The 72,089-nt window shown below is 40.7% G+C and overlaps 1 protein-coding gene across 1 annotated transcript; it reads right to left on the bottom strand.

The window, feature by feature from the left end:
* Positions 1-31,936: 31,936 nt before the first annotated feature.
* Positions 31,937-61,601, bottom strand: LPL (lipoprotein lipase). Its single transcript, XM_010363486.1, has 10 exons — positions 60,854-61,601; positions 50,951-51,111; positions 47,424-47,603; positions 45,995-46,106; positions 45,094-45,327; positions 43,240-43,482; positions 39,669-39,789; positions 37,940-38,122; positions 36,923-37,027; positions 31,937-33,890 (listed from the first exon to the last, which is right to left on the bottom strand). Coding segments are annotated over exons 1-10 (1,428 nt in total). The 5' UTR covers positions 60,942-61,601; the 3' UTR covers positions 31,937-33,889.
* Between the last annotated feature and the right edge of the window lie 10,488 nt (positions 61,602-72,089).

Raw genomic sequence — 72,089 nt, 5'->3', positions numbered from 1 at the left:
ATGTTTTTGCAATGGCTGGTACCGGTTGTTCCTTTCCATGTTTAGGGCTTCCTTCAGGGTCTCTTGTAAGGCAGGCCTGGTGGTGACAAAATCTCTAAGCATTTGCTTATCTGTAAAGGATTTTATTTCTCCTTCACTGATGAAACTTAGTTTGGCTGGATATGAAATTCTGGGTTTAAAATTCTTTTCTTTAAGAACGTTGAATATTGGCCCCCACTCTCTTCTGGCTTGTAGAGTTTCTGCCGAGAGATCTGCTGTTAGTCTGATGGGCTTCCCTTTGTGGGTAACCCGACCTTTCTCTCTGGCTGCCCTTAAGATTTTTTCCTTCATTTCAACTTTGGTGAATCTGGCAATTATGTGTCTTGGAGTTGCTCTTCTGGAGGAGTATCTTTGTGGCGTTCTCTGTATTTCCTGAATTTGAATGTTGGCCTGCCCTACTAGGTTGGGGAAGTTCTCCTGGATGATTTCCTGAAGAGTGTTTTCCAACTTGGTTCCATTTTCCCCCTCACTTTCAGGCACCCCAATCAGGCGTAGATTTGGTCTTTTTACGTAATCCCATACTTCTTGCAGGCTTTGCTCATTTCTTTTTCTTCTTTTTTCTTTTGGTTTCTCTTCTCGCTTCATTTCATTCATCTGATCCTCAATCGCTGATACTCTTTCTTCCAGTTGATCGAGTCGGTTACTGAAGCTTGTGCATTTGTCACGTATTTCTCGTGTCATGGTTTTCATCTCTGTCATTTCGTTTATGATCTTCTCTGCATTAATTAGTCTAGCTGTCAATTCTTCCACTCTTTTTTCAAGATTTTTAGTTTCTTTGCGCTGGGTACGTAATTCCTCCTTTAGCTCTGATAAGTTTGATGGACTGAAGCCTTCTTCTCTCCTCTCGTCCAAGTCATTCTCTGACCAGCTTTGATCCGTTGCTGGCGATGGGCTGCGCTCCTTTGCAGGGGGAGATGCTGCTCTTATTTTTTGAATTTCCAGCTTTTCTGCCCTGCTTCTTCCCCATCTTTGTGGTTTTATCTGTCTCTGGTCTTTGATGGTGGTGACGTACTGATGGGGTTTTGGTATAGGTGTCCTTCCTGTTTGATAGTTTTCCTTCTGACAGTCAGAAGGACTGTCTGTTGGTCTGTTGGAGATTGCTTGAGGTCCACTCCAGACCCTGTTTGCCTGGGTATCAGCAGCAGAGGTTGCCGAAGATAGAATATTGCTGAACAGCGAGTGTACCTGTCTGATTCTTCCTTTGGAAGTTTCCTCTCAGGGGTGTACTCCACCCTGTGAGGTGTGGGGTGTCAGACTGCCCCTAGTGGGGGATTTCTCCCAGCTAGGCTACTCAGGGGTCAGGGACACACCTGAGCAGGCAGTCTGTCCGTTCTCAGATCTCAACCTCCGCGTTGGGAGATCCACGGCTCTCCCCAAAGCTGTCAGACAGAGTCGTTCGCGTCTGCACCGGCTCCTGCTACTTCCCCTGTTGGTCTTCAGCTGTGCGCTGTCCCCAGAGGTGGAGACTACAGAGACAGGCAGGCTTCCTTGAGCTGCTGTGAGCTCCACCCAGTTCGAGCTTCCCAGAGGCTTTGTTTACCTACTTAAGCCTCAGGAATGGCAGGCGCCCCTCCCCCAGCCTCGCTGCTGCCTCGCGGATAGATCGCGGCAGACTGCTGTGTTAGCAGTGAGGGAGGCTTCGTGGGCGTGGGACCCTCCCGGCCAGGTGTGGGATATATTCTGGTGTGCCTGTATGCTTACAGCGCAGTATTGGGGTGGGAGTTACCCGATTTTCCAGGTGTTGTGTGTCTCAGTTCCCCTGGCTAGGAAAACGGATTCCCTTCCCCCTTGCGCTTCCAGGTGAGGCGATGCCTCGCCCTGCTTCAGCTCTCGCTGGTCAGGCTGCAGCAGCTGACCAGCACCGATTGTCCGGCACTCCCTAGTGAGATGACCCCAGTACCTCAGTTGAAAATGCAGAAATCACCGGTCTTCTGTGTCGCTCGCGCTGGGAGTTGGAGACTGGAGCTGTTCCTGTTCGGCCATCTTGCTCCGCCCTCCGTTACCCTCATTTTATAGATGCGGTCGGGGAGATATAGAAACTTATGTATGGTCATATAAGCATTGAATGGAAGAGCCAACACTTCAGCTCATCACTTCTAATGATTCTGCACTTGGCTCTTTCTCTATGCCTTCCTCACCCTGAGGGTTGGAATGCTGTGGAGGCTCTGAAAGGAACAAGGAAATACACAGCAGAAATTCAGAATACACCCAGGTCAGAAGGAGAAATCTAGAGACTCATACCTCTCAGTGATGTCAGCAGCAGATGCAGAGAGGAGAGAGGAGTGAGTGTCTGGGGTTGAGGTCAGTACTTCTCTGCAGGAAATAGGGTGAGGCAAGAGGGGCCCAGGGCACAGTATTTAAAGAAGCACTGTCAGGAACAGATGCATGCGCTAGCACCCAGCCCAGCACAAACCTAGACGCATAGCATATGCTCAAGAAATGCTTTTCTAGTTAAACTGATTTGACACCTGGACAGTGTTCCATATTGTCTCTGCCTGGCTTCTGTAGATCATACATTTATCAAGTATGGGTGACACTTGCACTTGCAAATTAGCTAAGAAGATGAACATTTTTAAAACTATATTGAGTCGTTATCATATAATTAATATAATGTATATCAAGTATGAAATATATATCCACTAATTATATATAATAGCTATAATAATATAAAGGCAAGTCAGCACTTTTTGATAGAGGAGAGGTAAAATCAGCATTTTTCAAAATGGGCTGGTGGTGTGGGCATATTAGAATCTCTGGGGAGACCCTTTCAAGTTCAGTGTGCTTGTCTTCTCTGTCCGTCCATGCCAAGGTTATAAAATGCCCCTCTAAGCATACATGGCTCTCTTTGGTAAGAATTGGAGGTACCACGTACCGTAGAGGGTGATGGGAGTTTGGCAACAACTTTAGATATACACAGCTGGAACTGGAGAGGGTGCTGCCTTTGAGGACCACCGTGGGAGAGAAAGCAGAAGATGATGAGGGAAGGGCTTTACAGAAGTCTATGGAACTGAGTCTTACAGGGCATGTAGGATTTCCTCAGCCAAGGCGAGAGTTTGTGGAAGTACGATGAACCGAAGGCTCTATCCTTTGTCCAGTTGGTTGCCAATAATTAAATTCAGAATACTGTCAGTCAAAACAAGAGTTTTTCTGACTCTGCTATAGGCCAAGTTGTTTTCCAGCCTTCTATTATTATACCAGGTGGCTTATTACTATTAATCTATTAATAATTATGACAATAAGAATGTTACCAGTTCAGCAAATGAGCTAGGTTCCTTGCTAGGTAATTTACTGCATTATCTCAAACTCTTGTAATAATTGGATGAGGCAATTAGCATTACATCTCTTTAGATGGCTTAGAATTTCCAGATTACTGGCGGCCACACACACTATTCTCTCTATATTTTTGGACTTGGCTTTTTGACATTCTGCCCACCTGTTCATGTTCACTGTAGCCATAAACAGTGTCTATACTGGGTTGATAACATCCATCCTTGACATATGTTCTGTCCACACAAGCCAGATGGAGACAACATGGAGCATGGTCCATGTTGACCAGGTGCAAGATCACTTTCATTCAACAAGCATTTATGAAGCTCCTCATGGATGAACTTCTAGATCTGTGCTCAATTAGGTGCTAACAGAAACACAGAAGTAAATGAGGCTCAGTGCAGAGCCTCTGGGGCTCACAAGATGGTAGGGTGGAGACACACAACTTAGCACAATGTGAGAAAGATAGTGATAGATGCTAACAGAGAAATAATTTAAATGCACTGTAAGATATGCCTTAGATACTTCTAAAAATAATCATTCTTGAAGCCAATTAGAGACACCATGTTTATAGAGCATTTGGCTGCTGTTTGCTTTGTGCCTTTGAAAACATATACATACCTTTAAAATTAGTGTCAATTCACAGTTAACTCTCAAGATTCACAAAAGCACAGTTCTTTAGTTCTAAGATCGTTCTATAGGCAAAAACACTTTTAGCAAATATTTCTTAAAACAGAGACCAAAGGGAGAACCAAATGCTATCCAATAATGGTCTGCCTGACACGGAGTAGAGAATGTCAATCTAGGCAGTTAGTGGTCCCTGGAAGACTTGGACAAAGTGGAATCAGAGACACCAAGCCAAGTAGAAGGTTGCAGTGCTGTGTTTGGTCTCCCTTACTTTAAGATTCTTTTCATTCCTGGCCTGGGTCCTAACTCTGTCCCAGCTGTGTGCTTTGACATCCCAGAAGGTCTTCATGCCTAGCCATGACCTCTCCACCCCCATTTCTCTCTATCACTGAGAACACCCAGCCAGGATGACTCCACTTGTTCAAGAAGTTCAGAAATAGTATTTTGTTGATCTATATCTACAAGCCAAATCACCTGGAAAGTCAAGGACTTGCAGTGGTTTGACCTCTGGTGTTCTCACCTACCCTCCATAGCAAGGCGAGGCAGCCTCCATGTCCTGCTTTAGCTGAGGCTGTTTGGAATGAGTGTAACTTTTCCCTAAGGAGTCTATAGGCCAAGAAGCCAACCAAAGCACCCTCACTCACTGGGACCCTGCAGACATTCCTAAGGCTACAGCCATCTCACACATAAAATTAGAGTTCCTGGCTAGGTGCAGTGGTTCACGCCTGTAACCTCAGCACTTTGGGAAGGCCAAGGCAGGCAGATCACCTGAGGTCAGGAGTTTGAGACCAGCCTGGCCAATGTGGCGAAACCCCATCTGTACTAAAAATACAAAATTAGCCGGGCATGGTGGCATGCACCTGTAATCCCAGCTACGGGAAGCTGAGGCAGGAGAATCACTTGAACCCAGGAGGCAGAGGTTGCAGTGAGCTGAGATCATGCCACTGTACTCCAGCCTGGGTGACAGAGTAAGACTTTGTCTCAAAAAAAGAAAAGACAAAAAAGAACTAGTAATGTACTTGTTTGATTAAGCTACTGCTATTCTAGTTTTCTTTATCTTTTGCTGAGTAGCAAAATTTCTTTGAACTTATTGATGTAAAATGACAGCCATTTTATTGTACCTAAAATTCTGTGGGCCAAGAATTGAGACAGGCCTTGCAGAGCAGTTCTCCTGTGTCTTATGGAGTCAACAGAGGACATTTAGACAAATAGGCTGATCTGGAGGGTTCAGGCAATAAGCAACAACCAAATATCCTTCAGAAACCATCATTTCTGTTTTTATATCTCTTGATATAAAGAATCCTTCCCAGGAGAGCTGCTCCAGGCATTACTTTATTGGTCAGAGTAGGATAGGTTTGGGCTGAGTCATCACCTCTCATCTGGTCTTCTTGTCACCGGAGTTCTTGTCAATGCTGAGGGCAAAAACAATACGGATAATTTTAGAACTGGTTTTTATGGGTTTTGTTGGTGGTGGCGGCGGCTTTCTTTTGAGACAGATGTCACTCTGTTGCCCAGGCTGGAGTGCAGTGGCACGATCTTGGCCCACTTGCTCCTGAGTTCAAGGGAACACTTTAGTTCAAGTTTCTCAGCCTCCCAGGTGGATGGGATTACAGGTGAGCACCACCATGCCTGGCTAATTAGAACTGTGCTGTATGTATGTTAAAGATAGTCTAGTTCAGTGGTTTTCTATGGAGAACTAGATGTTCTGGAAGCATCTGAGAGACATCAAGGGAAACTTCCTCTTCTCCTCTTTCTCTCATATTCCAAAGCAATAATTTTGTTTCTTACACTATTTCTAAATGTATGATTTTATTTGAAGAAAAGTTCTGCAAACTGAAATAATTTGAAAAATACTTACACCTATCTTCCCATTTTACAGATGAGAAAAGTGAGACCCAGTCAATTTAAATGATTTGTTCAAGACCACATGGTCAGTGAAGTAGCTAGATGGGAATCTGTGTCTTCTTGATCTTGGTGTCTACTGTGTGGGCTCCCCTATCTGATTTTTATAACCTACGAAGTAGGTCCTACATCTATTAGATGTGAAAAATGGAATCCAGAGAAGTTAAGTAAGTAGCCCAAACTCTTAGAGATAATAAATGGTGAAGCCGGATTTTAGAATGCCAGGCAGATGCATTATCTGTTATACCAGTGAGTTGTAATTTTTTTTGTTAATCATACTATTTGAGGATCTGATGAGTGCTATGAACCACTTTCCAGAAAAGTAAACTTTATGCCAAGTGTTAGGTGTAATTTAGTAGACATTCTATAAGTCATCCATGAGGAAAAACCTTCTAGGAAGGGGCTTGCAGACCCTGGATTAGGACCAGTGTTGTGCTGGTAAATGTTTAACAGTCTACTCTCCTTGTGTAATTCTGCCATGAATATTGGTTGATATTTTCATTTACTTTAACAAGTAAGATGAAACTGAAATCATGAAGATGAATGTCAGAATTTCACTTGTTTCTCAAATGATGAGTGATTTTTTTTTGCCAAATCAGATAACAGTTTTTAAATATTGAAAGAACATTTCTCAATTATTACGATATTTACAAGGTAATGTCAGAACTCACAGATTGCTTTTATGCTTAATCTGCATTACTAACACTTCTCTGTCACATTCTTAAGTCTAGATAATCCACAAAACAATAAATAAAGCCCTGATTTGTAATATTGGTTGATTTCTTTGGTGCTGATGCTCCCATGATGGCAGATTTCAGGCCACCAGCATGATGTTGTTGAGTACAGAGTTGGGAAGAGATACACAGTAGCACACTATTGTAGAGAATATAGATGTAAAAACATTGATATAAATCATCATAATTAGGAATTGAGTTCTGTGTATTACTTTTGTTTTCAATACCATTTATTTAATTTTAAGTTAATATAATTTGATTTTTAGATGGCTATGTAGGGAAGTTCAAACCTCTCCAAAGGTTCGAGTCTAAGTCTGTTGAAATGAATTGACAATAGACAAATTCACAGGAAAGAAAGGTATACAGATTCATTTAACATACATAAACACAGAAACCACTCACAAAATATGAGACTCAAAGAAAGGTTAAATGGTTGATGTTTAAATACACTCTTTATAGGGGAGAAGGAAGTAGGGGACTGTAAGCAATTTTAGAAGGGTAGTAAATGATTTTAGGAGAGATAAATGAACCCAAGAGACAGAAATTAGATTGTAAATGATTCTGTTTATGAACTAAATGGGACCTGAGAAGTAGGTCCCATTTGTAGGTGGATAATGGGAACTTCAGAGAATGGTCTCATCTTGTACTTTCGGAGAGACAGGATTGAGAGACAATTTTCTCTGGTCCCATTGAGTTTCGAGACAATTTTCTCTGGTCCCATTGAGTTTCGAGACAATTTTCTCTGGTCCCATTGAGTTTCGAGGGGGAGATCAGAGACCTTGAGACTGCTTCTTTAGTTCACCGTGTCAAAGTGCTACATTTTGGGGTATCATTTTCTGAGCCCCAAGAGTTGCCTTTAACAACTGGCTTACAAGATTTCTAAAAATTTAACAATGGACTCTTTCAAGCCTGGTATAAGCCAGCTCCAGCACACAACTGGTGAGGAGCCACCAGGCTGTCCCACCTTGCCTCCCTATGCACAATGCTCCTTGTGACCTCCTCAGGTTCCCCAGGTCTCAGAAGCCTTCTGCAGTTCTCAAGCCAAGTTCCTTCTGTTTCTTCACGAAGTTCACCTAATGGAAAAGAGGGGCAAGATTGCTGAGTCACCTTTTCCTACCTGTGATGCCAATGGATGCCTTGATTCTGTCCTTTCCCTGCTTCCTTCTGGGTTGCACTCTCACTTTGATCATTATTTGCCCCACTGAGTTTTCAGCAAGTATAACTCATGCTTCCTCCATAGGCCTGCTTCCCAGGGGCAGATAGAGAATGCTGCCTCTGGGTGGATCTGGACTTGATATAATTCGGGGACGTATTTTTAAAAGATTATGAAATACAAATGCAGAATGAGATACAGGGCTTTGGAAATGCCTATGCCTAAAATTTCATTGGTTTCATGGCAAATCTCTCTGCAGCTCTCAGGTTTTCCTGAAATGGATGGATAGTTGGGAGGGGTGTGTGTGTGTGTGTGTGTACATACACGTGTACATTCATACCAGAATAAAGGGAAATAGAAATGGGGCGTGTGGGAACCAGGGTGCTTTTTGGTAGGGCAGGGGCCAGGATAATTTAACATTCATCTGGAGTCCCCTGGTTAATTTACTGTATGGCCCTGAGCAAGTTATTTTACATCTGGAAGCCTCATTTTTCTTATCTATAAAGTGAAGGGAATGTACTGGGGCCTTGTTGATTTTAAATACAATTTTTTTTCTTTTTGAGACCCTCTGTTGCCCTAGGTGGGGTGCAGTGGCATGATCTCCACTCACTGCAACCTCTGCCTCCTGGGCTCAAGCGATTCTGTCACTTCAGCCTCTTGAGTAGCTGGAACCACAGGTACATGCCACCACACCTGGCTAATTTTTTGTATTTTTGGTAGAGATGGTGTTTCACTATGTTGCCCACGCTGGTCTTGAGCTCCTGAGCTCAGGCGATCCACCTACCTCAGCCTCTTGCAGTATAGGGATTACAGGTGTAAGCCACCGCACCAGGCTTAAACATGATTTTTAGAGATGATTTATTTTAAATTGTTAAGGTTTCATGTGTGTCAGGGGGTAGGAAGTAAATATTTCAATGTAAATATTTGTTGCGTGAATGAGTGTAGGATCCACTCAAGCTTATCACAATCAAGGGAAGTACACAGGTAAGCAAACCCCTGCCTCCTATTTCACTTGTTACTGGAGAGACTGAGGGACATGGAGGGAGAATTTTGTAAGAATGATTGAGACGCATGTGCAATTTATATAATATTTAAATGCAAGGGATGCTCCCCACTTTGTCGTCTGGCAACAGCCCTCCTTGAGCTAAAGAGATTCCTCCACTAATTCCTCAGCAGCAGCAGCAGCAGCCTCATTAAGATCCCTGATTTTTCTCCAGCAAAGGAGGTGCATCCTTCCAATAGTAATTCCCTAAACTTGTGTTCTGTCTGCCTTTACTAGACCTTTCTCTCCAAGATCAAATAAGCTTCTCCCTACCACCTCCACCCTCTTTACTAAGTTAAAGAAGCATTCACAGATTTCCCCACCTTGCCTTCCTTGGCTGCTGTGTGTCCCCGGCCTCCTGATCTTACTGTGACAGTTTTCTCTAAGGTCTTTCAATTGCTGTCAAATTACCCAGCCTGCCCCTTCCTTACCTGGACCTGCACCCTCAGCCATGACCCCATTGACTTCACCCACAGCCTGTCCCTCCTAAGGAGGCCCAAGAGTGAGTCTAGATTCCACACATCACCTTGGACTAGTTCCTTTTCTATGTCTTGATTTCCTAATTGTTCAAATAAGGACTATAAGGGGCCTAATTCACAGGTGTGCTGTGAAGATTTTAAAAGTTAATGTGCACAAGTTTATGCACATAACGTTAATTTGCATAAAGTGCTTAGCACAACACCAGCAGACAGTAAAGGCTCAGTAGATATGAGATATTATTATACGACTCTGTGCAAACTATAAAGGCAAGTTTTGCAGGCAATATAAACACTTGTGTTCCAGCTGCACAGGTGACAAAATTTACAAAGGTTGAAATTTTAGGTAAAATCAATTATTTTGCGCTTTATACAAACCCTATCTCCCTTCCAAGACAGATGTTGTTTGAATTTATATGTATTTCTATAACACTTTGTGATCGCACTCATCCTTGCTTCTCACTAAATATTAAATGTGATATAACCTAACTGAGGAAAGCAAGGATGAAATTTACATGTTCTGAAGACTCTATCCACCTTGCCTATCTGGAGACAGACTAGCTTATTTTAATATGTAAAATTCATGCAACCGATTGTTTTCTAAAATAATCGGTAGAATTCAGTTGAATCCAGTCAACTACAAACATGCATTTTACAAAGCAATTATTATTATATTTTTAAACAAAGCCTCCTTTGGGCCAATTTTGTACTTTAACAAAAGGCTTGTGTGCCTTTCTACAAATTGTCTTTTTCAGAAGAGTGGATGCTAAAGGGCCTACATGGGTCTATTAGCTCCACACTCTGATTTTCAATAAGGACCAGGGATAGTAATAGTGACAAGAATGATAATAGCCACCAGATACTGAGCACTTATCATACTAAGAATTTTACCAGCAAATTCCTATTTAATTCTGACAACTGTCCTGAGTATTAGATACTATTAGCTTTATTTTATGAAGGCAGAACTAGGGCACAGAGAATTACTTAATGAGGATGTAGCAGAGCCAGGACCTGCTACTGTACCTGTTTGTCGCCAAGTCTGAGTAGTTAATGACTGTACCATAAAGCCCTCTCAAACTCATGCTTTAAGGAGAAAAAAGGGCACCGTTTAGTGCTTTATGCTATTAATTTTCACTCATATTTTATGATTTTCTTAGGACTAGGAACTCAGTAAGGATTAATGTGGAGTATGGTAGGGAAAATACCAAACCAAGAAGCAGGAGATGTCAGATGTGTACACTTGGGCAAGTCACCTGATCTGTTCAGATGACAGTTTTCTGTCTATAACATGAGCAGTGTTAAAGAAGAATATTCTTGACACTGGTTAAAATGGTAAGGCACACTTTATTTAGGACCATCACCATTGGTATAAGGCCTACTAAATGGAGTTTTGCAGTAATCAGGAGAAATTGGGCTCAACTTCAAATACAACATGAACAAGTGGAAATTTATAGCCAATTTTTAGCAGTGGATGGAAAATTACGAGAGGAAACACCAGAGTTCAAGGTGATTCTGGCTAAATCTGACTAACAGGATTCTTATTGAAGGCAGGCCAGGTGAATCGGATGTTACCTGGGGGATGGCGGAGGACAAGGAACCCAATCAGATATCAAAGGTGATGACATACGGAGGGCCGTGCCTAAACTGACTTAGCAGAATTCTTGCTATAATTGGGCTCTTGAGAACATACCCAAGGACATGGACTAATTGAAGAAGAGCTCAGAGGAGCCTGTCTAGAGTTTGGTCAAAGAGAGAATCTTTGTCAGGAGGTCAGTGACTCTAAGATGCACAACAGCCTTACCATTCACTTCTCACATGCGTCAGCATGTTGGTGTGAGAAGACTGTGTAAGGGACTGGTGTTGAGGTGTCTCAGATTTTGTGTCCACTGTGTGGAATGTATCACAATTTGTTTATCCATTCATGAGGTAATAGGCCATCTTCATTTTTTTCCAGTTTTTGCAATTTTAAATAAAGCTACTGTAGTAGGCAGAATAATACCTGCCCCATCCCCATTTTTGTTGTTTTTTGTTTTTGAGAGTTTTTTGTTTTTGTTTTTGTTTCTGTTGGTCAGGCTGGAATGCAATGGCACGATTTCAGCTCACTGCAACGTCCGCTTCCCGGGCTCAAGCAATTCTCCTGCCTCAGCCTCCCAAGTAGCCGGGATTGCAGGTGCCCACCACCAGTCCCAGCTAATTTTTGTATTTTTAGTAGAGACTGGGTTTCACCATGTTGGTCAGGCTGGTCTTGAACTCCCAACCTCAGGTGATTCCTCCTTCCTTGGCCTCCCAAAGTGCTGGGATTACAGGCGTGAGCCACTGCGCCTGGCCCTACCCCTTTGTCTCCTACACACAGTGCGTCTGAATCATAATCTCCAGAAACTGTGAATATGTTAATGTCAAAAAGGACGTTGTGGGTGTGATTAAACTAAGAATTTTGAGATAAAGAAATTAGCTTGGTTTATCCAGGTTGGCGCAGTGTAATCACAAAGGTTCTTATAAGGGAAGGAGGGCAGTAGGAAAAGCAGAGCTCTGTGTGTGTGTCTGTCTGTCTGTTTGAGAGACAGACAGATTTGAAGATGCTACATGGATGGCTTTGAAAATGAAGGAGGCTACAATCCAGGAATGAAGTCAGAATCAGCAAGAAAGTGAATTCTCCCCTAGAGCCTCCAGAAAGAACAAAACCCAAAATACTTTGATTTAGCCTGAGAGTTATTTTGAACTTCTAACCTCAGAACTGTAAGATAATACATTTGTCTTGCTTTAAACCATTAAGGTTGTAGTAATTTGTCATAGTGGTAACAGGAAACTAATACAGCTACTCTAAACATTTACTGTAGGTTTTTGTGTTGATATTTTGCATTTCTCTTGGGTAAAATTCCTAAGAGTGAAAATCGGGGTCCTAGATAGTTGTAAGTTTACAAGATAGTTGTAAGTTTAACTTTACAAAACTGTTTTACAAAGTGGCTGTACTGTCTGGCATCCCCACCAACGATGTCTGGGAGTCCTAGTTGCTCTAAATCTTTGCTAACAATAAAATTGGTCTTTTTATTTTAACCTTTCTAATATTACAAATGATGTTGAGCATCTTTTTGTGTGGTTCTTTCCCAACAACACTTTGGTGAATTGTCCAAATATTTGTTCATTTTTAAACAGTTTCCCATCCTCACCACCATCACTTGCCTTCAGCAACCACTGATCTACTTTCTGTTTCTGTAGATTTCTCTATTCTGGACTTCCATACAAAGGGAATGATAATATGTGTCTTTTGTGGCTGGTTTCCTTCCCTTAGCGTAATATTTTCCAGGTCTGTCTGTGTTGTGGTGAGTGATAGCACGTATCAGTACTTGGTTGCTTTTAATGGCTGAATAGTGTTCCATGGTATGATTATGTCCCATTTTGTTTATTCATTCATAGGTTGATGAATATTTGGGTTGTTTCACCTTTTGTGCGTTATAAATAAATCTGCTATAAATGTCTATGTATGCATTTTTTGTGGACATATGTTTTAATTTCTCCTGGTTATGTACCCAGAGTGGAATTACTGGGTCTTATGGTAACTGCATATTTAATTGTTCGACCAGCTGCCAGACTTCTTTGAAAGCGACTGAAGCATTTTACTTTTCTGTCAGCAATGTTTGAGGATTCTGATACATACTTACAAACATTCTAATTATCTGACTTTATTATTCTAGTCATTCTAGTGAATGTGCAGTGTTATTGTGGTTTTGATTTACATTTCTCTGATGACTAATGAGATCAAGTATCTGTTCATATGTTGGCCATTTATACATCTTTGAAGAAATGTATATTCAGATCTTTTGCCCATTTTTAAGTTGGGTTATTTGTCTTTTTATTATTGCCTTGTAAGAATGGAGTTGAGTCTTACCTTACATTATGTGTAAAAATTAGCTAGTAGATAAATTGAACTTCATTCAATATAATTGGGTTGTCTTTCCACTTTCTTAATGGCATCTTTGAGCACAAAAGTTTTTAATTTTTATGAAATACAATTTATCTACTTTTTTCTTGCATTGCTGTGCTTTGAAAAAGTTTATGTCTTGGAATCCTTTGCTAAATCCAAAGGTATATTAATTTACCCCTATGTTTTCTTCTGAGAATTTTATAGTTTTAGTATTTTGAGTTAATTTCTGGATATGTAAGGAAAGGTAAGGAAAGGTTCCAACTTCATTCTTTTGCATGTAGCTATTCAGTTGTCTCAGCTTCATGAGTTGAAAAACGATTCTTCCCCTCCTACCCTCGCCTCCGCTGCCACTGAATGGTTTTGGAACCCTCATTGAATCAGTTGACCGTAGATGTATTAGTTCATTTGGGGACTTTTAACTGTATTCCATTAATCTGTACATTTTTATGCTTGTCTCAACATGACGCTGTCTGGATTACCATTGCCTTGTAGTAAATTTTGAAATCAGGAGATGTAAGCCCTCCTACTTTATTCCTCTTTTCCAAGATTGTTTTGGTTATTCTGGGACCCTTGCATGTGAATTTTAGAATCAGCTTGTCAATTTCTACAAAGAAGACACCTGGGATTCTGATAGGGATTGCACTGTACATCAATCTGAGGAGTACTGCTATCTAAACACTGTTAAGTTTTCTAATCCATAAATTTGAGAAGCTATTGTATTTATTCACAGCTTCTTTAATATCTTTCAATAACATTTTGTAGTTTTCAGTGTATAACTTTTGCATTTATATTAAATTTATTATTTTATTGATGTGATTGCAAATATTTGACTTTATTTTCAGATTGTCCATTACAATTTATTCTTTGTGTAGAAATATAACCAGTTTTGTGCTTTGGTTTTAATGCATCTTCAAGCATGAAAGTCTTTAATTTTGTTGAAATCCAGTTTAACTAATTTTAAAAATAATTACTTATCTCTTGACTTCTTTCAGGTCTATTCAGATTCTCTATTTCTTCTTAAGTTTCAGTAGTTTGTGTCTTTCTAGGAATTTGTCCATCTCATCTAAGTTATCTAATTTGTTGATATATAATTATCATCATATTCTTTGCAATTCCTTTTATTTCTGTAGCATTGGTAGTAATGTTCCCTCTTGCATTCTGGTTCTAGTAATCTGAGTCTCCTTTCTTTTTTTTCTTGGTTGGCCTAACTAATGCTTTGTCAGTTATGTTGATCTTTTAAAAAAACAGCTTTTGGTTTCATTTGTTTTCTCTATTGTTTTTCTATTCTCTGTTTCATTAATTTCTACTCTAATTTTTTAGGATTTCTGTCCTTTTGCTAGCTATAGATTTAGTGTACCCTTTTCCCAGTGTCTTAGCCTAAAAGAATGTTGTTAATTTGAGATCTTTCCTCTTACTTTATATAGGAATTTACAACTAGGAATTTTCCTTAAAGAATTGCTGTAGCTGCATCTCATAAATTTGGGTATGTTGTGTTTTCATTCATCTCCAATTATTTTCTGATTTCCCTGTTGATTTCTTCTTTGATCCATTGGTTATTTAGGAATATACTGTTGAATTTCTACATATTTATGAGTTTCCCTAATTTTTTCTACTATTGATTTTTAATTGTATTCCATTGTGGTTGGAGAACATATTTTATATTTATATTTTATATTATTTCTATCCTTTAAATTTGTGAAGCATTTTATAGCCTAGCATATGACCTACCCTGGACAGTGGTCCATGTGCACTTGAGAAAATGGTGTATTGTGTTGTTACTGGGTGAAGTGTACTATAGATATCTGTTAGATCTACTTGGTTTATTCTTCCAGGCTTCTGTTACCTTGTTGCTCTCTTGTCTACTTTTTCTATACATTGTTTAAAATGTGATATTGAGATCTCCTACAATTATTGTTGAATTGTTTTCATTTCTGTCCATTTTTGCTTCATGTATTTGGTGCTTTGTTATCAGTTGCACATAAATTTATAATTGTTATATTTTCCTGGCAGATTTACAATCTTATTATTAGAAAATGTTCCTCTTAGTCTCCAGTAACATTTTCTTTTGCTTTAAAGTCCATTTTGTCTGATATTAGAATAATACATCAGTCTTCTTGTGGTATTTGTTTGCGTGATATATCTTTTTCTGTTATTTGCAATCTGTATGCTTAGTTGTCCATTTTAATTATAGTTTATTTTTTGAAATCTTTTAAGGATTGGGTTATGTAATATTGAGTTTTAAGGGTTCTTTAATAGTTTTGAATATAAGACCTTGATCATTTTTTTTTTTTTTTTTGCAAATATTTTACTCAGTCTGATTGACCTTTTATCTTCTTAACACTATGTTTGGAAGAGCAAATGTTTTGAATTTTTTTATTTTATTTTATTTTATTTTTATTTTTTATTATACTTTAAGTTCTAGGGTACATGTGCATAACGTGCAGGTTTGTTACATATATATATTTGTGCCATGTTGGTGTGCTGCACCCATCAACTCGTCAGCACCCATCAATTCATCATTTATATCATGTATAACTCCCCAATGCAATCCCTCCCCCCTCCCCCCTCCCCATGATAGGCCCCAGTGTGTGATGTTCCCCTTCCTGAGTCCAAGTGATCTCATTGTTCAGTTCCCACCTATGAGTGAGAACACGCGGTGTTTGGTTTTCTGTTCTTGTGATAGTTTGCTAAGAATGATGGTTTCCAGCTGCATCCATGTCCCTACAAAGGACTCAAACTCATCCCTTTTTATGGCTGCATAGTATTCCATGGTGTATATGTGCCACATTTTCTTAATCCAGTCTGTCACAGATGGACATTTGGGTTGATTCCAAGTCTTTGCTATTGTGAATAGTGCTGCAATAAACATACGTGTGCATGTATCTTTGTAGTAGAATAATTTATAATCCTTTGGGTATATACCCAGTAGTGGGATGGCTGGGTCATATGGTACATCTAGTTCTAGATCCTTGAGGAATTGCCATACTGTTTTCCATAATGGTTGAACTAGTTTACAATCCCACCAACAGTGTAAAAGTGTTCCTATTTCTCCACATCCTCTCCAACAACTGTTGTTTCCTGATTTTTTAATGATTGCCATTCTAACTGGTGTGAGATGGTATCTCATTGTGGTTTTGATTTGCATTTCTCTGATGGCGAGTGATGATGAGCATTTTTTCATGTGTCTGTTGGCTGTATGAATGTTTTCTTTTGAGAAATGTCTGTTCATATCCTTTGCCCACTTTTTGATGGGGTTGTTTGTTTTTTTCTTGTATATTTATTTGAGTTCTTTGTAGATTCTGGATATTAGCCCTTTGTCAGATGAGTAGATTGCAAAAATTTTCTCCCATTCTGTAGCTTGCCTGTTCACTCTGATGGTAGTTTCTTTTGCTGTGCAGAAGCTCTTTAGTTTAATGAGATCCCATTTGTCAATTTTGGCTTTTGCTGCCGTTGCTTTTGGTGTTTTACACATGAAGTCCTTGCCCATGCCTATGTCCTGAATGGCACTACCTAGATTTTCTTCTAGGGTTTTTATGGTATTAGGTCTAACATTTAAGTCTCTAATCCATATTGAATTAATCTTCGTATAAGGAGTAAGGAAAGGATCCAGTTTCAGCTTTCTACTTATGGCTAGCCAATTTTCCCAGCACCATTTATTAAATAGGGAATCCTTTCCCCATTTCTTGTTTCTCTCAGGTTTGTCAAAGATCAGATGGCTGTAGATGTGTGGTATTATTTCTGAGGACTCTGTTCTGTTCCATTGGTCTATAGCTCTGTTTTGGTACCAGTACCATGCTGTTTTGGTTACTGTAGGCTTGTAGCATAGTTTGAAGTCAGGTAGCATGACGCCTCCAGCTTTGTCCTTTTGACTTAGGATTGTCTTGGCAATGCGGGCTCTTTTTTGGTTCCATATGAACTTTAAAGCAGTTTTTTCCAATTCTGTGAAGAAACTCATTGGTATCTTGATGGGGATGGCATTGAATCTATAAATAACCTTGGGCAGTATGGCCATTTTCACGATATTGATTCTTCCTATCCATGAGCATGGTATGTTCTTCCATTTGTTTGTGTCCTCTTTGATTTCACTGAGCAGTGGTTTGTAGTTCTCCTTGAAGAGGTCCTTGACATCCCTTGTAAGTTGGATTCCTAGGTATTTTATTCTCTTTGAAGCAATTGTGAATGGAAGTTCATTCCTGACTTGGCTCTCTGCTTGTCTGTTACTGGTGTATAAGAATGCTTGTGATTTTTGCACATTAATTTTGTATCCTGAGACTTTGCTGAAGTTGCTTATCAGCTTAAGGAGATTTTGGGCTGAGACGATGGGGTTTTCTAAATATACAATCATGTCATCTGCAAACAGGGACAATTTGACTTCTTCTTTTCCTAACTGGATACCCTTGATTTCTTTCTCTTGCCTGATTGCCCTAGCCAGAACTTCCAACACTATGTTGAATAGGAGTGGTGAGAGAGGGCATCCCTGTCTTGTGCCAGTTTTCAAAGGGAATTTTTCCAGTTTTTGCCCATTCAGTATGATATTAGCTGTGGGTTTGTCATAAATAGCTCTTATTATTTTGAGGTACGTTCCATCAATACCGAATTTATTGAGCGTTTTTAGCATGAAGGGCTGTTGAATTTTGTCGAAAGCCTTTTCTGCATCTATTGAGATAATCATGTGGTTCTTGACTTTGGTTCTGTTTATATGCTGGATTATGTTTATTGATTTGCGAATGTTGAACCAGCCTTGCATCCCAGGGATAAAGCCCACTTGATCATGGTGGATAAGCTTTTTGATGTGCTGCTGAATCCGGTTTGCCAGTATTTTATTGAGGATTTTTGCATCTATGTTCATCAGGGATATTGGTCTAAAATTTTCTTTTTTTGTTGTGTCTCTGCCAGGCTTTGGTATCAGGATGATGTTGGCCTCATAAAATGAGTTAGGGAGGATTCCCTCTTTTTCTATTGATTGGAATAGTTTCAGAAGGAATGGTACCAGCTCCTCCTTGTACCTCTGGTAGAATTCAGCTGTGAATCCATCTGGTCCTGGACTTTTTTTGGTGGGTAGGCTATTAATTGTTGCCTCAATTTCAGAGCCTGCTATTGGTCTATTCAGGGATTCAAGTTCTTCCTGGTTTAGTCTTGGGAGAGTGTAAGTGTCCAGGAAATTATCCATTTCTTCTAGATTTTCTAGTTGATTTGCGTAGAGGTGTTTATAGTATTCTCTGATGGTAGTTTGTATTTCTGTGGGGTTGGTGGTGATATCCCCTTTATCATTTTTTATTGCGTCTATTTGATTCCTCTCTCTTTTCTTCTGTATTAGTCCTTGCTAGCAGTCTGTCAATTTTGTTGATCTTTTCAAAAAACCAACTCCTGGATTCATTGATTTTTTGGAGGGTTTTTTGTGTCTCTATCTCCTTCAGTTCTGCTCTGATCTTAGTTATTTCTTGCCTTCTGCTAGCTTTTGAATGTGTTTGCTCTTGCCTCTCTAGTTCTTTTAATTGTGATGTTAGAGTGTCAATTTTAGATCTTTCCTGCTTTCTCTTGTGGGCATTTAGTGCTATAAATTTCCCTCTACACACTGCTTTAAATGTGTCCCAGAGATTCTGGTATGTTGTATCTTTGTTCTCATTGGTTTCAAAGAACGTCTTTATTTCTGCCTTCATTTCATTATGTACCCAGTAGTCATTCAGGAGCAGGTTGTTCAGTTTCCATGTAGTTGAGCGGTTTTGATTGAGTTTCTTAGTCCTGAGTTCTAGGTTGATTGCACTGTGGTCTGAGAGACAGTTTGTTATAATTTCTGTTCTTTTACATTTGCTGAGGAGTGCTTTACTTCCAATTATGTGGTCAATTTTGGAATAAGTGCAATGTGGTGCTGAGAAGAATGTATATTCTGTTGATTTGGGGTGGAGAGTTCTATAGATGTCTATTAGGTCTGCTTGGTGCAGAGATGAGTTCAATTCCTGGATATCCTTGTTAACTTTCTGTCTCGTTGATCTGTCTAATGTTGACAGTGGAGTGTTGAAGTCTCCCATTATTATTGTACGGGAGTCTAAGTCCCTTTGTAAGTCTCTAAGGACTTGCTTTATGAATCTGGGTGCTCCTGTATTGGTTGCATACATATTTAGGATAGTTAGCTCTTCCTGTTGAATTGATCCCTTTACCATTATGTAATGGCCTTCTTTGTCTCTTTTGATCTTTGATGGTTTAAAGTCTGTTTTATCAGAGACTAGGATTGCAACCCCTGCTTTTTTTTGTTCTCCATTTGCTTGGTAGATCTTCCTCCATCCCTTTATTTTGAGCCTGTGTATGTCTCTGCATGTGAGATGGGTCTCCTGAATACAGCAGACTGATGGGTCTTGACTCTTTATCCAGTTTGCCAGTTTGTGTCTTTTAATTGGAGCATTTAGTCCATTAACATTTAAGGTTAATATTGTTATGTGTGAACTTGATCCTGCCATTATGATATTAACTGGTTATTTTGCTCGTTAGTTGATGCAGTTTCTTCCTAGCCTCGATGGTCTTTACATTTTGGCATGTTTTCGCAATGGCTGGTACCGGTTGTTCCTTTCCATGTTTAGGGCTTCCTTCAGGGTCTCTTGTAAGGCAGGCCTGGTGGTGACAAAATCTCTAAGCATTTGCTTATCTGTAAGGGATTTTATTTCTCCTTCACTTATGAAACTTAGTTTGGCTGGATATGAAGTTCTGGGTTTAAAATTCTTTTCTTTAAGAACATTGAATATTGGCCCCCACTCTCTTCTGGCTTGTAGAGTTTCTGCCGAGAGATCTGCTGTTAGTCTGATGGGCTTCCCTTTGTGGGTAACCCGACCTTTCTCTCTGGCTGCCCTTAAGATTTTTTCCTTCATTTCAACTTTGGTGAATCTGGCAATTATGTGTCTTGGAGTTGCTCTTCTCGAGGAGTATCTTTGTGGCATTCTCTGTATTTCCTGAATTTGAATGTTGGCCTGCCCTACTAGGTTGGGGAAGTTCTCCTGGATGATATCCTGAAGAGTGTTTTCCAACTTGGTTCCATTTTCCCCCTCACTTTCAGGCACCCCAATCAGACGTAGATTTGGTCTTTTTACCTAATCCCATACTTCTTGCAGGCTTTGTTCATTTGTTTTTCTTCTTTTTTCTTTTGGTTTCTCTTCTCGCTTCATTTCATTCATTTGATCCTCAATCGCTGATACTCTTTCTTCCAGTTGATCGAGTCGGTTACTGAAGCTTGTGCATTTGTCACGTATTTCTCGTGTCATGGTTTTCATCTCTGTCATTTCGTTTATGACCTTCTCTGCATTAATTAGTCTAGCTGTCAATTCTTCCACTCTTTTTTCAAGATTTTTAGTTTCTTTGTGCTGGGTACATAATTCCTCCTTTAGCTCTGAGAAGTTTGATGGACTGAAGCCTTCTTCTCTCATCTCGTCAAAGTCATTCTCTGACCAGCTTTGATCCATTGCTGGCAATGGGCTGCGCTCCTTTGCAGGGGGAGATGCGCTCTTATTTTTTGAATTTCCAGCTTTTCTGCCCTGCTTTTTCCCCATCTTTGTGGTTTTATCTGTCTCTGGTCTTTGATGATGGTGACGTACTGATGGGGTTTTGGTATAGGTGTCCTTCCTGTTTGATAGTTTTCCTTCTGACAGTCAGGACCCTCAGCTATCGGTCTGTTGGAGATTGCTTGAGGTCCACTCCAGACCCTGTTTGCCTGGGTATCAGCAGCAGAGGTTGCAGAAGATAGAATATTGCTGAACAGCGAGTGTACCTGTCTGATTCTTACTTTGGAAGCTTCCTCTCAGGGGTGTACTCCACCCTGTGAGGTGTGGGGTGTCAGACTGCCCCTAGTGGGGGATGTCTCCCAGTGAGGCTACTCAGGGGTCAGTGACCCACTTGAGCAGGCAGTCTGTCCTTTCTCAGATCTCAACCTCCGTGTTGGGAGATCCACTGCTCTCTTCAAACCTGTCAGACAGAGTCGTTTGCGTCTGCTCAGGCCTCTGCTGCTTCCCCTGTTGTTTTTTTAGCTGAGCCCTGCCCCCAGAGGTGGAGTCTATAGAGACAGGCAGGTTTCCTTGAGCTGCTGTGAGCTCCACCCAGTTCGAGCTTCCCAGCAGCTTTGTTTACCTACTTAAGCCTCAGCAATGGCGGGTGCCCCTCCCCCAGCCTCGCTGCTGCCTTGGGGTTAGATGGCAGCAGACTGCTGTGTTAACAATGAGGGAGGCTCCCTGGGCGTGGGACCCTCCCGGCCAGGTGAGGGATATATTCTTCTGGTGTGCCCCTTTGCTTAAATCGCACGTTTGTTGTATTGGGGTGGGAGTTACCCAATTTTCCAGGTGTTGTGTGTCTCAGTTCCCCTGGCTAGTAAAAGGGATACCCTTCCCCCTTGCGCTTCCCAGGTGAGGCGATGCCTCGCCCTGCTTCAGCTCTCGCTGGTCAGGCTGCAGCAGCTGACCAGCACCGATCGTCCGGCACTCCCTAGTGAGATGACCCCAATACCTCAGTTGAAAATGCAGAAATCACCGGTCTTCTGTGTCGCTTGCGCTGGGAGTTGGAGACTGGAGCTGTTCCTATTCGGCCATCTTGCTCCGCCCCCCTGTTTTGAATTTTGATTAGGTATTTGTTATCAGTATTTTCTTTTATGGTTTGTGCCTTTGATATCTCACTTAAGGCTATGATTAACCCAATGTCACAAAGATTCTCTTCTGTTTTCTTTAAGAGGTTTTATAGTTTTAGGTTTTATATTTAGGCTCAATTCTAGTAATTTTGTATGTATGTTGCAAGCTATAAATAGATGTGGCTGGGTTTTGTTGTTTTTGTTTGTTTGTTTGTTTTTACATAGATATATCCAGTTATTCTAGCACCATTTGTTGAAAAGACTATCAATTGTTCATTGAATCACATGAGCAACTTTGTAGATCATTTTTGTTTATTCCATCACATTGTTTACATAGATGATCATGTATGGAAATAAAGACAGTTATACCTCTTCCTTTCCAATATGGATGCCTTTTATTTTTTTAGCTTGTCTTGTTGCACCAAATGGAACCTCCAGTATAATATTGAATAGGACTGGTAAGGCAACTATCTTAGCTTTTTTCCTGATCTTAGGAAAATAATTTAATCTTTTACCATTAAATATAGTTTCAGATGTAGATATTTTGTGGCTGGCCTTCATCAGGTTGAGGACATATACTTCTATTACCAATTTTCTGAGAGTTGTTGTTTTTTTTTTTTTTTTAACATGAATGAATATCAAATTTTGACAAATCCATCTTTATCTTCATTTTTTATGGTTGCAAAATAATCCTAATTGACAGGTGTATGTGTTGTTCACTACTTTGCTATTACAAACAAAATTGTAATGATTGACACTATGTTAAGATCCTTTTGCAAGTATGTATCTTCAGGGTAAATTCCCAAGAGCAGAACCATTAGAAAAGGATACGTATTTATAATTTTGAAAGGTATTACCAATTGTCTTCTACAAGGATTGCGCCAATATACATTTCTATCAGCAATGTAAGAGTTCTTATTTTTCTTTAGAGTTGCCAACAAGGTGTATTTTTAAACTTTGGGATTTTCTCAGTCTAAACTGGTAAAAAGTGGCATTTTCATGTATTATTAAATTCTATCTCTTACTATGCATGGCAAAGACTACCTTTCATATGTTTAAGGACCACTTTAGGTTTACTTTTGTGTTTCCATCTTTTGCTCTTTTTTCCTTTGTGTGTGTGTGTGTGATTTCTTATTAATTTTTAGAAACTTACTATTATTATTTTTTGAGACAGAGTTTTCACTCTTGTTGCCTAGGCTGGAGTGCAGTGCGTGATCTCGACTCACCACAACCTTCGCCTCCCGGGTTCCAAGCGATTCTCTTCCCTCAGTCTCCCGAGTAGCTAGGATTACAGGCGTTCACCACCACGCCCAGCTAATTTTGTGTTTTTAGTAGAGATGGGGTTTCTTCTAGTTGGTCAGGCTGATCTCGAGCTCTCGACTTCAGGTGATCTACCCGCCTTGGCCTCCCAAAGTGCTGGGATTACAGGCGTAAGCCACCGTGTCCAGCCGAAACTTACTTTTTATATATCAATTTTGGGGGGATCAATTTGTTATCTTTTGACTGTGCTTATATTTCAGCTTATCTTAAATGGGTTACATTTTCTTTCCATTAGTTTTTCTGCTGAGCTTTTAGGCATGTGACTTAGGAGAAAATGTGGGAAACACTATAGTTATGTCTATTATTTTGACAAATCACTTTTTGGAAAGATACCCACATGTGGTGAGCCTTATAAAAATAGTGTGCTGATTTCTGCTACTTTTTTCCATAGAAATTATGCAATATAACTTGAACATTTGTGAATAAGAGGTACCACCTTCACTCCCTACACCCTACGCTTTAAAGAAGCAGTAAACATCAAGGAGCAGCGTGATGCTATTTGTTGTACATGAAGTTAAAGTGTGTCCTTGGACTTGAGGTCACCTTGAAATAATGAGTGGCCTGGTCTCAGAAGGTTCCATACCTTTGAAGGGACACTTATCATTGTCATCTTAGCCAAATCACATGTGGTAGCAGAGGAATCTTAGGGCCTCATTTAACAACCCAGTCTCACTTCTGACCTGGGGATGTCTAAAAGCCTGGGTTTCTAGCCCTTACATGGTTATCAAAATGCTGAGTTCACAGTGTTACTCAGGCACATCAACGAGCTCTTTATTTAACTAGCACTGTCATTGCCCTCAGTGTGTGACACAAACTCACATGATATTGGCCCATACAATGGAAAAATAAGGTTGGTTTTTACTTTAAAATCAATATTGTTATTAAAATGATAGCATATCAAGACATCAGTATCTTCCTTCCTTCTTTCTAACTTCTGTTTTCTGTTGCTTTTTTTAAAAACCCCAACTCACCCACTCTTTCCTAAGGATCTATTTTGGTCAATATCTCAGTTCCTTTTTGTCTCCTGGTTGTTTTCTCCTTCTTAGGACATATAGGAAAATTTCTTTCTAGAACAAACTGTGTTCATTTTTGTTACATTCTTGAGAAACTCACTTTAATGAATCAAAGAAGGTAGTTTTAGAGCATCCTACATGTTCTGTTCCCAGGAAGAATGAGTGTACTGGTCAATTTCGATTACACCCTCTGCTTGTAGAACCTACAAAAGTGGAGACATGGAGAGAAAAATGAAAAGTTTCATTCATTTGTGCTGCTTGTTGGAGCTTAAAAGTACCTATTCATGATAGTCTTTATTCACTTATTCAATTATGTATAATTTGTTGAACAAAACAAATTATCATTAAATACACTTATTTTTATACTTTGAATTTTTAAAAGAAAAATAGATGGATGATATAATCATTATTGTCAAAGGAACTGAGGCGGCAAGAGAAACAGTGATGCAAATCAATTTCTGGGCAACAGAATGCTGGGGGAAACGTAGGGCCAAAATAATATTGCAATAGCATTTTTCTAGCTTCTTCATCCCCGTTCTTTATATCCAGGTATCTTCAGCATCTTTAAATCATTCCTAACAAACTTGGATGAGAAACAGAGCAGTGAGTAAAGTCAGGGTTAGCACGTACAGTATATTGCCTGTGCATGAATTACCAAAATTTGCCCACTCTGGGCAGATGAATTACAAAAAGACAAGTGTATGAAGACCCTTGTCACTCCTAACTTTTCTATACTCTCCCATAAGTCTGCTCAAACAAGGCACAGGCTGCATGACACTAGCACCTTACAAAAGTTGCCTGCACATCATAGGTACCTGATAAAAATTTGCATTGACCTTACATTTTCCTACCTTTGTCCATCTAGCTGTTAATAATATCACTTGTCACAACCCACCACAAATGAGTTGCTGAGGCACCGGGGGTGTCAAGGTTCCCTAACCCCACTGAAGTCAGTGCAGTTTACAAAAGCCACCACAGACCCCAGCACATTAGAAGCTTGCTGGGAAAATGTTGGGCCACCGTGCCCCATACTATGGATGCCAAATCTAACAATTCACAGATTATCATAGCTGCTTCTCCCCAAACCTCAGGCATCCCCCCATAGGCAGGGCTGCCAGACAACAGAAACAGACACACGGTGGAACTCAAAGTTGCCTCTCCTGTCTATCCTGGGTCTCCATTCGTGATTCTCTTTTATGTGTTTTGCTTCTCTTTTCTCTTAGGAAAAAATTTTCCTGGCAATAGATTTATGGTGCACCATCTCCAAGTGCCCCAGATATGTTCAAACAGGCTTAAAACTCAAAGGGGGAAAAAATAAAAAACTCCAACTTTGAAGTCACACATTGGTTTAAAAGCCAACTCACCCAGTTACTAGCTTTGATATCTAAATTAATTCATTTCCCTGCACCTCAGTTTATTCATCAATAAAGAGAAGATAAAAATACCTATTTTAGGAAGCTATTGTGAGAATAAAACAAATGTTAACCAAGCATTTCACACAGTGCCTGGCACATAGTTGATACAGAAAAGCAGGTAGTGACTATTTTTAGTAACACAACATCAGAGCAAGTACATGCAACACTTGCGCTGACAGATAGATCCTGGTGGTAACAGAGCAATGGAAGAAAAAACGGTTGCAGAAGGGAGCTCAGAAGAGTGAATGTAGTCATTAAAGGTACTTAGAAAATAGGGTGGTCATTTTAGACAGGGAGGGCCATTTGAGCAAAAATACAGGAGACTGCAGGAAAAAAATAACCTTTTTTAGGGAAAGAGTAAGAGGCCAGGTTGTCTGGGGAAGAGCTTTATGTTAGATGCATGAAGAATACCTGGGATGAGTTGGAGAAGTCTGGGGAGTACAGTGATTTATTGTCTCTACCGACCTACTCTCCTTAACTTGCAACTTGGACCATTTGATCACCATTAAGGGAATTGAGGAATCCCTAATTTTGACTTAGCATGGCATGACTCAGGAGATGGTCTTGGGGTTGCATCCTCAGGCTATCCCATTGTGGTGGTGTCAGCTTGGACTTTGCGCATAACCCTTCCCCATTTGTAATGGAGCAGTGATGCCAACCTCCTAGAATTACTATGAGGATTAGAAAAGATGTATTTGAGGGCCTGGATCACATAGCCTTTGGATCTAAGGGGCAGCTCTTGTGCCAATTCTTAGTGTCTCATCCATGATGTGATTTCTGCTGCCACACCCGTGCCATCTGGAAACACAAAGATTAACGGAAATTTAATCATCCTCAGCTTATGCAGCCAAATTTTGTAAATCTTATTATTGATTCTTATCTCCTTTAGAGCTTTCTCCAGTTGTGTGCTAAGAAGGAATTTCATTTTCATTATGAAACCTTTGTGTTTCATGTTTGGCTCTGGAGGCATTGTCTTTGGCTTAGCGATGTCTTGATTAAAAGACCCTGAAGTGATTGGAGCCCTGTCAGAGGAACGGATGGAGTCAGAGAAATGCCTTGATTCCAGATGCCTTCTCTTAATCTCACATCAGCAGATTTCCATTGTAGGTCCAGAGCCTGTTACAAGAGGATGAAGGATCTGAGACCTGATAAAGGAATGAGGTCCCTATACTGGAACTCTAGCGCAGGCTTTCTGAGTGAAGTCTGTTCAAAGCCCACATTTACTGAACGATCAGTCATCGTGAGGAACTGATCTGTGACCAGAGAACAGAGTTGCCAGTGTAATTCGATGGAGAGAGGATATTTTTTTCAACAAATTGCTGGAACAGTTTGACTAAGTAAAAAAGAAATTATTGCCACAGCTACCACAACAAACACAAAAAACACTTCTATCCATAGATAGTACCATATACAAAAATTAACTAGAAATGGGCTAAATGTAAAACAGGGTAACAACAGTGTGCATACAAACACACACATGCATTTGCAAACAGTAATTAATAGTTTTTTTTTGTTAAGCAGGATGAAAAATAGAGATGAAGTATCGGGTAGAGGAATGGGATGCTACAATCTACTCTAGAAGGTTCACCTGACTCATTATTAATAGACTAATGGGAAGCAAGGGCAGTAGCAGAGAAACAAGGGAGACTATTGAAATAATCCAGTGAAACCTGATGGCGTAACATTAACAATGGTAAAGTGTAGTCAGATTCTGGATATATTTTGAAACAAAGCTGATATAATATATATTTTTTTGAGACAGGGTCTTTCTCTGTCACCCAGGCTAGAGTGCACTGTTCTAATATAGTTCTCTGCAGCCTCAACCTCCTGGGCTCAGGCTATCCTCAAACCTCAGTCTCCTGAAAATACAAGTATGAATCACTATGCCAAGCTAAGTTTTTTTTCTTGTTTTTTTTTTTAAGTAGAGATGACGTCTTGCCATGTTGCCTGGGGTGGTCTCAAACTCCTGAGCTCAAGCGACCCTCCTGCCCAGGCCTCCCAAAGTGCTGGGATTACAGGCATGAGCCATGACACCAAGCCAGTTTTGTTGACTGATTGATTATGTATTGTGGAAGAAAGAACTCAAGTATAGATTCCAAGATTTCCTCCTGGGCAACTGGAAGAAAGAAATTATTTTAACTAGGAGGAGAAAACTGGTGGATAACAATGTTTTATAACATGATGGGTTCAAAAAACCTATTAGAAAGCCAAGTGGAGATATTTGATAGACAACTGGATCTATAAAAAGTCTGAAATTTAGAAGCAATGTACAAGATGGAGATGTAAATTTTGGATTTGTCAGCAGCTATGTGGTGTTTAAAGCCATGGAACTAAGTATCACCTTTTGAATAGATACAAATGAAGTTGAGACAGCCGAAGAATGAGCACTGAAGCACTCAACACATTAAGGGTTAGGAAGATGAGCAGGAATCAACAAAAAGTGAGAAGGAGTAGCTAACGAGAGAAAGAGGGTAGCAAATAGTGGAGTCCTAAGAGACCAGTGAAAAATCGTTTCAAGAGAAAAGCAACCTGGCTCAAATTACACAGGGAAGTCAAGTAAGAGGACAAAGGAGAGTCAACCATTGGGTTTACTGCCATGGTATTCATCAGTAAGCTTAGCAAGAATAAGTTTGGTAGATTGAAAGTGGCTTGATCACACTTTGTTCGAGGATTGTGAGGGGAAGTAGAAACCATTAGTAGAGATTAAGCAGTTGCTATAAAGAAGAACATGAGGCTGGGTGCGGTGGCTCGTACCTGTAATCCCAGCACTTTGGGAGGCTGAGATGGACGGATCACTTGAGGTCAGGAGTTCGAGACCAGCCTGGCCAACCTGGCAAAACCCCATCTCTACTAAATACACACAAAAAAATTCGCTGGATGTGGTGGCACTGTGCCTGCAATCCCAGCTACTCAGGAGGCTGAGGCAGGAGAATTGCTTGAATCGGGGAGGTGGAGGTTGCAGTGAGCTGAGATCGTGTTACTGCACTCCAGCCTGGGCAACAGAGTAAGACTCTGTCTCAAAAAAAAAAAAAAAAAAAAAAAAAAAAAAAAAAAAAAAAGGAAGGTGTGGAGGTGGAAGTGGGTTCAGGCAAGTTTTAATTTGTTTTTAAGTGGAAAATATGCATTTTTGTTTGCTGTTAGAATGATCCATCAGAGAGGTGAAAACTGAGAAGCAAGAGAGAACAGGAACAACTCCAGAACAATGTCTTTGAGTAGGAGAAAAGGACTTCCTTCTCCTGCAAGTTCTGTTTGTGCAAGAATTGGTCAGAGATAGGAAGAGGGAAAATGCCTCTTATATCAGAAGGGAAAACAGAGTGGAGCAGGGAAATGGATAGATTTAAGAATGAAGCACATAGAGCGTTTTGGTTGCCCCTGTATTCTCAGTAAACAAGGCGATCAGCTGAGTGTGGAGACAGGTGAGAAATTATTGGACGTGTGAGATTAAATCATTCTCTGGGAGAGTGAGGCCTGTTTGGACTAGGGAAATGTAGGAGGACTGCTGGACAGCTGTAAGGGAACCATGGAGTGAGGCGGTAATGTAAGGGGCAGCAGGGCTGTGTGTGCATGGGTGTGTTACCTCACATTCTCCTGCTCTGATGCAGTTATGGAGTAAGTGGTGATCTGGATTTATTCAGGTTTATGTTTTGCCCCGTAGAGCTCAGGTGAGGGTGAGAGAAGCACAGCTCTTTAGAGTTTTGGCATTGGAATAATAATAACCTTGGGCCTTGAAATCTAAGCTGAGTAAGGATCAAATGAGGCTAAGAAAGGAAATGAGGGATGGATAGATCAATGCACTGGAGGTCCTGGGGCAGTTGAGGAGTTGTTGGACTGAGAGCACTAGATTGATTAAAGTAGAAAGATAGCATGGTAGCCAAAGAAGGGAGAAGTTGAAATTGAGTTTATGAGTTATTAGTAATGGCATGATATAGTATAGCACATGACAGAATGTTTCTATGTAAAGGTCGATTTAGAAGACAAGGCCATGGGAGAGGAGGAGGTAAAGGCAGTGAGAAGCCAGAATATTGGATGCATCATCCAGATGTTTTAATTATCTATTGTTGCAAAACAAACTCCTCAAAACTTAGTTAAAACAACAAGTTATTGTTATCTCTCATAGTACTGTGAGTTGGCTGGGCTTGGCTGGGCAGGGCGTCTCTCATGTTGTTGCATCCAGATGCCAGCTCAAGCTGCACCCTTCTGAACACTCAACTGGCCGGAGGTCCAAGATGCCTCACTCACGTGACTGACAGTAGAGACTGGTTGTTTGTTGGGAGCTGAGAGAACTAACATGTGCTCTTTTTATGAAGCTTCAAGTTCCCACATCATGAATGCTGAGTTCCAAAGGGACGTTTCTCAAGAGTGAGTGCCCCAAGGAGCCAAAAGCAGAAAATGCCAAGCCAGTTAAGGGCTGCACCCCACACTTGGCCCAGGGTCTTTTTAGTTATATTCTACTAGTGGAAGCAATCTTAGGGCCCACACAAGTTCAAAGGAGTGGGGAGACTAGAAAAGTGGGGTGACTAGATTCCAACTCTTAATAGGGATGTCAAGGTAACATTGCAGGGAAACATGCAGAATGGGAGGTAGTGTTGTGGCTGCCATTGGAAAATAAAATCTGTCACCTCAGAGATACTGAAATCAGTAAGAATAATGACAGAACTAGTGTAGAAGGGAGAGAGAGTGAACCAGGTTCTAAAATAATGATTAGGTAAAAAATGCAGAGCTCCACAGATGTCTGTAACTAGGAAGAAGAGATGGCAATAAGCTTGTTGACATGAGCAAGACAAGGGCTTAAGGGAGGAGGATGGGACAACGGTGGGCATGTCTTAGGAAAAGTTGCTTTCACCCCATCCCTATTTTAGCTAGTTCTCAATTTGGTACAGTGTATGAGGCCCACCTCCAGAGTTGAGTCCCACCTCCTACTCCATCTTGAGAATACCTCTTTCCTTTAGCCCTCTCAAATGTGGGTATTTTCTTTCCTCCTGTGTTACTTGGCCTGGGAACGAGGTGGGTAGCCTTTTTGTTCCTCTTTGCAACTTTTACACCGTTGTCCCCTTCTCTTCCCCTAAGCCCATGATTCCATTTTGCATCTGGTTTCTTTCATATAGCAAAAGGTTTTCAAGGTTCATCATGTTGTATCATATATCTGCCGCTTGTTCTTTTTACTTCCGAATAATATTTCATTATATGAATTTGCCACATTTTCCTTGTCTCTTTCACAAGTTCATGGACATTTGGGTTGTCCGCTTTGGGACTAATCTGATTAATGCTGCTATGAACCTTTGTGTGCAAATCTTTGTGGCTCTGTTTTCATTTCTCTTGGGTATATACCTAGGAGTGGAATTGCTAGGTCATATGGGTCAAACTCTGCGCTTAATTTTGGAAATACCACCAAATTGTTCTCCAGAGTGGCTGTGCCATTTTACGTTCCCATCAGCCACTTACACAGGTTCACACTTCTCCACATCCTCAGCGACACCTGCAATCGTCTTTCTTGTTGATCAACAGACATTGATGGGCAGTGGCCAAGTGTGAACTGGAGAGCCCCCTCCTGTCAGGGGAGACCCAAACTCCAGAAGATCCAATACCTTACTGACAATAAAAGTTTGGGTCACAGCTGGGCACGGTGGCTCATGCCTGTAATTCCAGCACTTTGGGAGGCTGAGGAGGGTGGATCACTTGAGGCCAGGAATTCAAGACCAGCCTGGGCAACATGGTGAAACCCCATCTCTACAAAAAATACAAATATTAGCTGAGTGCAGTGGCATGTGATTGTAGTACCATCTACTTGGGAGGCTGAGGCAGGAGAATCACTTCAGCCTGGGAGGTGGAGGTTGCAGTGAGCCATGATCACACCGTTGCACTCTAGCCTGGAAGTTTGGGTCAGTGGCCATTGAAGTAATTGTTTTCTGGACTAAATTCTTCCTGACTGTACTAAGAAGTAATCCCTACTTAGCTGCATAAATGGACTGTATGCTATTATTTTAATTATCAAGGCAACCCAAAGCAAAGTTCTAAAAAATGTACCCTCCCATCCCAAATAGTTCATTTTATTGCACAAATGCTACTTGCATTACAGCTAACAATGAGGCCTCAGAAATAGAGATAATGTATACTATAAAATGACCAAAGACACTTTATATTAGTCTAACATTTTGCTTGTGAAAAAGCATATTGTAGGCAAGAATAGTCCCGTGTATTTTATGCAGGCAAAATTCTGTATCATTTTCTTCTATAGTCAGTTTAAAGGATATGTAAGGCTTTCTATAGCTTTATACAAATATAAATGTTAAAAATATGTATAATGTGCACTATAATTCTCAGAAGCTCTTTGATTTACTAAGTACAATGGTTACTTAGTCAAAATATGCTGAGTGAATTTGACCTAAGAATAAATTTACTTTAAAAATGATACAAAATAATGACTTAGTGTGGTAATAAAATGTTGTCAATTTTATTAAAAGCTGATTGCATTTCTTCACACAGTTAAGTACGTTTCTTTCTTGTTTTGTTAAAGCCCATTTCATAAGAGTAAGTTGGCTCTGTGACAGCATCACTGATAAAGACACGTACAAAGTTAGCACCACACGTTTATAAATGCAGATCGCCACAAGGACCTTTCCAATATGTACAAGCTCCGTTTACACATCCACACATGTATTTACAGCTAATAAATAAAATGTAAAGCCAAAGCATCCTTGATATCAATAGCAAAGTTTTTCAGAGCCAGAGTTCCGGGTGCTATGTGCTGCTTTAGTGAATCTTTTAAGTTAATGCACCCTGGGTCACAACCCAAATCCAGACATTTAATCAATTATTAATAAAGGGGATGCCAACAGCAAATCGTACATCATTTTATTTTTAGAGAGGATTCATTCCAAGCCTGATGATGTTAATCACAACATTGGTCCTACTATTTATAGGCACGTTCATCTCTCTCAGAGAAAGGGTCAAAGTTCTGGCACATCAGGAACAATTTCTACTCCAACATGTTCCAAGACATCCCTTGATCGACTGTTTTCCCTTCCGAATTATGCTGAAGGACAGCACACATGCAGAGCTTTCTAGTATGTGTTCACATATCACACACTTTCACAGTCGGGTTCCCAGCGATAGCCTCTGAGATATTTGACATCTTTATCATTTCATCTTTATACATAGAAGAGCATTCTGAAAAATAGGAGATCTAGTTTATAAATAATTGTTCACTCACTCTTGATTAGTTGTTAAAAACAACAAATAGCAACCCTCATGGTGCTCCATGTGGCTCCTTGCACGCGATGGTTTAGAAGCACTGCTTAGGAATCTACCCCAGGAACTTCTCCACCCTTTTACTTAGTAAAAACGGTCCTTCTCTAAAATCTGTAGAAGCTCACACAATGCAAAATTTGAACTCAAACGTATCTTTTCATGTCAAAGCTAGGAACAAAAGAGACGTACTGGAAGTACAACTGAAGCATGACTGAGGTAAGCCTAAAACTGAATAGTAACTGTCAGATATTGAATGATTTTAAATTGATGAAAATCATTTGGAGAATCTAATAATAAAATTATGGTATTTTTTTTCTGTACCATTCAAATTATGTGTCAGCTGAGGATTACAGGCTCATTTTCAACACCTGTCTAGAGAACATTATTATAATATAATCTTGAGACAAAGAAAAAAGAAGGGGTAGAGAGGGATTAATCTATACATGATAAAGCCTATTAAGAATTAATTGATTTGGATTTTACATCTGCTTGAATTTGTAACTTTGTCATGATGCAAGCCAATGGCAGGGACTGTTTAAAAGCTCTGTGTTTATCAGCCCCTTTCTTTGTCCCTCTCCAAGTCACACATTGCTGGTGGACTTCTGGACCACATTCCAACAGCAAGAGGGAATCATTCTAAAACATCATGCATACTGCTAGGTAGATGAGTCTGATTCATGCCTCGGAAAAGCATTTTCTGTATTCTTGGAGACTTGGAGTAAACTTTGAGAAGGTCTTAGCCTGAAAGATCTAGAATTTCAATTAAAATAGGAGGTTCTAACCAATTATAGGCGATGGCCCAATACGCCACATGAAGGAGCCTTATTTTACTATGCGCCCAAACAAGTATTTCTTTCTCAAAGGACAAAATAGCGCTTTTCATGATCCACTGTCTTTTAACGTTGGAGGATGTGCTATTTGGCCACTATACCCCACAAATTGAATTAGCCACTTTTTAGTGCTTGAGACTGTCTCCTAAAATAACTAACAAGGATAGAGCTGGGATTAATATTCAGAAAAATCCACTTTTGAAACACGCCAAACACTGGGTATGCTTTGTAAAAGTTACTTCCTTCACTTCATTCTTCACAGAATTCATGTGCTGTTCTTTCTTCTGTAGGTCCGCCCAGTTTCTGAGAAAAAATACAGGAAAAGGGCAATTTACTATCTGCTGAGTGTTTTACAATCCCTGCCCATCCCCCACTGGTTTTAGGATGGAAAAAGCCTTCAACTGGAATTTCAGAACAAAGGTTGTGAAAATAAACCCAGGGGGGATGTGTATAATGGATGAGAGAATGGCAGGTTCATAGGAATGGAAGACACTGGAGCAACTATTTAGCCCCGTCACAATAAGGTGCATCATTTTTGGAGGACTGGTCCAAATGACTTCTAAATTTAGAGGATTTCTTACTCTAAAATGTATCAAACGAAAAGCCCGTTCCATTGTGATATGAAGTTTCTGAGGAGTTAGCAGGTGTGAGAAAGAGAATCTTTGATTTGATTGATTTTAATCACAGAAGAAAGAAACCGTAGAAGATTATTAGTCTAATTTATAATTACCGCCTAGATAAAGTTCAGGTGCATTTTTTAGAATGCATGTGGCTGGGTGCCGTGGCTCATGCCTGTAATCCCAGCACACTGGGAGGCTGAGGCAGGCAGATCACCTGAGGTCAGGAGTTCGATGACCAGCCTGGCCAATATGGTGAAACTGCGTCTCTACTACAAACAGAAAAATTAGCCAGGCATGGTAGCGGGCACCTGTAATCCCAGCTACTTGGGAGGCTGAGGCACAAGAATTGCTTGAACCCGGGATGCAGAGTTGCAGTGAACCGAGATCATGCTACTGCATTCTAGCCTGGGCAACAGAATGAGACTCTATCTCAAAAATAAATAAATAAAAATAAAATGCATCTGAACATTCTCTGCCTAAATAACTGTTCTTTTAGTAATCCTATAATCAGACAAGGAATGCATCATTAGGCTTTCTCAGATAAAGTCTTGTAACTTATATAAATAATATGACTGGATGTGCTTTACAAGCAGAGTTATTTACTAATTTAATGAGGTTTTATTTTTACATTCACATATAGATTGAAAGTTGTAGATGTTCTGGGAGAATATGCATGCTACTTATGTGTAACACAAATGCATGTATAAAACTTCATCTAGAGCTGGGTGCGGTGACTTATGCCTATAATCCCAGCACTTTGGGTGCCCGAGGCAGGCGGATCACCTGAGGTGAGGAGTTCAAGACCAGCCTGACCAACATGGTGAAACCCCATCTCTACTAAAAATACAAAATTAGCCAGGCCTGGTTGTGGACACCTGTAATCCCGGCTACTTGGAAGGCTGAGGCAGGAGAATCTCTTGAACCCAGGAGGCGGAGGTTGCAGTGAGCCGAGATCGAGCCACTACACTCCAGCCTGGGCAACAAGAGCGCAGGTTGAAGAAAACAAACAAAAAACTTCATCTAAAAGTCTCTTTCTAAGAATTGAAGAAAGTATGATATTGCTTCAGATTTGTGATGAGGAAAAACAGAGTAAGAACCTCTTAGAAGAAAAGTCTCCAGTTAGATAAGAATTGCGTTCTTTTGCCTGGCTCAATACCACTCACTAGTCTCCATTTTGAGTTTATCTTGATGCTCTTACATTAATGCTTTTGATCCAGATGGTCTCATCTAGTCATTCAGAGTTTATACACCAGAATTCTATTTGTAAAAGATGAAAAACATACAAATATTGTGTATGTATAAAGTCTGAAAAGATATAAATCAAAATGTTAATTGGGGTTGTCTCTGAGTGATATGGTCACAGTGATTTTATTTTCTTTTTGCTCATTTTTCCTGATCTATTTATAGTAAACATGCATAAAATCTATTACAAAGTAGAATTTAAAAATATTAAAGATGTTAATATATAGGGTCTTTAATATACTTTTCCTAATAGGCAATTTTTTTTTTTTTTGAGACAGAGTCTTGCTCTGTTGCCCAGGCTGGAGTACAATGGCGCGATCTCGTCTCACTGCAACCTCCTGCCTCCTGGGTTCAAGCAATTCTCCCGCCTCAGCCTCCCAAGTAGCTGGGATTATAGGCATGCGCCACCACATCCAGCTAATTTTTATATTTTTAGTAGAGACAGGGTTTCGCCATGTTGGCCAGGCTGGTCTCGAACTCCTGACCTCAGGTGATCCGCCCGCCTCAGCCTGGAATTACAGGCATGAAGGCAATTCTTATTCTATACTTGTGTCTCTAAATGCAAACTAGGAAAAGAGAATAAACCAAAAGCAATTGCTTTTCCTATATCCAGATGACGCTGTGTCCAGCCTTTCCCAGCATTTCTTGTGTCACTGTCTTGTATGACATGATCTAATATTTCTCCCCTTTATTCCTGTAACCCATTAGCAATTGCTATCTGGCAGGGGATGTGTGGAGGGATGAAAATGGCATATTCCAGGAATTCAGAACAGGAATGGTGAAGGTCACATGCTTAGTCTCCTCTTAGTACTGACACTCTGGAAAGATTCAGCTAACAGCTGCCACATGGATTAGCCCTAAAGGTCAGGTAGGAAAGAGGCAGAGAGTTGTTTGGAGATAGAAAAGAGAACAGTTTCCTGTAACTCTCATTCTGTTCACTTGGTAGCTTCGAGGGTTTTGAGATGGTTGCTTGGGCTAGTCCTATTGGCTGTCTGTCCTGGAGTGCTCTGGTGCTTGCAGAATCAAGAACTATGTGGCTACAGGTGATGCAATGAAACCTTTTCATTTCCCTGAATACATCCTGGGAAGAACTGCACCCACAGCCAGAACGGCAACTACTAAACTTGTGTTACATGCTCTGCAGATGGGATTTGCAAAGACAGCAGAGACGCAGTAGAGAAAAACGCAGAAGTGAAGATTCAGGGGTAGTTCAAGGAGTAAAATAAAACCTAAAATGTGTGCCTGGGATGAAGGTCAGGGCTGGGAGAAACAACAGAAAGAAGAAAGAGGAAGTATTGCAAAAAGCAACAGACCCATCTGATAACGTATGTAGAAGGACTAAGAAAGACTGAAGGCTTTGATCACATGAGTCAGGACAAGCTGCTGGTGATAGGGTGAAGGGGAATGCAGGAAGCTGCCTCCCTTAGGGTACAAGCTCAGGCTGCCCGGACAGCTTTAGCCCAGAATGCTCACCAGCCTGACTTCTTATTCAGAGACTTGTCATGGCATTTCACAAATACCGCAGGTGCCTTTCCTTTTTGCAAGTGAGACACTTTCTCCCTAGAACAGAAGATCACCCTGTGGAAGAAAGTGGATGTGACTATGCCATGTAGAACAATCAAAAGCCCCGTTCACAAAGGTACAGTTCTGTCAGGACTGTTTAAATACTACATGATCGTGCTGGGTAATTGTTTTGATATTCCCAATAATTAACTGTCACACTCAGGCCACATCGGAATCAGAGGGTAATTTGAGAGCCTAACCCAGTGTTCAGCAAACAAGCTAGTTAATTTAGATAGACAGGCATGCAGACCGCCTAGAGCGGCCTTATATCACTGGGCTTTTACCAAGAGATGATAAAAGATCAACTCTGCCATCTCTTAGCATCTGCATTAAGGAATTAGCGCATCTGCCTTCAACTGGACCTTGCTAGTGAAAAAAAGATTCTTTATAACATTTCCATACCATCCCCAAGATCTTTCTTTTTCTTTTTCTTTTTGGTGATACAAGCAAATGACTACTATAGCGTTCTCTATGTAATTCATTTTATGGGTACCCGTGGGTGAGGCTACAGAGACAGGTTGAGATTATCTTGGAATCTTATCCCTCTTGAAGAAGTTGGTTTGAATCTTTGATTATCCAGGTAACATCTCGGAGGTTTGTTCCCCAGCTATTTTGTGCTCACAAGAAACAGTGCTAAATGAGAAGCTTAGATTCTTGACTTCTAGTCCCAGCGCTCACTGAATAACTCTGAGCGATTCAGGGCTTATGTTTTCCTTACATGAAATACAAAAATACTGTCATTTCTCCAAAAAATAAAATAATAAGAAAATAAAATAATATTTCTAAAGAAAATCTACATCATATAGTAATAAATACAAGGTTTCCTAAAGCTCTCCCTGAATCTTGAAGGCCCCTGAAATACAACCCCTAGGTCATGACATCAGGTGGGGGTCTAAAGTGAATGAAAAAAAAAATACATTTAATTACTTTTTCTGAGTCTCTCCTGCTTTTACTCTGATCTTCTGAATGGTAAAGCCGGGACTGCTCCACCAGTCTGACCAGCTGAAGTATGAATCGCTCTTCCATTTGAGCTTCAACATGAGTAGTTCTCCAATATCTACCTCTGTGTAAATTAGGAAGGAGTATGTCTTATTTGTGGAAACTTCAGGCCTAAACAAAAAAGTAATAAATTTGGTTAGTTATAAAGATCTGCTCTCCCTGCCCCCCCCCCCAACTTTTTTTTCTCCTCTCCAAATATAAATAGCTCTATTGTTTAGGGGATATTTTAAAAATGCAAAATATGCCCAAGAAAATACCCAAAATGATGGTTGATGGCATTTAGTATATTTTAAATTATATCCACATCTCTTTGGTCTATTCCAGCATTTATCCTAATGACATGAACTATTTAATACAATTCTAAAAGAAAATCCTGAAGTCAATCATTCAGAAATATAATTTTCATTTTCATGTATTCCTTTTCAATTTGTATTGATACTTGAACATTATTTAGTTACAATCATAGCACACATGCAATTCTCTATTCTTCTCTTTATATTTTATATTCCATTTTTTACCATGTTTTCCTGGTTTCCCAGAATTATAGTTTTTACAGGCTAGATCAATTTTATTGACTTGATAAACCACAGTTCATTTAACTACTGACTCAGTGTTGGATACTGGATTTCTAATTTATGCTAGTATATGTTCCACTGTAATTGATGTTTTTAAAAATGTTTGTTGACTATTTCTTTAGGATAAATATTAGAAAAAAAATCACTTCCTTGTAGCTGTGGAAAGTTATTAACGTACTGCCTTCCCCACCTAGAGGGTTCTAGCCGTGAACGATGTGCAGTAGGTTTGCATGTTCTGCTTCACCACCTTGTCTGCACTGGCTAATTTTAAAGATTTGTTCTTCTAGTAATTGTAAAAGAATATCAAGTTGCCTTAATTTTATGTTTATTTGATTAATAGTAAGGGGTAGGCTGGGAACAGTGGCTCACACCTGTAGTCCCAGCACTTTGGGAGGCCAAGGTGGGTGGATCACCTGAGATCAGGAATTCGAGACCAGCTTGGCCAACATGGTGAAACCCTGTCTCTACTAAAAATAAAAAAATTAGCTGGGCGTGGTGGTGGGCACCTGTAGTCCCAGCTACTCAGGAGGCTGAGGCAGGAGAATTGCTTGAACTTGGGAGGCAGAGGTTGCAGTGAGCTGAGATCGCACCACTGAACTCCAACCTGGGTGACAGAGCAAGACTCCCTCTCAAAAAAAAAAAAAAAAAAAAAAAAAAACACACACACACACACAAAAAGAAGAGCTAACACTTTGTTATGGACTTGTTACTACTTCTGTTTTCTATACATATTATATATATATATCTATAGAGTGCTTTCCTGTTACTATTGCTCATTTTCTTTAATGTCAAACCTTTGGAGATAATTTGATTGTATTGTTTAACAGCAGCTTTATAAAAGAAATAAGCAGATACAAGATGATAAATAAAAAAAATATAACTAGTAAGTGAAAATAAAATGGCCAATTTGAATCATTTTTTTTCTCAATATAAAATAGAGGAAAGACCTCAATTTTGAAATTCTGATTTTTTTAACTAGAGACTTGTTTTCTAGGCATCCCGCTCTGCTTCTGCTGCTCAGACCAAGGGTTATGGCAGGGGAGGGAGCAGTGCCATGATGACTGCCCCCCTGTGCTACTCACAGGGTGAATGGGATGTTCTCACTCTCAGCCACGGTGCCATACAGAGAAATCTCAAAGGCCTGGTTGGTATGGGTTTCACTCTCAGTCCCAGAAAAATGAATCTTTACTTGGTAATGGAAGACTGTCGGGAAGGAAATTGGAACATGCTGATCAATCTTCATGAAAATACCACAACCCCAAACAATCAGGCAATTTAGAACCACAGAAAGTGTCTCACTAGCACTCAAACCAGAAGTTCACACACATGGAACCACTGGTGTTGCTTGGAAAGACTTCATCATGCACAATGTTCATATTTAGAAAATGCACACCTTGAATTCTACTCCCTTTCAGAAAAGTGTGGTTGTATGCATAGGAAAAACCCAAATGTGTCTGAATTGCCAAGCAGCACTAGGAAGTAGCCATCTTTGATGGGGCGCTAGAGAGATCAAATCAGCAGGCCAAACAAAACACTCATGATGCTTTCTCCATCAACTCCGCCATCCTTGGCCATCTTGTCCCTTAGCATCTGGAGCAAGCATATTCGGCATTTGCTTCTGTGTCACTATATGTCACTGTGTTTGTTTCATGAGTAGGTCTGTCCTCCCACCCTGGCTGTAAGCAGGCTTCCGGTCAGAGGACCATGCCCACCCTTTTAATTCCCCCACCATCTAGCACAGAGTAGGTGTCTACTAGGTACACCATAGAACTTATTTCATTAATTTTTCCATTCTGTGATGGGCACACCAAAATCTCACAAATCATCACTAAAGAACTTATGTAACCAAACGCCACCTGTTCCCCAATAACATATGGAAATAAAATTTTTTTTTTTTTTTTGAGACGGAGTCTCGCTCAGTCGCCCAGGCTGGAGTGCAGTGGCCGGATCTCAGCTCACTGCAAGCTCCGCCTCCCGGGTTTACGCCATTCTCCTGCCTCAGCCTCCCGAGTAGCTGGGACTACAGGTGCCTGCCACCTCGCCTGGCTAGTTTTTTGTATTTTTTAGTAGAGCCGGGGTTTCACAGTGTTAGCCAGGATGGTCTCGATCTCCTGACCTCGTGATCCACCCGTCTCGGCCTCCCAAAGTGCTGGGATTACAGGCTTGAGCCACCGCGCCCGGCCAAAAAAAAATTTTTTTAAGAACTTATTTCATTGAACCATCAGCGAGGCCACAAGGACTGCCTTGTAAAGCCAGCTCCTAAAGTGTTCTATACTAGGGACAGCCTCTGGAAACAGGTACTTGAACTTCTATATTTCTTCCCTGCCCCTCCTCTGGTCTCTACCAAAAACCCTGAGCAAACGGGCCTGGGGAGAGGTTAAAAGGAAAGGCAGCAGGACTAAAATACGTCTCGATGATGGGGGAAAAAAGAGTTCTTGGAGGCCAGGCACGGTGGCTCATGCCTGTAATCCCAGCACTTTGGGAGGCCGAGGTGGGTGAATCACCTGAGGTCAGGAGTTTGAGACTAGGTTGGCCAACATGGTGAAACCCCATTTCTGCTAAGAAAAATACAAAAATTAGTCGGGCGTGGTGACAGGTTCCTGTCATCCCAGCTACTCGGGAGGCTGAGGCAGGAGAATCGCTTGAACAGGAGGCAGAGGTTGCAGTGAGCCGAGATTGCGCCACTGCACTCCAGCCTGGGTAACAGAGCGAGACTCCGTCTCAAAAAAAAAAAAAAAAAAAAAAAAAAAAGAGCTCTTGGAATGTTTTTTCTTCTATATCCCACTATCCTTGGTCAGATTTTTTCTCTTATTTGTGTTACTGTCTATTAAATGTACTTTCTCTTAAGCTGAGACACAGATCTCTTAAGACTGATGGTTTAGAATATAGGATACCATATTTTTATGCTGCTTTAGACTCTTGTCCAGGTGAAAAAATTTTCAATAAATTTTATTGTTGTGAACTTCTGATAACAATCTCTTTTTTGTTTAGATATATCTCTTTTTATAATTAAAAAGTAGCCAGATACTAAGCAAAAACAAGAACAACAACAAAACCCCACAGCTACTAAAAGATGAAGAGACATTGAATTGAGAATTAAGCAAATCCCTTGCAGGCAGCAGGACAAGCCAGAACTGAAGAAGCTGGGAGTGGTGAGGTGCCCCCAGGAGACACTGACAGAGCCTTGAACCCACTGGTGCAGCCAGCAGGGATGAGTGAAGCCTGTCTGTGTCTTCAAGATTATGGTCCCATGGTCCCCTCTTTACCTCATACACATTGCCTGATTCTGAAGAGTTGAGGTTTCCTTGAAGCACAGGTGCCCCAAGCTGTATACCACAAAAGACACCTCTACAGATTCTAGAAGTCACCTTACACACGGATGCCATATGTTTTACCTGGGGCCACTGTTCTTTAATATCATCCCTTCCCTCAGGTTTCCACCTAAATTCCACAAAAGCCACCCTTCCTGAAGTTGTTCCTTCTCAACAGATTTATCCAATGACCTCCTCTCCCATTTTCCCATCATTCCTTTAGATCTGGCTCTAAACAAGAGGCCAAGCTTGAAATTCAGGTGTGAAACAAACTCCTGGCAAAATGGCAATGTCTTAGAAGGTGTGAGATACTCTTGCCTTCCAGGAAGAGTTGCATTCAAAAGACAAATGAAGCTAAGGAGGGCAGATCACCTGAGGTCAGCAGTTTGAGACCAGCCTGGTCAACATGGTGAACTCCCCTCTCTACCAAAAAAAGAAAATTAGCTGGGCATGGTGGTGCATGCCTGTAACCCCAGCTACTTCAGAGGCTGAAGCAGGGGAATCCTTTGAACCCGGGAGGCAGAGGTTGTGGTGACCCAAGATCGTGCCCCTCTACTCCAGCCTAGGAGAATGCTCGACTTCATCTCAAATTAAATAAATAAATAAGACAGATGGTCCTTGCCTTTATGTAAGTCATGAACTTTCTGTAAAGGGCCAGGGAGTAAATATTTTAGGCTCTGCGGGCTATCAACTCTGTTATGGTGGCATGAAAGCAGCCTTTGCCAATATGGTAATGAATGTGTGTGGCCGTGTCCTAATAAAACTTTGCATGAGCACATAGAGGGGAACAACAGATACTGGGGCCTCTCAGAGGGTGGGAGAGGGAGAGCTTCAGGAAAAATAACTAATGAGTACTAGGATTAATACCTGGGTGATGGAATAATCTGGACAACAAACTCCCATGTCACAAGTTTACCTATTTAGCAAACCTGCATATGTACCCCTGAACTTAAAAGTTAAAAACTATTTACAAAAGCAGGAAGTAGGCTGGATTTGGCATAAGGGTTATAGTTTGTTGACCCCAGGTGGATGGTTCCAAATGAGCTCTGAGCTCTGTGCTGATAGCCTAGCCCATGCTAATGGCCACATTTACAGGGGAGGGCAGCGAGCAAGGCTGCAAATCCCAGGCTGGGCACTTGGGCCTTGCTGCCAATTGGAATTAGGAGCCTCAGGCAAATGGATCAGTGTAACTCCCTATTAACAGAAACACCAGTGAGGGCTCAGGGTTTAGTAATATCAGTCAGCATCTCTGTTCCAATGGATAGAATTAGTACATGTGATGCAGTGAGCATGATAAAATAGGACTCCTTGATTTCCTTATTTACAAAAGTCTCCAGCCTACCTTTGTAGGGCATCTGAGAACGAGTCTTCAGGTACATCTTGCTGCTTCTTTTGGCTCTGACTTTATTGATCTCATAGCCCAGATTGTTGCAGCGGTTCTTTCTGCAACTCAAGCAGAGTCCTTTCTCAAAGGCTTCCTTGGAACTGCACCTGTAGGCCTTACTTGGATTTTCTTCATTCAACAAGGAGTCGATGAAGAGATGAATGGAGCGCTCGTGGGAGCACTTCACTAGCTGGTCCACATCTGGGTAAAAAAGACACAAAGATTGTATCTCAGCAGAAACCCACAATGTGTGTTTCATTTGGCGTGTCTAAAATAGGTTAGATGTGGCGTTAGAATAAAATGACCCAAGGATATAGTCCTGTGCATTTATGATCGTAGGCCCTATTTCAGGAAATATTCTTGGTAGTAGTGGCCCATGCACCTCCAAGACAGTGAAAGTTACAAGTTCACGGGGAATTTTCGACTTTCATACTTCTTATATTTATGTGTATGTTTATGAAGTTGTAATAAGCCTCCGAGGTGGAGGTTGATTTCCTTGTTTATTACATCATTCTCTTATATTGAAAGTGTCTAACACTTCTAGGTGCTTCTAGAAACATATGCATGCCCCTTGCCTTACAATATATTTTTCCTAAGTCAAAAATACTGTAAGTGGAAATGTACTTAATTCCCCCAAAACCCATCGTAATGTCAAAAAGTTTTAAGTCAAACCATCATATATATATACACATGCTTCTCAACTTACAGTGGGGTTATGGCCCAATCGTAAATTTTTTTTTTGTATTTCTAGAAACCACATCTTAAGAGGGTAATTGTTAAATGAATTGTATTTTATCATTGATATTATGTATAATTGAGGATTCTGCCCCTACTAACACTCTTTTACATCAAATGAACCATAGAAATAATCAGCAATGCCATAAGAATGAGTTCCTTGTATGTTTTTAGGACAATTGAAAATAGTAACATTATGCTGTAAGTTCTATAACATGTGCACAAAAATAATGAGAATATCCTAGGTAGGTCCCAATGTCCATAAAGTATGCAAAGGGCCCTTAAAAATAAATCATAAGCTGGACATGGTGGCTCACAGCTGTAATCCCAGAACTTTGGGAGGCTGAGGCAGGAGGATCACTTGAGGCCAGGAGTTTGAGACCAGCCTGGGCAATATTGCAAGTCCCCTGTTTTTACAAAAAACAAAAACATTAGCCAGGTATGGGGGTGTGTGCCTGTAGTTCCAGATACTTGGGAGTCTATGGCAGGAGGATCGCTTGAACCTAGAAGTTCAAGGCCACACTGAACTCTGATTGTGTCACTGCACCCCAACTTGGGTAATAGAACAAGGCTCCGTCTCAAAAAAAAAAAAAAAAAGAAAATAAAAAAATCATAAATTTAACACAAGCTAACATTATTAAAGCAAAACATTAAGCCAACATTATGTTCTGAAAATTTTGGAAGATTTATACTAATTAACATCTCCTTCCATTCCAATAACATCTACAATCCTTCTATTGGCTTTGCAACTACATTCAAGGTATGACAACATGTGGCCAGATAGCATTTTATGATGCCATTATTGAGGTCAGTGGAGTTTTCCTGTTTAAATCTCACCTTTTTCTCTTGCTACTGTAAGTGCACTGCTCAATGTAGTCTACAATAGTAAATAAAAGATAAAATGTCTGTTTGCTGGCTGTAAGGTGGTCATGCTGAACATTGCAGAATTCTTCAGAAACATAATTTGGCCAAATATGTATATGAAAACTACATACTTTGGAGCGACTGGGTAGGACTTTGGGTCAGTAAGGGTTAAGGATAAGAGTCACATTTAATTCACTTCTAAATAATATTTACCTCCAAGGCCTCTCTCTGCAATCACGCGAATAGCTTCTCCAATGTTACATCCTGGCTGAAAAGTACCTCCATTCGGGTAAATGTCAACATGCCCAACTGGTTTCTGGATTCCAATGCTTCGGCCAGGGGACCCTCTGGTGAATGTGTGTAAGACGTCTACAAAATCCGCATCATCAGGAGAAAGGCGACTCGGAGCTTCTGCATACTCAAAGTTAGGTCCAGCTGGATCAAGGCCTTAAAAGGGAAAAAACAGGTCCACACATTTGTAAATTTCCGTTCGTATGATATTCGTATGTTACTGCTCATAATTTGAATGCACTGGCAGCTGTTTAGATTCTTATCATCTCCTATTCTGTAGTCACTGGATCTTTACTTAGACATAAAAGGAGGCTTGGCTCCTTCTACAATGAATTTGAGTCTCAGCCTTATACAGCAGTTTTCACTCAGGATGGCTGGATTTCCTTCTGTAGATCATTTTGAATACGTTGAGAAGATGTATAAACAGCGGTGGGTTCTTTCTCTCTGTGTGTAAGCCACACCTTTGCCTAGATGCCTGTCTTCTTTCTAAGTGGTCTCTGGAATTGGTCCTCGTACTGATATGCATTACACTACGAAAACACAGAGCTGAGAGTGGAGGGAAACAGGCTTCCCAGAGAAATCTGCAGGCATTGTGGGTAATTCTGCTTTATTTCTGTGCTGTTGCCAGTGGATAGTAAGCCCATCAGAGCATCTGTGTTTTTTCTTATCCCTAATAAAGAGCCCTACAATGAGGCAATCAAGTGCTGGGCATTTCTCCTGGAAGAACACCACACACGTGGGTATTTAACAAAATTTGTTTTGATTCTCTCTCAGAATGACAGTCTTCTCAACTCTTATAAGACCAATGAAATTTCTTTCTTACCAGTAATTCTGTTGACTTTCTTATTGGTCAGACTTCCTGCAATGCCAGCAGCATGGGCTCCGAGGCTGTATCCCAAGAGATGGACATTGTCCAGAGGGTAGTTAAACTCCTCCTTTGGAAGAGAAAAAGAAAACAAAGGTTCTTATAATTCTGCCAAAAACCAAAACTAAAAGAAACAAAATGAACATAAATATTGTTTTCAAAATATAGGAAATACTGAAAACTAATTCTACTTATTTTAATTTTGTGTTACGGGTAAGAGAGAAAATATTCTCTATTGTTAAAATTTTCTCTTTTCCTTTTGTTTCACTGTTCCATAAACAAATCCAGTATAGATTTTCTCTTCCTTTAATAACAGATTGAAATTACAATGTTTTTCTATGCATCTGAAATAGTATTATTATGTATATAATATATGCATATGTTTGTGTATGTCTTTGCATATATACCCATATACTACATGTACAAACATATACACATATACATATATATATGCATGCATATATATATGTATATATGTTTGTACATGTAGTATATGGGTATATATTTTCCCATTATTCCTTACTCTGAATACCTGAATCACTTTATCATTGAAGGTTAGCCAAGCAATGACAGACTCAGGAAACATTACAGTGGAAGGGATCAGAGACACATGGTCCAACCCCTCATTTAACAGGTGAGAAGCCTGAGCCCCAGGGAGGTGATCCCATTTGCCTGTGTTCATTTGCCTGGTCAGCAAAAAAGATAAGAACTTTTATCGTTTATGGTCAGTCTAATAAATACAGCTTATTTTTTACTTCCAATTACCTGGTTGTAATAATTTGCCTCAGTCAGAGTATTAGCTTCTTCCCAACCCCAAGATACTTTTCAGAGGTACTTTTCAGGGGATCGTCTGAAAAAGTGGGTCTCTTGCAGCTAAGTCAGAACTCCAGACCTCAGTTCCCTTCTATGCTATGCACCTTCCCTTCCAACGTCTTCCTAGCTCAATTCCATCACTCTCCCAATGCTCAACAAAAAGATTCATCCTATTTCACACTAAAGAATAAGTACTATTAATATTTTTCATGAAAGAGATTGGTATGTCAAGGCGAGGATAAGATGTCCATGGGCCAGCCAACTGGTGGGGAAGGATTTGGCTGAACACGCCATCTTTCCTCTGTCCGAAAATCACAAGATTTTGTCTGTTGGATCTATTCACTATGAAAATACCAAACTATAGAGCAGGGCAGGACTATTTATTGAACTTATAGTCTATTCTTATCAAAATGTTGCTTTTGGATATAAAATAATGCCCACGCTCATTCTGAAGATTTGAAATGCCCCCAGAAAATCTTTACATTTAAGAGAAAAGGAAAAAAGAACAGCCATTTGTCTGGCTCCAGTCAAAGACACTGTTTTGGACACTTAAGTCTACTTCTCCCAGTCTTACCTCCATCCAGTTGATAAACCGGGCCACGTCCTGTCCCACCAGTTTGGTGTAGCCCGCGGACACTGGGTAATGCTGCTGAGCCCGTGACAGCCAGTCCACCACAATGACGTTGGAGTCTGGTTCTCTCTTGTACAGGGCGGCCACAAGTTTTGGCACCCAACTCTCATACATTCCTGTTACCTGAAGATGATGACACAAGCTTTCTTAAAATACCCACCTACCACTTGTCTTGGATACATCAGCCCAATAAACCTGCATGAAATGGAAAAAACAAACTTGGAAGGAAGCCCGTTGGCACAGATAGAAAAAATCAAATAACAGAAGAGTGTTCAGAGACAGGTCTGTCCCTTCCAAGGCAGATCTAAGTATGCCAGGAAGGCGTTGAGTTGAGGAACAGCAGATTGGAGTTCACCATGCTTTCCATTTGAAAAGTATATTTTAGACATTGAGTAAAATTTTGATCATTTATACTATTAAGAGGAAAGATTGGTCTGAATGCAAAGTAGGTCTTTGAGGAAACTAGCAGGAGCACCTGACTAGGAGCAGAACCCTGAGGAATCGGTCCAGTCCCACACGCCTTCGCCTCCCTTCAAGGTTGGGGCGTTGGGCACCCTTTGTAGTTGGCTTTCAAGATCAAGAGAGGATGATGTCATTTCTTCGTAATGTTAATGGCTCCCTGTTTCAGCCAGGATCCCCTACTTCACAATGGGAACCCTGTACTTAAAGCCAATGACATCCAAGCAAGTGGCAAAGCTCCAAGATAGCTGTGTCTAAGCAACATGCTGGGATGCATCACATGCATGCTACATGCTAAGCATTCTTTTGGGAATCTCGTGACACAGCTAGAGAGCCTCCTCAGTTCCCTTCATCTGTGCCCGTGAGTCCCCAGGCAGCTTATTTCAGATAAAGCAAGAAAACTGGGTTTACTCTAGGCCCCTGTTAGAAGTTTTTCTGTACTACCAGTGTTTCTCTTTTCTTTGTCCTCCCTCCCTTCCTCCTTACCTCCCTCCCTTCCTTCTTTCCCTCCTTCCTTCCTTTTTTCCCCTCCTTTCTTTCCCTCCTTTCTTTCCTTTCTTTTGGCAGAGTCTCACTGTCTCACCCAGGCTGGAGTGCAGTGGCATGATCTCAGCTCACTGCAACCTCCGCCTCCTTGGTTCAAGCAATTCTCCTGCCTCAGCCTCTTGAGTAGCTGGGACTACAAGCACGTACCACCACCCCTGGCTATTTTTTTTAGTAGAGATGGGGTTTCCCCATGTTGGCCAGGCTGGTCTCAAACTCCTGACCTCCAGTGATCTGCCTGCCTTGGCCTCCCAAAGTGCTGGGATCACAGGCATGAGCCACTGCTCCTGGCCCAGTGTTTCTAAGGTAAGCAATCTCAAAGGGCTGGTCATCCAACTTACTCCTATGGTGACTGACACTTTTATTAACTGCACAATAGCTAATTGGATCCTTTCTTTCTGATCAACATAAAATAGTGATGTAAGTAACCACAAACAAAGCGAGTGAAAAATTCAAGTACTCACCTTCCTCAACTCAAAAAGGGTCTTATTTTCTAAGTTCTTCCAATCTGAGTATTTCTTCTGAGGTTCAATAATTACTGTGTTTTAAATCTTTGGTTTTTAGACATGCAGCTGAAGTGAAGCCCTCCCTGCTGCCTGTACCAGGTGGGCCACCTGACCCTGCCAGTGAGTTCACTGAGATAATCAAGATCAGTGTGGCTGGCTTAATTCTTGCACAGACCCAACTCAGTCCCACAGCCAGATAACAGTCTCTGGGCTCAAGCACTCAAAATGTCAGGACACATGATATGAAAGATACAGGTGGGCTTAGTGGGGCGGTAGGACCAATGGTAGGAAGTGGCACCATCTGTTGATACTGGGTTGGTCATGTCATCTTGGTATGAAAAAGACACGTTTTTTTCCATAACTTCCCAAAGTGTAAAATTCTCTCAGGGATAAGATTGAGATTCCTGAGATCCTCAATTTATTTCTGTTGTATAAGTGTACTTATTAAGCTCAGATTTTTTGAAAAGTATTAAAAGTCAATTTCTGCATATAACCAAAGGGCCTCTAAAGATTCCTTTTTTCTGGGCTAGACGCAATGGCTCACACCCATAATCCCAACACTTTTGGGAGGCCAAGGTGGGTGGATCACTTGAGGTCAGGAGTTTGAGACTAGCCTGGTCAGCAGGGTGAAACCCCGCTTGTGCTAAAAATACCAAAATTAGCCGGGTGTGGTGGTGGGTGCCTGTAGTCCCAGCCAGTTGGGAGGGTGAGGCAGGAGAATCTCCTGAGGCCAGGTGGCAGAGGTTGCAGTGAGCTGAGATCGTGCCACTGCACTCCAGCCTGGGCAATAGAGTGAGACTCCATCTCAAAAAAGAAGAAGATTCCTTTTTCCTACTTATACCTATTAAAATATAAAAGGATTTATGTTTAGGAATTTGAACTTTTATCACAAAATATTGAATTTACTATGTTAACATAGTAAATGGCTATATTTTAGTAAACATCTGTGTGAATTCTGTTGGTAGTAGTCTTCATCTCTATTAAAATTGTAGCAATTGTCCTCTTCAGTCAATAACAAAGTCACTTAAATTATATAGGAAAGGAAATGTGGACTAGATGAATGTTATTTTTAGCTAGTTCTCACTAGAAATTAGTATTATAATATTCACAAGCTCTGACATAATGGATAGATAATATATCTTTTACAATCCATTTTACATAAATCCTTTTAAATAAATTACACAGTCTACCCACTTGGGATTGAAACATTTTAAAACAAACTAAGCAAGGACTACATAATGTAAAGTGACCATATGACATATTAGAGAGAGGACTTTTATCAATATTTTTTAAAAGTAAATTTAATCACAGTTTCACTTTTTCTAATCATCTGGCATGTCAGTTCCCGGCCCAACCCTTTTTTTAAAAATTTCCAGAAAAGTTCCCTAAAGTTTACAACTGAAAATTTTGGAAGTAGAGTGTTCTTAGGAATAGGTAGTGCAACCTCTGCTTTACAGATCAGTAAATGGAGGCTCAGAGATGACAAGTGACTTGATCCATAGCACAGAGCTGGAGAATGGCAAAGCCAACATGCACCCCACACTTCCTCACTCCGCTCCAGCCCTCTCCTCACTCTTCCATGCTGCCTTCTTTAGAAAGGTTCTCCTGGCAATGTGCTGGATGATGCAGGATCATGCCAGGGTTCCACTGGTTCTCCACAGCAATCACCTATCTTCTGCTCTGTAGCTGGGCAGAGCGGCCTTTACCCACCTCACAGGAAGCTCTGACTCAAGAACACCAATCAGGTACGGTGTTAAAATGAAGGCTGGCACTGCCTAGGGGGAGTTCTCATGAACCTGTGGCTTCAGATCCACCTGAGCCAGAACTGTGTTTATTTAAGTGTAAAGGAGAGCCACGCGAGATATGGGGTGTGGACCCGTCACTGGCTCCCCAACAACTAGGGCAGGCCCATCAGGATACCTCACCACCCTAATCCCCTCTTCCCCAAAGAGTCTCCCTTACCGTCCAGCCGTGGATCACCATGAAGGTTTTGCTGCTGTGATTGAAGTGACAGGTCGCCACAGACTCTGCTGCTCCAGGAATGAGGTGGCAAGTGTCCTCAGCTGTGTCTTCAGGGGTCCTTAGGGCAAATTTACTTTCGATGTCAATAAAATCTCTTCTTTCTGAAAAAGAAAAATTGGATATGAGGTTAACTGGAGGGTTGCTTGGTTTTATTCATTGAGATGGTATGTTTTAGGTTCACAGGTAACCACCGCTGATGCTATTTTTGTTTCTGAAGTGTTTTCAAAAACAAATGTGGATTGCAAGAGAACAACAGATCCTCCAACATTGAGCAAAGTTGATAGACAACCTTAACTCTGAATTAAGATTGTCACCATTGACCTCTCCTAAGTCTTCCAGCCATTCCTGAAGCTCTCCTTAGTCGGGGTGCGTGTGTGTATGTTCATGATTTCAAGTAAGTGAACTGCTATTTGGGGATTCCTCAGTTAATTCTATCTTCTCTCAAGACATGAATTTAAGTGACTTGGCCAAGGTTACCCAGGTATTAGTGGGAGGGTGAGGATCAGAACCAGGTCTCTCAATTCTACTTTGAAGCTCCCTTTCCTGGAGAACATTGACTCATGCATGACTCTTGTGTGCTATAGTTCCACTATTTGTGGGGGGTGTTTTGTTTTGTTTTATTTTTTGAGACAGGGTCTCTTTCTGTGTCCCAGGTCAAAGGAGTGCAGTGGTGCAATCTTGGCTCACTGCACCGTAAACCTCAAGTGATCCTCCCACCTCAGCTTCCTGAGTAGCTGGGACCACAGGCATGTGTCACCACACCAGGCTAATTTGCATTTATTGTAGAGATGAAGTTTTGCCATGTTGCCCAGGGTGGTCTCCATTTCCTGAGCTCAAGTGATCCACCTTGAGCCTCAGCCTCCTAAACTGCTGGGATTACAGGCATGAGCCACCAGATCTGGTTAATTTTTGTATTTTTAGTAGAGACGAGGTTTCACCGTGTTGGCCAGGCTGGTCTCAAACTCCTGGCCTCAAGTGATTTACCTGCCTCAGCCTCCTAAAGTGCTGGGATTACTAGTGTGAGCCATCAGGCCGGGCCTCTAGTTTTAATAAAATAATTTAAAAAAAATTTTTAAGGAAAAGTTGGAAGCATGAGGAAGCTTTTGTATGAAACTGTTCCCACTCCTATGGCAAGATATACTTCAAAATGTTCTAAGAAATCATTTAGTAGGTTGTCTAGAAATACCCGTGCTGTGTATGAGCCATGGTTAATTCTCTCCCCAAGTATTTATTTTCCCACTATGTCATTACAATCTTCCACACAAAGGTAAAACTTGAAAACCACAGCAAAGGTTGTTGTAGAAAGGGTTCAGTTTGGTTCTTCATAGTTAATCCCAGACTTGGTGAGAAGAGAACTTTGAAACTATGGACAATAATATAAATGCTGCTAAATCTTCATGGGGTACAGTGAATAGTTGAAGTAAATTATATTGCAAATAAAATCAGACTTCACAAAGCAGAGCACAATCAAAGGGAAGTTATGTTAAAGGAAATCATTTAATTTTCAAGTAAAAAAGTAAAAAAAGAAAACAACCCATAAATCCTACCTATTTACCATAAGAAGGTAATAATTTGTAGATTTTAGATTTTGCCATTCAAACTTTCAGGAGATTCGTGAGGCTGCTAGGACTACTTCTCTTTTCTTAATCTAAATTTGCTCTTTTTTTTTCAACTCAAAATTTAAAAATCTGTAATATCAAAATAACTGCAGAAGTCAGGCCAATAATAAAAATAAGAGTGGCATAGTAACAACAGTGAAAATACAGGCATTTGAGCAAATCAAAACCACAATGAGATACCATTTCACATCAGTTAGAATGGCGATCATTAGGCCGGGCGCGGTGGTTCAAGCCTGTAATCCCAGCACTTTGGGAGGCCGAGACGGGCGGATCACGAGGTCAGGAGATCGAGACCATCCTGACTAACACAGTGAAACCCCGTCTCTACTAAAAATACAAAAAAAAAACTAGCCGGGCGAGGTGGCGGGCGCCTGTAGTCCCAGCTACTCGGGAGGCTGAGGCGGGAGAATGGCGCAAACCCGGGAGGCGGAGCTTGCAGTGAGCTGAGATCCGGCCACTGCACTCCAGTCCGGGCGACAGAGCGAGACTTCGCCTCAAAAAAAAAAAAAAAAAAAAAAAAGAATGGCGATCATTAAAAAGTCAGGAAACAACAGGTGCTGGAGAGGATGTGGAGAAATAGGAATGCTTTTAGACTGTTGGTGGGACTGTAAACTAGTCAACCATTGTGGAAGACAGTGTGGCGATTCCTCAAGGATCTAGAACTAGAAATACCATTTGACCCAGCCATCCCATTACTGGGTATATACCCAAAGGATTATAAATCATGCTGCTATAAAGACACATGCACACGTATGTTCTTGCAGCACTATTCACAATAGCAAAGACTTGGAACCAACCCAAATGCCCATCAATGATAAGCTGGATTAAGAAAATGTGGCACATATACACCATGGAATACTATGCAGCCATAAGGAAGGATGAGTTCCTGACCTTTGTAGGGACATGAATGAAGCTGGAAACTACCATTCTGAGCAAACTGTCACAAGGACAGAAAACCAAACACCGCATGTTCTCACTCATAGGTGGGAATTGAACATTGAGAACACTTGGACACAGGGCAGGGAACATCACACACCGGGGCCTGTCATGGGGTCGGGGGAAGGGGGAGGGATAGCGTTAGGAGATATTAGGGATAGCATTAGGAGATATAATGTAAATGACGATTTAATGGGTGCAGCACACCAATATGGCACATGTATACATATGTAACAAACCTGCACGTTGTGCACATGTACTCTATAACTTAAAGTATAATAATAATGATAATAAAAAGAAAGTACAGGCATTTGAGTCAGCCTTATCTAATTATCTAGGATTGGCCAACATTTTCCTATTGAGTATTTATTTTCTAAAATTCCTTAAACAATATTGTGGTTTAAGAAATATGCAATGAGTTGATCACACACACGTACACATACATGTGCACATACACCTCCATCATCTAAAATGTAGGAGAAATTTCTTAATGATTCTAATTATGAAAAAAGGAGTTTTGTCACAATGAGTAAACACTCCAAGATCATTTATTCAAATAAGAATCTATGCTAAACTATTGATCTTTAAAGCTCTTTTCATTTGCATATAGTAAAACTGCACAGCATCCACCCAACAAGAATATGCTCTCCCTCTCATCTTTATTTGAAGATGTTGGTCGTCTTCTTCCTTCCCAACCAGAGAGCATTCTGTTAGCTTTACTATTTATCTGATAATGGAAAAGAGTATTGAATACTTTTGATCTAATTCTGCTTTGAGTGCCTAAGAACTTCTTTTCCTGTTAAAAAGTGCTTTAGAAAATTTAAAACTAAGTTAATTTCACCCTCTCCCACATCTTTCCACCTTAAATAGCTCATACCTCTCCACCAGTCTTATTTTAACGTATTCTATTATCAATCTTTTTAAAGCAGAGATGATCTGAACAACCTGGCAGACAGATCTAGCTTACCACCTATTTGCCAAATTGATATTTTAAGAATATTGCTCAGTACAACTCCAGAGGCTGCCATTCACTTTTAGTCCACTTTCCCCTCGAATTATGCAATTTGGTGTCCCTGGAATTGCTGATGGTTTTGAAATGACCACAAATTTTCTTTGAAATGACCAAGACTGGCTTCGTGTAGTTCCGTGAAAAAAAAAAAAAGTCTGTTCAATCCATAGATCCTGTACCAGATTGCATGCATGGCTCACTGACAGCTCCAGTTTCCCTCTGTTGGGTCCAGAGCATGTAATGGAAAGTAGGAAATTTACACATCCTCTAGTAAATTTGTATTTAGAGACTTTCATTTCACTTTTAAAGCAAATGATTTTCATTTGACAGGAAAATAGTGCCACTCTATGTGCTATGTGATGGTTTCAATTCTATGTCAGATATGAAATAGTAAATCTTACTGGCACTTAGTCAGACTTTCCTTTTCTTGGATGGTCTGATATTTTCACACTATCTGTGTTTGCATCCCCCCGAGGATGTCTCAGTGTCCTAAAGATGAATGTGCTTCCCAAACTTCAATCAGCTCTCTAGTAACTGACTTAGACCATGTAGCGATGGGTAGGACGATGGACCCTGGCTGTGGAGCAGTCAGTATATTTAGTTGTTCCAGTGTATTCTGTGATTGCTACTGGGCAGCAGGTGGACTGATTTGATGGAGCTGTTAATAAAGAAACTATTCGTTTCCATACATGGAAATAATATAAGTGACTGCACTCATCCAACTAGACTGTCTTTTACCATGTCCCTTAGAAATTAAGGCCACCTTAGAATTGAGAAAGAAGAGGAGTACAGGAGGAAGGGAAGGGAAGAGAACAGAAGGGAAGGGAAGCAGGGAGGGAGGGAGGGAGGGAGGGAGGGAGGAAGGAAGGAAGGAAGGAAGGAAGGAAGGAAGGAAGGAAGGAAGGAAGGAAGGAAGGAAGGAAGGAAAGGCAGGCCTCCAACCTGAATTTAACTTAGCATCTCTGTACCACCTGCCAATCAGGCCTCATCAGAAATGTCTGTATTAAGCACTTAGGGGAGAGTTTTGGGCAACACGCAAGTTATAAATTATGCCTTTCCTGACTATGGAATCTTTATTCCTAAATTCCTAAATAAGTAGCTACAAATCTGAGTGTGTAAACAAAGACAAAGAATTTATTCTAACATAGTTAATAACTCACAGAGACAAAGTTAGGCTGAGAAGTTAAAGCACATAGACAAATGTATAGGGGGAAGAGTGGGAATTCTTGTTGCTAGAAAGAGGGAAGCATTGAGCATCCCAGGAAAGCAACAGATGATGCTTTAAAGGCAGATCAAAGTCATCACATGAGTGACATGAACATTTATGCAATGACATGAGGTACAAGAACTCAATGAGAATGCAATTCTCTTTGGAATTTCTATTCTCCCTTTATCTCCCCACCCCTTTCTCTCTTTCTCCTCTTTTCTCTCATTCCTACAGGACTTCCTCAGTAATTCCTTTGCTCTCTGAGACTGATAGTCATAGTTATCGACTCAGGCAGTGTTTGTTGAAGAACAAACTGAATTACTGATGTGGTCGATTTGGTGAAGAAAAACATCAATATCATGATCAGACTGAATTGATTGGTCTGTTCAGATATTCCAATGTAAACAATGCTCTTATCTAACAAGCAGCTTTACTTTATTTTATTTTATTACTATTTTTTGAGACGGAGTCTTGCTCTGTCGCCCAGGCTGGAGTGCAGTGGCGTGACCTTGGCTCACTGCAAACTTTGCCTCCTGGATTCAAACCATTCTCTGCCTCAGCCTCCCAAGTAGCTGGGATTAAAGGCACCTGACACCACATCTGGCTATTTTTTGTATTTTTAGTAGAGATGGGGTTTCACCATTCTGTCCACGCTGGTCTTGAACTCCTGACCTCATGATCCACCCGCCTCGGCCTCCCAAAGTACTGTGATTACAGGTGTGAGCCACTGTGCCAGCCTACTTTTTATTTTTATAAAAATTGTTTTATTAATGGAATAGTAAAAATAAATCCTGTATGTATCACGTGAATTTTACCCTGAATTTTCTCCAGTATTAGGGGTAACCTTCCATACTACTGAAAAGAGGGGTTAAAAAATAGGTTCAGAGATGTGTGTTAAAATTTCCCCACTGAATTAGACCATCAAGTGTGAATAAGCCTTCATTATTTAAAGGGATCTTGTGGACTGGTTAATGAAATAATTTGGTTGAGTGTCATCACATAGGCATATTTAAGTCAAGATTTTTTTAAGTGAAATACAAAATGTTTACATGGTTAATCTGAGACTACTTCTTGTTGCTGAGGATGGCAAATGGAAACATCTAGTTGTCTTAAACTAACACAATGAAAGTTCATGATTACTTTGCCAACAATTGTTTTATTGGGAGGAAGGCTGCGTAAACATAGGGATGCTATTCTTTTTAGTTAAAATGTAAGTGCTAACTTCTATACTATTCTTCACCATAATTAATTCTGCAGCCAATTTTTTTTCAAAGGTACATTATTGATGTCATGATAGCTGTACCTTGAATGAAGGGCTGTTGAGGCTCTCTAAATGCAAATCTAATTACCTACATTCACCATGATCCCTCCAAAAGCATCTGACTTTTCATGCTACTTAAAAGCTTCTCTAAACTTTGTACTACACTCAAATTAATCCAAGCCAGAATGGTATTACCCCTACCTGACTGCATAGAAAGAGACTTCAACATGTATGAAAACACAGATGAGCACACACACCAAAGTGGGTTGAGTGCTGTGAGCAAGGTGGCTGGATTAGACAAAGTGTGGCCACCCCAATTGGGTCATCTTTGTTCTATTCTACTGTCAAATAATGGCGGGAGACATTTTCTTTCATTCAATCAAACAGTCAAAATCACCAAACTACTTAGATAGCATCTGATCATTCTGAGAGCACAGACTAGGAAGAGCAAAAGGAATGAACTGGCACAAGTTTAATAGGCTCACTTCTAGCAGAACTTATATATATATATATATTCACCTAAGATAATCCATTCCTTCCTTCGTAGTAGATACCTATTGTTGAGCAGTCAAAGGGTGTCAGTGCACACAGACAATCTTAAAATGGCCACAAGACAGCAAAGTGCAGTCATGCAGTCTAATGAACAGACATTGTTCAGAGTAAATTTCAAACTCTTAGCCTCTAAATTGGAACCCTATCCTATTAGTCCTTCAGAAACTAATGGAGCCTTCAACTTTTCCAAAGACAGAATGTGACAAAAGCACTGTGACAAAGATTTTACTCCCAGCTTTGAAAGTCTCTGCTGATAAATGGTATTTAGTTCACTGTGGTGACAAACTCAGTTAATGGATAAATGATCCCAAAGCTTTACACTGATACGTGTTTTTGTTGTTTTTATTACCATAAAAGTTGGAATTTACCTTATGCGTAAATCCAAATGGTCTCTTCATCCAGACCTTAAAAAATCATGATACTCGTGTCTTGAATACTTTCCTTACACTTTGTGATCGAAAATCATCAGCCATCATTTTGATGGCTGGAACATCTTCATATTTAAGTCAGTGTGGTCTTTGTGGTGGTCACAGAAGAAACTAGCTGCAAAATGTTGTAAGTTGCAAGACACTTTCTTGAACAATCTGGCATAAGGCAGTAAACTGTATGGCCTGGTTTTTCCTCCATAATAAAGTAAGAATAGAGAGCTGAGTTAAAAATAAGCTGCTGAAAGAAAGAGAAAATTTTCCGTCACAGCTCTTCCCCCGTACCTGACTCCCACCTTTCAATACAGCTATTAATCATTCCCTCACTGAGCTCTCCTCCAGTGACATCTGCTATTTTGCTCTCCTTTGCCATCATGTTCAACTCGGAAGATAGCCTGGAAATTCACGATGGCCAGGCAAGCAGAACTTGAGCTGCTAAGCACTGACCATACTCTCCCTCTCCTAGCTCTTCACATTTCCTAACTGGGGCCATGCAGAAATGGTGCTGGCTCCCAGGACAAAGTGCCTGAGGGCAGTGCCTCTTGTTCTCATATTCTTCTTAGAAAGAATCCAGAATGAATAAGTAAACTCAAAAGCCCAGAGGAGGTGCTGCCTCTCTACCACAGTGACATCTTTCTCTCCCTAAAATTCTTACCTTCCTAGATGAATGCACCTGGGGGAGAAAGAGGGAGAAAGTTTCTGTGATGAGAGAGGCATTATATATTGGGTGAGTAGAGTGAAAGTGGAGGAGATGAGAGGCAGTCGTTTCAAGTCTACTTTGAAATAATCCTTCCTTAATATATTGACAGCCAAGAAAAGCATGTGTTGGCTACAACTCAATAAACTAATTAATCACATAAGTGTCCACTTAAAGAGTCAAGAGTTACACCGGCCTCAGAGAACATTGGCCTCATCCAAACTCATCTCAGAGTTGAGGAACCTAAACCCAGACAGGTGACACTGACTCCCAAGAATGTAGGGTCTTGAACCTGTAAGGGAGCCTAGCAAAAACTTGAATGTGATGACATATTTTGGTGCTTGTTTTGCAATGAAAATAATGTTATTCTATGGTGTGCTTTCTGAAATAAGAATTTGGAGTTCGCTCCTACCATCTTCTTGTCAGCGTTAAGCAGTACAAAGGGAAACATACCCCACCTGAGATGTTGAAGACTTTTCTCATCGAGTCTCCAGTGTTTTCAAACTGATTCAATAGAAAAGATACTTTTTTTTTTAAATCCAATTTTGCTTTGATGGAATCTATACTTAGCGTTTGTGTGTGTGTGTGTGTGTGTGTGTGTGTGTGAGACTGTCACCCAGGATGAAGTGCAGTGGGATAATCACAGCCCACTGCAGCCTCCTGGAACTCCCTGGCTCAAGTGATCTCTCCTCAGCCTGCTGACTAGCTGGGACCACAGGCACAGGCCACCATGCCCGGCTAATTTTTGTATTTTTTTTTTTATAGAGAGGGTGTTCCCCTATGTTGCCCAGGCTGGTCTGGAACTTCTGGGCTCAAGCTATCTTCCGGCCTCGGCCTCCTAAAGTGCTGGGACTACATGGGTGAGCCACTGCTCCCTGCCAACTTTTTTTTTTTAACCTAACAAAAATGTTTCACAAATTAATGCCAAAATAAAACAAACGTTCAGTGGCAATCCAAGCCATAGACTCCATCATAACTTGAACCGCCGTGGACGTGCCGCCTGAGAGCACAACCAAGCGACACCGCCCTAATTGCAATTCCAGCAAGGAAGAAAAGAGGAAATGTTGGCCCGTGTTATGAATGGCTTCAGCTGCTCTCTATATTGCTGTTGCATGTTAACTGAATCGAGTTTTGAATTAAGCAGACTGCCTCCATTGCGGACAGGTCTGAGACATTCTCGTCTGGACCCGAACGCCTGGACCCTAGCGAGCGGGGGCGGTTCCCTGGCTGCAGTGACCTAGGTTGTGCCCGCGGCCTCCCCGCGGCGCCCCGCAATCCCACGTGCTCGCAGCCGCGCCATGGGGCCGGGCGCCCGGAGCTGGCCTCAGCCCCCAGGACAGGAAGGGTGGCCAAGTGCAGACCTGGCAACCCCCGAGTCGGCGGCCACAGATTGCTGGTGGCTGCGCCACGTTTTCGGGAGGGTCAGCCCCTCACTGGGTTCTCAGGGAACTAAGAAAAGAGGGCATGTGAGCCTGGAAGCTGGCGAGAGTCCCGGGCGCCCTATAGCGGGCGGGACGCCGTGTCCCCAGGACTCCGCGCCACGCGTTCCTTCTACACCCTCACACCCACTGCCACTCCCACAGCGCAGCGAGGGCGAGCGTCCCCTGTGCGGCTGAGATGCCCGGAACGCCTCCCGCGCCTCAGCTTCCCCAGAAGGGGCCCCTGTCGGCCCGCGCGTCCCCAGGCGGAGGCTGAGCCGCAGTCCCAGCCAAGCCGAGGTCACCTTGGCCCGTGCGCCTTTCATTCCAGGGCCCCTCCGGCAGGGAGGTGACTGCAGGTCACCGCCAGCCGGGCCCTTACTCCCCGCCTCCGCCGTCCCGCCCCGCACACCCCCGAACCTCTCCGGCGGAGCCCGCGCCCCCGGGAACGGTCCCAGCCAGAGTGGAAGGGACAGCGCGGGAACCGGGAGAGAGAAAAAGCGGGAACCGGGCGCCGCCGCTTCACGATCGGGAGGAGATTCCCTCTCGGCCCCTACTGGATCCCACTCCAGGGACCCTTTCGGGCTAGTGCCCAGGCTGGGAGAGTCCCCGGGCGCATCACAGCCCCTTCCAACTTCCTTCTTCCCATCCTCAGTTCGGATGGCAAGTGGCCACCCGCCGGGTTTGCAGTTGGAGGGGAGTCTGCGTGCAAAACTTACGGTCGGCGGCGGCCACCCCTCCGCGGGAGGCGGTCAGACTCTGGAGCCACACGGCCAGGGCCAGCAGGAGCAGGGCTTTGCTCTCCATCTCGGGGCGCGTCCCTCTGGAGGAGCTGCAAGGCGCGGACGGACTGATGAGCCGGCTGAGCCAGAGGCGGGAGAGGGCTGGAGCCGCGGTCCGGCGCTGGGCAAGTCGCCCTTTAAAGGGGAGGGCAGGGCAGCTAGAAGTGGACAGCTTTCCCTTGAGGAGGAGGAAGAGAGGGAATGGAGTCTGACACTGTTTTCACGCCACGGCTGCTTATGTGACTGGAAATATGCAAATAAACCTCATCACCTATTGGCTATAAAATCATAAGTTGAGGGGAGGGCCCTAAATTCACTTCTAAACGTTTGAGCAAACAGTAATGAGGATCAACCCTGCCAACGAGAAGAGGAGGAAAGGGCAGACGGAAAAATTTGCTTTGTTAGGCTCCTGTTCGCTTAGCCTAAGGGTTTCCACTCTCCCCGGGGCCCCCTGGCTAAGCACCAAACACAGGTTTATATCGATTCACGTAAAATACTCAACAATCACCTGTTTTCCAAGGAGGGAAAGTTTAGCTGTTAAATTACATTTGACCGGCACTTTAATACACCTCTCTTTCCATGAATCCTGTTTGTCACTTGCAGTCCTCCCTCACTCACCCCGCACCCCACCCCCACCCCCGCAAAGTCAATGTAGGGATACAGGGACACACATTGCGTCCCAGCTTGTGCTGGTACAATCTGGTGTTTTAACACTAGCAAGATGGATCAGCTTATGTGATGGAGAAAAGCCTACTTGCTGTAACTAGTTTCTAATTTTTGCCTCATGCAAATTATTCTCAATCCTCAAACTCATCAAGGAATGCAAGGATAATATTTTGTGTTCAGAGGCAGAACACCGAGGTCAAATAATCTAAAACCGTATTGAGTTATAAGTGAAAGAAAATAGTCACAAATGACACATATTGTATGATTCCATTTAAAGTGTCCACAAATAGACAAATCTATAGAGACCAAAAGTAGATCAGTGGTTGCCTGGGGCTGGGTAATTAATAGGGGAGGGGAAGAATAGAGAGATTTGGGGAGAGTTGATGACAATGTTCTAGATTACATTATGGTGCTGATGCACAACTCTGTAAATATACTAAAAGCAATAGAATTGTGCACTTTAAATGGGAGAATTACATAGTGTGTAAATTATAGGTCAATACAGCTATTTTTAAATAGATAAGAGGCATGCACATAAAATAAGAAAAAAAATTGGATACTGTGCTTTTCTGCCAAAATGCTTGGAATACTTATAATATCTTTTTAAATATAAGGGATTTGTATTAGCCAGGAAGGACAATGAAGTATATCCCCAACCCCCTCTCAGTTTATGGCTGAGAAACTGACTCATCAAATCAGAGCCTCCAATCTACTATATTTCTAGTCTGAATATTTTTAATGTCCACTTTTACTCATCCAACCCTCCGTCACACACACACACAAACACAATGCGCAATTGTAGGTTAGAACAATGAAAAGCTTTTTTAAAAACTGGGCTCGCTTTTTAAGGTTTTCTCAAAAAATGAAATAAAAGTTGATAATACCCAAATATTTCAAAAGTCTGTATTCTGTACAACAGAGTTCTGTCTTTAAGTTGATGCATTCCATGCCACAACACAACACGCTGTCTTGTATTGCAATTATTACACAATATACTGTGCACATTCGCTCTATCCTACAAAGTGTGTAGAGAATCTTGAAACCTGCCAAAAATTAAACTTCACAAAACTTTAGAAGTGGTGGAACAGACCATGCAAGGGATGAATAACTATGATGTGGCCGTCCTCCAAAAATCATGTAGTAAACTCTAATTTTAAAAAATGACAGAAGATGAGTACAATTGCATTGGATGTGTTCATGGTGTGAATGGCATATAAACAGACGTGCAGAAATGCCTGCTATCTTATATAGAATACTCCTGCAGCCTATTTTCATGCATAAATGTGTTTTGATAAGACAACCAAACCAAACTGCACTTCTGTGCCTTTCAGAAAACTGCAAGGAGATTTTATGTAATTGCTAAGGGAAGTCTTATACTTATAACGTATTTTTAAAATGATTTCCCAGGCTAACCAGATAACAAAATTAAAGCACTCAAGAGTTGGAGGATATGTAATATTTAAATATGAATTCAGTTTGAAGTGAACTATGCCATTAGCACGTCCAATAGAGTTGAAGAGATTTCCAGGAAGACTTAATTTATAGCAGCTTAGCCTGGTTAAAAAAAAAAAAAAAGAAAAGCAAGACAGGTTGGCTCCTCTCCCAGGGCAAGCGCGGAGCAGGTGGGTGTGGCAGCAACACTCTCTCCTGATTGGCTGCGCTGGGAGCGATCAGGTGCCTGCCTTCTAACGCAGAAACTCACATGATTTCCAGGTCAGGATTGCATGTGCGTTAGTGAGGCGACTCATCCAAACTTCGGCGAGGTTACTTGGCCTTCAGTAGCTAAAGGCTTGACTTTTTCCATAATTGGCATTTCCTTTGTAACAAACTAAGTTTTAGGTGAGAAGAAGCTAAAGTTAACCCTATAGCAGGACGCTTGCCCCGGGACACATTTAAAATGACCTAAGTAAAAAGTCGAATGTGCATACTTAATGAAATAACTTGAAGTTCTGGATGTAGGGAAGCATTATTTAGCCAGCCAGCCAGCTAGCTAGCTAGCTTATTTTGATTGAAGGCCTGCTAATTGCACTGGGCACTTTTCATCTTCTCCTGCGTTTAATCATTACAAAAGTACTCCAAACTCAATAATATTACCCTTCTACAGATGAGGGAAGATGAAACTCAGGGAAGATTAAATAACAGCAACCACAAATCATAAGATGTTTTTTCTTTGGTGATCCCAGGAGAGAAGAAAAAATGTATTTCATGTGCTATATTTTAATGCTGCAGCAATTGCAGACAGGAGTAGCCTGGGAATCAGACTTTTTTGTACACACATATTTTAATGTAGATTTTTATTTTGTGGCTTTCTTGCTAAAGCAAAATACCATGAAATGTGTAAGTAGGCTCTAAAGAACATCAGTACTGAGTTGGATCTTGTCCTTATAAAAATTATAATTAATGTAAGAAAACATACTAATACAAATAAAATGTATAAACACAAAGTCATAAATATTAAAAAATATTCTAAGATCTATTGACTTTTTAAATAAGAAAAAACAAAGATGTTTACTAAAAATTGTCAAAAAAGTCTTTCCCGCCACTACCCACTCACATCTGTCCCTTAAATTGTAGCACAAACTGGCTCTGAACAGAAATGATAATGTGTTGCTGAAGGTAAGGATGAAGTTGAGGTTGACAGCTGTTGGATCTGGAGATGTGGTGGGATAGGGGAAGAAATAATATAATCAGCATTAAAAGATTTGTCTGAATAAAATTAAGAAGATAAATTTCAAAATAATTTTTAAAAAGAGAGAATTCTTTTAAAAAGCCAGTGCATTGCAATAATGCATCCAGGAAGAGACTTCTCTTCGCCAACATGGTGAAACCCTGTCTCTACTAAAAATACAAAAATTAGCCAGGCGTGGTGGCAGGTGCCTGTAATCCCAGCTACTCAGGAGTCTGAGGCCCCAGAATTGCTTCAACCCAGGAGGTGGAGGTTGCAGTGAGCTGAGACTGCACCACTGGACTCCAGCCTGGACTACAGAGTGAGACCCTGCCTCAAAAAAAATAAATAAATAAGTAAGTAAAAGAAAAGAACAGAGCACACTATCCAGATGATGTCCCAGAGGAACTGGGGAACCAAGGGGGAGCAGGATGCAAACCTTTCCTAGAAGACAGCTCACACACAATAAAGAATATCCCACAAATAACCCATTGGATTTCTAATTCGTGTTCGTTTATAAGTAGTTTCCCCCTTTTTCAAAACAAAACCAAACAAAATTAAAAATTTAAGTCCGTGTAGATGAAAGAAAACTTGGAGACCCAGTTAATGATTGGAATACGGAACATCATGAATGTTTTTTGCTGATGGTTTCACATTCAGAGATAACTTCAGACCCATGTCAAATGCCTGCTCTGAAAATGAGCTTAGCCCTATTTAGCAGAAGATGAGTTTGAGATGCCCCCTGCTGACTTCCTGGTGATATTGTAATATCCCAAAAAAGTCCTTGTAACAGGCTTGAAAAAGAATTGACTTAATGAATGAATATACTCTAAACTCTTATATTGTTATTTGAGCTTTCTTTTTTTCTTTTTTCTTTCTTTTTCTTTTTTTGAGACAGAGTCTCGCTCTGTCGCCCAGGCTGAAGTGCAGTAGCACAACCAGGGTTCACTGCAGCCTGAAACTCCCAGGCTCAAGCAATTCTCCCACCTCAGCCTCCTGAGTAGCTGGGACCACAGGTGTGCACCATCATGCCTGGCTAATTTTTGTATTTTTAGTAGAGATGGGGATCTTGCCGTGCTCAGGCTGGTCTCGAACTCCTGGGCTCAAGTGATCCACCTGCCTCAGCCTCCCAAAGTGCTGGTATTACTAGCGTGAGGCACTGGGCTAGATCTGAGCTTTCTTGTTTATTTTGTTCAACCATAAGTAACCTGAAGGGAGGTATTATGTATGAATTTATCTACACACATGCAACTTTTTTTTTTTTACAGTAAACAGTAATGTCAGCATACCATGAGCAGTCTTCTGCAATTTATACACACACACACACACACACACATATATACATATATATATATATGTATATATATAGTTGTTGTTGTTGTTGTTGTTGTTTTTAAGATGGAGTCTCATACTGTCGCCCAGGCTGAAGTGCAGTGGCATGATCTCGGCTCACTGCAAGCTCCGCCTCCCGAGTAGCTGGGACTACAGGCACCCGCCACCACCCCCGGCTAGTTTTTTGTATTTTTAGTAGAGATGGAGTTTCACCGGGTTAGCCAGGATCGTCTCTATCTCCTGACCTCATGATCCACCCGCCTCGGCTCCACAAAGTGCTGGGATAACAGGCGTGAGCCACCGCACCTGGCCTGCAATTTATATTTTTCACCTAACAACATGTCTTAGAGATTAGCTCATTGAGGAAGAGTTCTTTTTTTTCTTTCTTCTTTGGGCCACGTAAGATTTTCTTATTTGGTTTTATCTTCATTTATTTAATCAGATACCTATTGATAGTTACTTAAATATTTTTGTAATATAAACCATGCTATAATAAATATAAATTCTTTAAAATTATTGAGTCAAAAAGCCTAAGTGTTTATTATTCTAATAAGTAAAGTCACCTGTTTGCCAATGAAACTGCACAAATTTACATTCTACCTACAGTGTAGAATGAGTGATTGTAGACATTCTGGCTATTACTGTGTAGTGCTGAACTATTTAACAATCTTGCAGGTGTAACATGGTCTCTTCTTTAGTTTATATTTTATATCATCATCATCATCATCATCATCATCATCATCATCATCATCATCACTAACCTTCATATAGCACTTACTATGTGCCAGGCATTGTTCTAAAAGCTTCACATATATGAACTACTTTAATATAAATCAGGTCTGTTGAGATATAGTTTAAATATACAATTCATCTAGTTAGTATATAATTAAATGGTTTTTAGTTTATTCACAGGAATATGCAACTGTCACAAATTTTAGGCCATTTAATCACCTCCAAAGAAGCTCTGCACCCATTAGCAGTTAATCCCCCATCCCCTGCATCCAACTGTAGACTAGTTTCTGTCTCCATAGATTTACCTATTCTAGACATTTCATATACACATTCATATAGTATGTGGTTCTTATAACTGGCTTTCAGTTAGCGTATTATTTTTAAGGTTCATCCGTGTTGAAGCATGTATCAGTACTTCATTCCTTTATATTGCCAAATAATATTCCAGTGTATATCCCACATTTTATTTATCCATTTATCAGTTGACAGATGTTTGGGTTGTTTCTGCTTTGGGGCTATTTGATTAATGCTGCTATGAGCAGTTGTGTACAAGTTTTTATGTGGACAATATGTTTGCAGTTCTCTGGAGTATACAGGAGTAGATTTGCTAAGTCACAAGGTAACTGTGTGTTTAAGTCTTTGAGGAACGGCTAGACTTCGAAACACCTCTTTCTCCATGGAATTTTCTAGGTTTCCCTCTGAGAGTTAGTCACCATCTCCTTGTGTTACAAAGCGGTGTTCATATCTTGATTGTTGTACTTATAATATCATATTATTCACTGTCTGTGTGTTACATGAAATTGTGACTTTCCCGAAGTTGGGGATGAAATCTCATTTATAGTCCTGGTATCCTTACCAATGAGAATAGAGCTGGACAGCAGAGTATGTACTCAAACATTTATGTGAATAAGTGATTGAATAAAAGAAGAAGTAAAAGTTTGAAAGGTGAAAATCAGTATATACTGCCAGCTATTTAGTTGATATTAGAACTCATTTTTTAGTTTTCTTCACAAAATAATTAAAGAGCCAGAATTAAAAACGATAAACTGAAATCTTCGTGTTTTAAAGCAGTTTATGTATAAATGAACACAGCAGTGTGATCCTATTTATAACTGAATACAAGAAATCAAAACCAAAAAAGAAGATTCAGATCTGAGCTTACTTTGTCATAAACATTGTTAATTATATGGTACCATTTTTATTTTTATTATGTGACTTAAATGCATTATAGCAACTGGTACAATTTCACAGGTGACTTTTTACTCTTACTTCAACTGATACTTTAGTGTAAGGCTAATTGCCATTTTAATGAAATTTTTAGGAATCTATTTTGTCATCACTGTCAAAGAGTACTCTTTTATCCAAAAAATTATTTTATGTTGTCCAGTACCAATATCTTTGGCTTGAGATATTTAAGTAGTCTAACAATAACACAATGTATTACATACAAGCAGGCTTCACGGTTGTGAAAACAGAAGCATCACACTCAGAATTGAACATCTGCCTGGGCTTGGCCTTAGTTCTCAAACAACCGTCCAGGAAAATCAGCACACAGATTGGTCTTCAGAATTACGTCTAAAAGCTCTGCTCTCGGACTTCACACATCAGTCACGTCTCAGTACGCAGGCATTTGATTGACCCATGTCCAACACTCTACACAGCCATCCCAAGCCTTCTGCACATACTCTACCCTAGACATGCTCCTGGGACCATTTCATGCTTCAGAAGGTCAACCCAGTTGACTTATTACTTAATAGCAATGTAAGAGGGGCAGGAATCTGCCAGGACCTAGAGCCTACATTACAAAGGGCTTCTCTAGAGGCCTTGAACATAGTTTGTCTGCTTGACTGGCCAGGAGAAATTAGGCAGTCCCATCAGCTCAGTCTTCCGTGAATGAGGGAGGTTTTTCCATCTCAAACTTCAGCTCTAGCAGCTTCAGTGAAGAAAAGTGCAAAGAAAATAGATCTCATCAGGACTTGATGCAGAAGACTGAGAATAAGTGGCAAGGTCTACAGTGAAAAGGCAGGAGACCGCAGAAGTTGGAGCTCTGGGCTGATTCCTGCGCCAAGTTGGAGTGGGCCCCAGGGCTACTTGGATATCAGCAATCTCAGATATTTAAGATAGAATGCCCTGTTCACTCAAGCACTGTAAATCTTCACATGTGATGTGCTGAAGCCGACTGACATCAGCTTGAGAAAATTGATGGAATACTATACAACCATAAAAAAGAATGATTTTGAGATCCTGAAGGAAGCACTAAACATGGAAAGGAACAACAGGTACCAGCCATTGCAAAAACATGTCAACATGTAAAGTCGATCGATGCTAGGAAGGAACTGCATCAACTAGCGAGCAAAATAACCAGCTAAGATCATAATGACAGGATCAAGTTCACACATAACAATATTAACCTTAAATCTAAATGGACTAAATGGTCCAATTAAAAGACACAGACTGGCAAAGTGGATAAAGAGTCAAGACCCATCAGTTTGATGTATTCAGGAGACCCATCTCACATGCAGAGACACACGTAGACTCAAAATAAAGGGATGGAGGAAGATCTACCAAGCAAATGGAAAAAAAAAAAAAAAAAAAAGCAGGGGTTACAATTCTAGTCTCTGATAAAACAGATTTTAAACCATCAAAGATCAAAAGAGACAAAGAAGGCCATTACATAATGGTACAGGGATCAATGCAACAAGAAGAGCTAACTATCCTAAATATACATGCACCCAATACAGGAGCACCCGGATTCATAAAGCGAGTTCTTAGAGACCTACAAAGAGACTTAAGACTCCCACACAATCATAGTGGGAGACTTTAACACCCCACTGTCAACATTAGACAGATCAACAAGACAGAAATTAACAAGGATATTCAGGAATTGAACTCGGCTCTGGACCAAGTGGACCTAATAGACATCTACAGAACTCTCCACCCCAAATCAACAGAATATACATTCTTCTCAGCACCTCATTCCACTTATTCTAAAATCGATCACATAATTGGAAATAAAACACTCCCTAGCAATTGCGAAAGAACGGAAATCATAACAGTCTGTCAGACAGTGCAATCAAATTAGAACTCAGGATTAAGAAATTCAAAACAGCAAAACTACATAGAAACTGAACAACCTGCTCCTGCATGTCTGCTGGATAAATAACGAAATTAAGGCAGAAGTAAAGATGTTATTTGAAATCAATGAGAACAAAGGCACAATGTACCAGAATCTCTGGGACACATTTAAAGCAGTGTGTAGAGGGAAATTTATAGCACTAAATGCCCACAAGAGAAAGCAGGAAAGATCTAAAATTGATGTCTAACATCAAAATTAAAAGAACTAGAGAACCAAGAGCAAACACATTCAAAAGCTAGCAGAAGGCAAGAAATAACTAAGATCAGAGCAGAATTGAAGGAGATAGAGACACAAAAAACTCTTCAAAATATCAATGAATCCAGGAACTGATATTTTGAAAACATCAACAAAATAGATAGACTGCTAGCCTTCAAAATAATGAAGAAGAAAAGAGAGAAGAATCAAATAGACACAACAAAAAAATGACAAAGGGGATATCACCACTCATCCCACAGAAATACAAACTACCATCAGAGAATACTATAAACACCTCTATGCAAATAAACCAGGAAATCTAGAAGAAATGAATACATTCCTGGACACATACACCCTCCCAAGACTAAACCAGGAAGAAGTCAAATCCCTGAATAGACCAATAAGAAGTTCTGAAACTGAGCCAGTAATTAATAGCTTACCAACCAAAAAATTCCAGGACCAGACGAATTCACAGCCGAATTCTACCAGAGGTACAAAGAGGTGCTGTTACCATTCCTTCTGAAACTATTGCAAACAATAGAAAAAGAGGGAATCCTCCGTAACTCATTTAATGAAGTCAGTATCATCCTGATACCAAAACCTGGCAGAGACACACCAAAAAAAGAAAATTTTAGGCCAATATACCTGATGAACATTGATGCAAAAATCCTCTAATAAAATACTGGCAAACTGAATCCAGCAGCACATCAAAAAGCTTATCCACCACAATAAAGTTGGCTTCATTCCTGGGATCCAAGGGTGGTTCAACATATGCAAATCAATAAACGTAATCCATCACATAAACAGAACCAATTACAAAAGCCACATGATTATCCCAATAGATGCAGAAAAGGCCTTTGACAAAATTTAACAGCCCTTCATGCTAAAAACGCTCAATAAACTAGGTTTTGATGGAAGGTATCTCAAAATAATAACAGCTATTTATGACAAACCCACAGCCAATATCATATGAATGGGCAAAAACTGGAAGTATTCCCTTTCAAAACTGGCACAAGAAAAGGATGCCTCTCTCACCACTCCTATTCAACATAGTGTTGGAAGTTCTGGCCAGGGCAATCAGGTAACAGAAAGAAATAAAGGGTATTCAAATAGGAAAAGAGGAACTCAAATTGTCCCTGTTTGCAGATGACATAATTGTATATTTAGAAAACCCCATTGTCTCAGCCCCAAATCTCCTTAAGCTGATAAACAACTTCAGCAAAGTCTCAGGATACAAAATCAATGTGCAAAAATCACAAGCATTCCTATACACCAGTTACAGACAGAGAGCCAAATCATGAGTGAACTCCCATTCACAATTGCTACAAGTAGAATAAAATGCCTAGGAATACAACTTACAAGGGATGTGAAGGGCCTCTTCAAGGAGAACTACCAGCCACTGCTCAAGGAAATAAGAGAGGACACAAATAAATGGAAAAACATTCCATGCTCATGGATAGGAAGAATCATTATCATGAAAATGGCCATACTGTCTAAAGTAATTTATAGATTCAATGCTATCCCCATGAAGCGACATTGACTTTCTTCACAGAATTGGAAAAAACTACTTTAATTTTCATATGGATCCAAAAAGAGTCACATAGCCAAGACAATCATAAGCAAAAAGAACAAAGCTGGAGGCATCACACTACATGACTTCAAACTATACTACAAGGCTACAGTAACCAAAACAGCATGGTGCTGGTACCAAAACAGAGATATAGACCAATGGAACAGAACAGAGACCTCAGAAATAACACCACACATCTACAACCATCTGATCTTTAACAAGCCTGACAAAAATAAGCAATGGGGAAAGGATTCTCTATTTAGTCAATGATGTTGGGAAAATTGGCTGGCCATATGCAGAAAACTGAAACTGGATCCCTTCCTTACACCTTATACAAAAACTAACTCAAGATGGATTAAAGACTTAAATGTTAGACCTAAAACCATAAAATCCCTAGAAGAAAACCTAGGCAATACCATTCAAGACATAGGCATGAATAAATGACTAAAACACCAAAAGCAATGGCAACAAAAGCCAAAATTGACAAATGGGATCTAATTAAACTAAAGAGCTTCTGTACAGCAAAAGAAACTATCATCAGAGTGAACAGGCAGCCTACAGAATGGGAGAAAATTTTTGCAATCTATCCATCTGACAAAGGGCTAATATCCAGAACGTACAAAGAAATTAAACAAATTTACAAGGAAAAAAAACATCAAAAAGTGGGTGAAGGATATGAACTGACACTTCTCGAAAGAAGACATTTATGTGGCCAAAAAACATATGAAAAAAGACCCCATCATTACTGGTCAGTAGAGAAATGCAAATCAAAACCACAATGAGATACCATCTCACGCCAGTTAGAATGGTGATCATTAAAAAGTCAGGAAACAACAGATGCTAGAGAAGATGTGGAGAAATAAAACACTTTTACACT

Source organism: Rhinopithecus roxellana, chromosome 9, assembly GCF_007565055.1.
Source record: "Rhinopithecus roxellana isolate Shanxi Qingling chromosome 9, ASM756505v1, whole genome shotgun sequence".
Taxonomy (NCBI): Eukaryota; Metazoa; Chordata; class Mammalia; order Primates; family Cercopithecidae; genus Rhinopithecus; species Rhinopithecus roxellana.
The sequence above is the reverse complement of the archived record's forward strand: the minus strand, read 5'-3'. Positions and strand labels throughout refer to the sequence as shown.

Coding starts and splice junctions, on each gene's coding strand:
- LPL (XM_010363486.1), bottom strand. CDS start 60,941: ATGGAGAGCAAAGCCCTGCTCCTGCTGGCCCTGGCCGTGTGGCTCCAG. Junction 39,790..43,239: donor TTCTCAGATGCCCTACAAAG/GTAGGCTGGAGA, acceptor CCTTCCCGACAG/TCTTCCATTACCAAGTAAAG. Junction 37,028..37,939: donor GCAGGAGAGACTCAGAAAAA/GTAATTAAATGT, acceptor TTTCTTCCACAG/GGTGATCTTCTGTTCTAGGG.